This window comes from Mastigoproctus giganteus, chromosome 7 (genome assembly GCF_048544385.1).
Source record: "Mastigoproctus giganteus isolate SK-2022 chromosome 7, ASM4854438v1, whole genome shotgun sequence".
In the NCBI taxonomy this organism is placed as follows: Eukaryota; Metazoa; Arthropoda; class Arachnida; order Uropygi; family Thelyphonidae; genus Mastigoproctus; species Mastigoproctus giganteus.
Window position 1 is genome coordinate 186,093,975 of NC_143581.1, and position 72,089 is coordinate 186,166,063.

Here is a 72,089-nt window from a genome sequence, read left to right on the forward strand (position 1 = left end):
CCTGCAATTCTTCACCCTTTCCTATTTCTGCATCAAAGCTAAGATGAATCAACCTGCATTTTTAGGATTATGCAATTTTTCAGTCACTGAGTGTATGTTGTTCACTTGCAGTAAGCAGCCATCACTACAGCTTTGCATGAATTGCAGAAGTTAGATCCGCGCCGCATCTGTAACAAAAGCCCATTAAAATTAAATTCTTCCTACCAAAAGTAATGGGACACTCTTCCGACTAGAAGGAAGTGCATCGGATGTAAAATATGGGAGGTAGTTGCACAATAAAGATTATTAAAATTTCGAGTCGTGAGGAACAGCTAATAGACTTTCAGAGAATTTTGACTCTTTAATGTCATACTGCGAAAAGTCATGTGTACAATCTGATTACAGCAAATTGTGTGCGAATAGAAAATGCACATATATTTTAGCCTATAAAGGCCTTTCCGTATGCTAATTGTTTGGGTAAACGATTAGCACATGGAAAGAGCTGAGTTTTTTTGCGACAACAGTTGGATGTCACGTGATAAAAATGGTTATAATCGCCGTCCTCCCAAACCGAGTGGAAAAAGCCTAACTTCGAATCCCAAAAATGATGCATGTAACTTCTATGAAATTTTTTCACTCCGTGTCTAAGTTAATCGGTCTCAGACCAGGACAGCAAACGTTCCCCCCACTTCCCTCGAAAATTGAGAATTTGTCCAGCAAAGCAGGCTGTGAATCGTTGCACGTTGCTAAATCGCTGACAATTTAGCAACGTGCTTAAAAAGTGGAAGATCACAGAGCTCGATGTCAATCCATTAGAAAGTCTATAGGATGTATCAGAATGCCGAATTCAGGATGTGCCCAAGAAGGATTCTGCTCCTTTGAAGTAAGAATGAAGCGCCATACTATCGGTAGAAACATTGCATAACGTATAGTCATGCAGTCTAATGACTGCAAAAGCGGTCCGATTTGTATTAATTTTCTTAAATAAATTCATGTTGTATTCTGAACTGCATGTCCTACTACTTTTGATATGAGAGAGAGAGAGAACATTATCTAAAAAAAAGTATTAGTATACATCACTGTTGGAAAACACAAGTTTCACAAGGACAAATTAATAAGGTGTAGTTTGGAACCCAGTGAATGAATCGATCCACAGTGGAACATTTTTGACCATTGTAAGAGCCAGCAGAAAATCTGTGTGGAATTCTCCCTCAGTTTAGTCACCAGTTCAGCATTTTTGCCCCCCAATTCATGAGTGACGACGATCCCGAGCCAGACTATGGCAAGCTCGCCGTGTGTATATGAAACTACTGTACACTAAAGGACAGAATTCATGGGATAACTAGTTCCTGGGCAATGCGAAGCTGTCACCCCTCTCGCTAGTGGACGAACCCACCGCTTGGCAGGTATATAGGTACACTGCATTCACGTAGATGGTAATTCGATGTCAGCATGGATAAATGCCGTGAGTTAACCGACTTTGAAAGAGGGATAATAGTGGGTACCCGAACTCATGGGTCACTCTAACGCGGAAATGGTACAGAAATTGCACTCTCACCGTTCGACAGTATCAAGAGTGTATCGGGAATATGCCATTTCCGGAATAACATCGCATCGTGGACAGCGCTGTGGGTGGAGAAAGGTGGAGGATGAACGTGGCCGTCGACATCTGTCTTGCATTGTTTCAGCCAACCGAAGAACGACAGTGGCACAAATCACCGCTGACTTCAACGAGGGAGGTACCAGAAACGTCTCCACCAAGACCATCAGGCAATCATTAGCCGCAGTTATGAGAGTCGCCGACCCACCAGTCCCATTGCCAACGCCACGACACAGGACTCTACGCCTCAACTGGGCGAAAGAACATCTGTACTGGACCTTGGATGATTGGAACGAGTCTCCTGGTCCGATGAGTCCCGTTTCCAGTTATTTCGAGAAGACGGGAGGGTGCGTATCTGGCGGAAACCGCACGAAGCTATGCACCTGTCATGTGAACAAGGAACTGTTCAGGCAGGTGGACAGTCGGTAATGGTCAGGGTCGCATTCAACTGGCACACAGTGGGACCTCTGGTACGTCTAGACGCATCTCTGAACGGTTCAGGTTACGTGTTCATCTTTGCAGACCATTTGCATTCCTTCATGGTCATGGTGCACCCACAGGGCAATGGACTCTTCCAGCAGGACAATGTGCTTCTCCACAGAGCCGTGGTGATTAGAACATGGTTCGAAGAGCATTCCGCAGATTTTACCACAATGGAATGGCCTCCCCGTTCACCGGGAATGAACCCTGTGGAGCATCTTTGGGATGCTGTGGAAAGGTTCGTTCGAGCTTTGGATCCTCCACCCAGGAATGCGACGGAATTATGGACAGCGGTACAGCAAGCATGGATGGAAATACCTGTGGAACGCTTTCCTGAACTAGTGGACTCAATGCCTAGCTGTGTGACTGCCCTTATCCGGGCGAAAGGTGGGCCTACCTGTTACTAGGTAGGTATCCCATGATTTATGTCCACTCAGTGTACTCAGTAAAGTCGAATATGTCTCCGTAGTCTGGTGTTGGGTTGTCATGTTTGTGTTGAGTGATCGGCCTCTAACCCTAGCGTGATGCAAAATGTGCACCTCTGGTTTCTATCCCTGCTGGAGGCGGGCCGTCTAATACCGTCGAGCACTTAATGCTAATAGACTCCCACAGCGCGTCCCACAATGGCAGGGAGGGCACAAAAAAAAATGACGTCCAAGTTGCTTCTCCAGTTGCACATAGGAAAAGTACCAAATCATGTTTCTTAGTGTTCACGATATTAATACTGACCACCTGATCAAATTACTCTTTATACCTACAGTTGCATAATAGCTAACACTTAGTCGAAATTCATAAATAAAAGTGGGCCATACTGTAGTGATGCTATACTTAGTAATGTCTGCAGTCTGAATATCACTGTTCTAGAAAATGGACGTACAGGCTGCGCCCTGAGCCAGAATTCCAGTTCGTCTCAAAAGTATTCATTCGGATTCAGATCTGGAGACACCAAGCCAACAAACCGATTGTTGGAATTTGTTTTCTTCAAACCAGGCTTCGTACAGTTCTGTATCGGATGGAGAAGTATTACGCTGGAAAATGGGAGGGTGCCCATTTTCACAGAATGCTGGAGTGTGAACGCCACAGAATTGTCCAAGATGTCGAGTTATGACTCGGTTTTGGAACTACAACTAATGGTAAGTCCTAAACACGAGAAGCAGCTCCACATCAAAACACGGCCTCATCCGAACTTCTCCATGGGCAGAGTACGCTTAAGTAAATGACTTCATTGAGGAATTATCCTAACGCACATACTTGACCATTAAAGCCAACGCAGTGCAGCTCCCTACAGACCGCGGACGCACTTACCGACATTCTTGTGGACATCTGGAGCTCCAACGTATCATTTTCCAAGGACGCTCATTTCAGTTTACTTGATTGTCTGCGCACACCTATATCGCCCTCGTATATCCATCTTTTCGCTACATCGGCTACGGACGACTTTGAGATGTTCAAACGCGTGCCTGTTGCACGCAATGACAAATTGTTGATTCTCAGCCGACGATTGTCTCTTTGAAATCGGCAAGTTCCTTCTTTTCATACACCCCGTTCGGACAGTCCACTTCACTGGCAGAGGTGTCAAATAGTTTTGGTAGGGTAGTGTAACATTATGTACCAATGCACACACATCCCCCCCCCAAACTGATGTTGAAATGTTGTTTCTCAGTATTTGCATTTGGCACCGGCATGCGTCAATGACATAAGTGAGTGCCCCTAGGTCTGCATGCCTGATGTGTATTTAGTGAAATGATAGGTACAGTAAAACTATAAATACGATCTAAACGAAATATAAATATGACTGTAATTTTTAAGAATAATAATTGACTTCAAGTAATTATTTTCCTCACAATTTTTACATTTTATCTTTCCCTTCTAGATTAATAGAGAAGCCTTGTGTAAATTTCAAAAAGCGCTTGAGAACGCTATCTAATTATTCCGTTATTGTGTAGGGTGAGAGAGAGAGAATCTTTATTGCAATATAAATGGCATACATCGACCGTTGTTGCAACTGCCCATCATGGCACATTGGCAGGGGGTAATATTATAATACGTACACAAGGATGTCTTATTAGCTAAATAATAAGGAAACGTATATTAACTATAAGATATAATAAAAAATTGTTTAAAATAGGAAAATACAATAAAAAAGTAAAGGAAAAAAAGTTAAATGACAACTGTTATAGCTAACAGGTACACAATCAGTTATCCGTGCACCTTGGGTCAGGATTCTTCGACCGCACTGCCTGCAGACCTCGGTGCATGGGTCTCCCAAAAAATTGTCTAGGGGTGTATGTCATTGGATGACGAGTGATGACTATGGTTTCTTCGGCCGATGATCACGGATTATTCTTTTTTTTTGTATACTCAATCTTGACCAAACTTCTTGAGATTGACATTCAGATCCTGGACGCGCGATAGCATCTGTTGAGAGAGAAACGATTGGACAGGCAGCAAAGGCGTGATTGAATAAGGCATATCTGTGGAGCTGACTGGAGATGAGTTACTGGGATCCGCCAGACACAGCTATATTCCCAAAAAGAGGGAGAGGAGAGCAAAAGAATTGAGACCAGTCAGGAGCTTAACTATTAAGAAAAGTCTCCTTTCTTCAATAAGTCCACAGAAGCCTGGTAACGTTGATTGTATTAGCCATAGCTGTGATCCGTCTAGGGTAGAAAATTAAGCTTCTGGAAGATCCACCTAGGAATCAATAATCAGAAGAGAACACTGTTTTGATAGTGTTAAGAGCTGTCGATGCTCAAATTCCTGCCGCATACAGAAGTGGGATATAGGCTATTATTTCAATGTACCTGACCAAGGAGGATTTTGTCAGTTATATATTACAAGTAGGGTAGTTTATGAGTAGAATATCTACATGTTGGAGATTTGAAACAAACATGGCTCCTAGGTCAGTGCTACTCAGACCACCCAAGTCTGGCTGGATTATTGTTGGGTGTTATTATAACGAAAAGAAATTCAGACGTTCCTGATTATGTGCAGACCAAATTGGTTTTATCTGTTTTTTCCCCCAGCTTAGGATCTTCATACCATGACAAAAGGATTAAACAAGGGTTAATAAAAAAATAATATCCATGTTTCTAAACCGCATGCAGCAGTGTTTGCTGACAATCCTCTGGCATTTTCTGCCGTGAAGGGAATTTGTCTCATACCAATGTACTACAATATTTATATTTGGTAGGACAAATAAAGATTATTTCTTTCTTTCACCGTTGATGTATAGGAGGTGTAATCACCTCTCACTACTATTCAGCTCTTACATCGAGCTTTCATTCCGCCAGCAAAGTTTTTCAGGCAATAAATCTTGTATCTTTTTAAGGGAATAACATTTATTGCCTTAAAAAGGAATAACAATTAACTACTAATTAATTAACTAATAACATAAAATTAATTGTTTTCGCTTCTTTGTATGTGCTTCACAACTCAATCTTCTTTTAACTATCTGTAATATATAGAGTGGCTATTAAGTTTTTCAGTTTTTCCGCCTGTAAGTGACAAACCATGAACACCAAGAGATGAAATTGGGAATTGAAATTTAGAGTCTAGATTAGTATTACTCTATCGGCCTGAGACGCCTTTTGATTCCCAGCTTCACCAGCGAACCCCGAAAATAAAACATCATTATGTTTGATCTCGGTACTTTTTGAGGGAGTATTTTTTGTTTGTGGATTAAATAAGGATTTAAAAATAAGCTGAAACAAAATATAAAAATATTTTCGCGTGAAAACAGACTAAAATTAGTAAATAGTCTTTTTTTGATATTACAAAAATGCAATATAATACTCACGTTCATCACTTCAATCTGAATGCTCTGGCATGTGCCATGAAGGGTATTTTACGCAATACAGATTATTTATTTATAATGCACTTCTCGATTGCCTCAGTTCATTGATGAATTTCTAGAATGTGAAAATATTTAGAGAATGGGGTAGCCTACCAGATCTCAGACCTGAATCCCATTGAGTATGCCTAGGACTGTGGGGAGGCGAATTGCAATTTTTGCCCCTCACGAACCCTACATAATATAAACTCTGTTCTGAAGGAGGAAAAAGATTTAATGCTGCCTGACTAACTTCTGGCTCTGCAATGAGACCCAAAAGAGCCATTTATACATAGTGGGAAATGTGTATGATTTTCAAGAGCTAATGATCATTCGTTCATGCACGTCATTGTGACTTTAGTGGTTTCATGAGTTATTTATTTATGGATAACATAAAAGGATAACACAAAATTTCGATGAAATCACCACAGTCGGTGATGAAAATTTTCTAAAAAAAGTATAACTTGTGATTATTGCGTCATGCCGTCTCACTGCTTAACAAAAATGTCTGCTAATCGTAAAAGTGTAATGGCTATCAGATATTGGATATTGTTGAAAAATTGAAGAACGGTGTTAACACAGAGCCAGTTTGGCGAACGAATGTAATTAGAGAAATTAACAATTTCGGTCATTAAAAATAATGAGGGGTTAAAGTCGATTACACAAATAAATGATTGATGTGAACTCATAAATTTACAATCAGTTTACTTTCTTGGGTATATGCAATAAAGGCAAACCTTAGCTACATATTTTGTAAATACAACAGACACCGCTTATTGTGATCACTTCAGGACTCAGCTAAACTGATAATAATAACCAAAGAAACATGAATGAAACTGTTCGGTGTTGTTCGTTGATGAAGAGCGGAAATGTGTACATAAAAAGGTGGAAGTGGAGAGAAAGAAAACATAAAAATCAAGCACAAAACGCTTTAATTTGACTGTCCACTACTATTTCTTCGAGAAAGTCATCAATACACTGAAACTGTCTTAATGTTTCTGGAAATTCATACAAACCACTAAAAACAAATAAAGAAAAACTGAACATCAATAATTAGAAATTAAAACAGTCAGATCCAAGAGTGCAGATACAGGACTTTCTTTCAAGGAGTAACGTCACCGATAACCATACGAACTGTAAGAAGCAACAGCGGTAACTAGACAAGCAACGTCGGAGTTCAAGAACAAATTGGGATGTTACGTAATAACTTTCACCGCACGTGCATAACATAAACCGTAGCGCTGATTACAAGCGTTGCTTTTTTCATATGTATTTAATATGTATTAAGTACACGTCTGATCGGGACTTCATAAAACTGATAACATTAATTAAATGAATGATAACATTATCATTTATTTAATTAATGTTATCACAATTAAGTAGCGTGCACTGTAATTTTTAATTCTTTTCGAAATTGAAAAATGATCTTTCACCTCAGACATTTGGCACTGGAACAGGTAAAATATTTAAGTGGCAGCAACCTATACAGGGACCGCACCATAATAACGGACAAGACGATCTCGTACAACAGACCAGACATAACCCTCGTCAACAAGAAAGAAGGAGGTTCCTGGTGCCCAACCAGGAGCCTCCAGAAAACCTACGGGGAAAAGATCAGGAAGTACACATGACTAAAACAGGAAGTCAAAGAAATGTGGCATATGGAACAAGTAATGACTATCCCGTTCACCGTGTCAATCACCGGCATGGTGCCAAAGAGCCTCCATAAGAATATAGTAGCAACAGGCCTCCCAGAGAGCACTTACATGGAACTTCAGAAAGTTCTTCGACCAACAGTAATAATAATAATAACCGGACACAACCAGCCACCCCATGCACCCGTCATCAGTACCCGTCACGAAGTGTAAAAAATGCCATAAGGAAATTAAAAAAAAAAAAGTAATAATAATAATGTTATTATTATTATTGCCAATCGTTTTTTTTTCCTATTTTACATCTTTTATAAATTATCATTGAATTTATTTTTATTATTTTTTAATTAACTGTTTCGCTAATCCCTGTTGGAATCCGTAATCTGGAGGTGTATAAAATAATAAAGTAAAAAAGTTATGAATCGTCTTTCATTAAAAAAAATGAAATGCAACTTAGGCTGACGCTTAGGTTACGTCGTTAACGAAGTAAAATAAGGAGTATTTTTCTTCATTAAGCATTCAAAACGTTAACTAAATATAACACAAAAGAATAAGGTTCATCCAGGACTATGATCCAGTCATTTATTTTATTTTATTGTTATTTTTTTTTTTTTTTAGAAATTTTTAAATTATTGGCTCATACTGAGCAGATAATGCTAGTTACAACAAGTATCTGCAGTGAATCTGAGGATAGATCGTGCTGAAAACCATCACACCAATAGAAATAGAGGATGAATAGGCAAATGGGGTTGTGGAAACTTTATGAAGTTTCTTCATAAAATTTCAGCCACCTAGCATTATCATTTTGCTGCTGTTACAAGACTTAAAAAAATGTTAAATCGATGGTTTCTACCTCGTCCTCTGTGACAATACAGTATAGTGTTTCGCCACTTGTTACTCGGTTAGAGTTCTGGATTTGAATCTCATCAGAGACTGGAGGAACTCCCTCTTCAATCAGGAATTTAGTTAGTCGATCTCAGGAAGGGAAGACGGGTAAATTATTCGTAAATTAAATTCTAATTTAATTCGTAAGTTAATTTAATTTAATTATTCTTCTAATTTAATTCGTAAATTAAATTTGTAAATTATTCCGGATTTTTCAGCCCGCTGTTGGGTTTGTTGTTGAGTTTTTTTAGGCACATCAGCGACTTAAACCATATTGCGCCATTATGTATTATGCCTGTACAAGTATACAGGGTGTTTCAGTTAAACGTTTCAGAACTTCTAAGAGGGGTAGGGTACATCCTTACAACTCGAAATCATATAGCAATGTGGGGTCGGAAATGCTTTCCTGAAGCGGTGTTGTACACAGAAGCACCATAAAAAGAAAAGAGACCGTAAGTGAGAAATCATTTTACAAATACATGAAAAGAAGCAAAAGGTACATGGATTAAAGTAAGTGTTCGAAGTTTCTTCAATCTCGTATTGCTTTCGCACAGTGGTACCTTGGAAAATGTGCTACAAATCCCCTTTTTCCTGCTGAAGTGTTGTTTTCCGATGAGGCATCCTTCACAAGGGAAGGAATTTTCAACACGCATAACGACCATATCTGGGCGGTCGAGAACCCGCATGCAATACGACGTCGTGCAGCACAGATTCGATTTTCGGTCAATGTATGGGCCGGTATTATGGGAGATCACCTCATCGGACCTTACCTGTTACCGTGTCGTCTAACCGGACCTATCTACTTGATCTTTCTGCAGCAAGTATTGCCACAACTTTTGAGAGATGAACAGATTTCTGCATCGACGCAACAGACAATGTGGTTCCAACACGATGGAGCCCCTCCCCATTATAGCGGAGATGTTCGTAACTACCTGGATGTCACATTTGGTCAACAGTGGATCGGACGTGGTGGTCCCGTGCGTTGGCCTGCTCGGTCACCCAACCTATCATGTTTTGATTTTTATTTCTGGGGTCATATGAAATCGCTAGTTTATGACACCCCTGTTGACAATGCTGAGGAGCTGGTTGCAAGAATCGCAGTAGCTGCCGAAGAAATTCAAAATTCGCCTGGAGTATTCCAGAATGTTCGGATGTCCATGCGTCGGAGATGTGAGGCGTGCATTGTAGCCCGTGGAAGAAACTTCGAACACTTACTTTAATCCATGTACCTTTTGCTTCTTTTCATGTATTATTAAAACGATTTCTCACTTACGGTCTCTTTTCTTTTTATGGTGCTTCTGTGTACAACACCGCTTCAGGAAAGCATTTCCGACCCCACATTGCTATATGATTTCGAGTTGTCAGGATGTACCCTACCCCTCTTAGAAGTTCTGAAACGTTTAACTGAAACACCCTGTATATTCGTAGGACGATCTGCATGTTATGCGAGCTGAAAATCTCAGAATAACTCACTGGGGGAAACCCTATCCCCCTCTTCTGAGATCGGCCAACTATAGCCACGATTGAAGAGGCGTTTAAAAATTCCCCCAGCCTATGACAAGACTCGAATACAGATCTCATGAAACGAGTTAACAAGTGGCTAAATCACTATTCTGTCACGAACAGCTGCACAACATGCAATTCGGACAGTGAACAGACTTCTTACAGACATAACAGACTGGGGTAATATGGCTGACGCTCCATAAAACCAGTAATATTTAGAAAGCGGTCGGAAAATCCCTTGTTTTATTAATGAAACACAACACGATCGTTTGGAAACTAGAATTTAATTTTAAATCTCACGATATTGTAAAACTGCGTTTGACTGCACTTGTTAAATTTAATTTAGACTGCTATAACACTTTTCTTATCCTAGCACTACAGTTCAACTACACGAATGAAAAATTTGTTAACCAAATAACAAACGAAATAATAATATTAATACATAAGCTAGCAAGGAAATACGAGTTGATCAAAGAAAATGTACCGTACTACAAGTACGAACCCCAGTCATTAATAGAGTACTGGGACCGCGCCATAATAACGGACAAGACAATCTTGCACAACAGACCGGACATAACCCTTGTGGACAAGAAGAAAAAGGCTACCTATCTGATTGACATAGCGGTACCAGCGGTTCCCAACATTGGCAACCTGCAGAAAACCCATGGGGAAAAAATCAGGAAGTACACGAACCTAAGACAGGAGATCAAAGAGAAGTAGCATATGTAACAAGTAACGACCATCCCGATCATCGTGTCAACCACAGGTATGGTGCCAAAGACCCTACATAAGAGCTTAGCAGCAATAGGTCTCCCAGCGAACACCTACAAGGAACTCCAGAAAATCGCAATCCTGAATACCTGTAGTATAGTCAGAGTTCCTCGACCAACGGTGACAACAACAACCACCTTGTGTACTTGGTAGCAGTACCCGTCACGAGGTGGAACCCCCAATCAGAGAGAAATAATATAAGAGCAATAATAATAATAATGTAACAGATAAAATATCCGGAAAAATATAACTGAATCATTCATGTTTAATGAGAATACAATACTGAAATATTGTAATATAATTTTAGGTGAACCCGTAATATGAGTTTGACTTTATTTTTTTATTTTTATTTCATTTTTTTGATTGTTTATTGCATTATTTTTATTTATTTAATTAATTAATTTATTTATTTATTTGAAATTTGTTTTTTTCTTTGGATTTCATATACAAAACAGACTTATTAACAAGCCAAAATTCATTATAAGACTGAAATATGTACCAGTAACAATTACTTAAAATTCATGTTGCTAGGATTTTAAAGAATTTATAAGAGGTTCGTGGCATAAGTGTCATCAACCCCAAGTCAGTTTTACGTGTTGCCATTTACAGGAAAGGTGCATTGCGGTCTTTCTAAACAAGCGCAGTGTCATTCCCAACCGGAACTTAGAAATGTGTCCTTCATGACGAATCATTACGTGGAGTAATTTCATCATCCGGGTCAGTCAGTAAATAAGAACGTCATAGAAAGACTTGAAAACAGTTTCCCCCCTTCTCTACATTCTTGTACTAAAGTAATTTAACCGTTTTATTCATAAATGGCGCACGTTGAGAATGAGAAATATTTCAATACCTGAAGAGGAGATTCAAAACCAATAATATGTTACAATACATTAAAACAGCCTTTTAGAAAGAGCAGGATTAGATAAGAAGATAAAGAAATGAAAGGAAAAGTTTTTTTTTTATTATTATGTTTGCATCCATATGCTCGCACACGCGAGTGAAATACGATATATAATACACACGGCACACATATCCTTCCCTAAGGTACAAAGAGTTTTGGAGAAAAGAGCAACAAAGCGTTTTTTGTTGCTGGTTTTCAACCCGATCTTAAAAGAGAGAGAGAGAGAGAAGAAAAAAGAATTATTCTGGATTTCTTTATTTTGAGTCATAAACTATATCCTGTAGTACAGGGGCAGGAAAAGGTCATAAAATTATTTCATTTATTCTTAAGCCGTTAATGCCCGTACAACTGAAAAGAGTTGCTGTTTCAGGTTACTTAAGAAAAATTCAGTTTGTAATATTCCACAAAATGCTTTTAATAATACTTATAGGTCTTTCAGGTGTTGTAATGTCTGTTGTCTGTTCGCGTACTCTTTCCTTTAGAAACCCGTATAATAAAGGAAAAAGTCGGCAGCAGAGAAATCGGAAAGACTTTTCTGGCCAGTTTGTCTCAAAGATAATTTGGTTCGGAAATATTTGCAATATCTGTATTGCGGTCTTGCATTATGACATGTGGCTCCGTTCTTCTGAAACTACAATGAACTTAGATGTCGCTAAGCCATTAATATCCAAATATCCATTCATCCATCTGAAACCAAACATTTCTCTTTCACAGCAGGCCTCAAGGTCTCAAACATTGGGCGGCCTAAGTGGCACTTCTCTTCATTTATAGTATCCGCCTATCGGTATCGGGCCGCATGCATATAAGTATCACCATCCGTTACGTTGCAGGTTCGATAACTGATATTATACAAGTATTCTGGCAGTCCGGTATGAAAATAACATTTATCAATCATATAACTTGTTTATCCCAAATGTGTTTTTTATGACGATAAAAGTATTATGAACACCAAACTACCATTAAATGATAACCGTTATTGAACCTTCAAACTTAACGGTCGGTAAAAAAGTTCTATGCATGCAGATGCAGCCCGTCACCTTCCAAAAACAAATAAGGCCCGATTATTTCAGTAACTGAAGTAATTGCGCCTTATTAATTTCTTTGGCCTGCTCAATACTCTTTACACACTTATTTGATTTTTCTTTTCTCGGTTCTGAAAGAGTGTTGTCTACCAGACCAGTATGCATCCGAGAGTGCCATTTGTACGGAATCTGGACATGCACCTTTTAATGACATCGTATGGGGTTTGATGAACTTTAAAATATTCTAAGCATTTCGCTTTTCTTCAGTTATGATTCATAACTTATAGCTCTGCACTATTATCTGAAAACTGTGAGTACATTCAAGCGCAAAGGTTAAGGAAGTTAGACATTTTTATAAATATCCCGTTGCGACCTGTTGAAATTCCGATATTTTTTTGTGAAGACATCTAAAATGAATAACTAATAAAACACACCAGAACCAGTGCTGTAGTCGTAAAATTAGCAGAAGGTATACTCTATGAATGTTACGAAAAGCAGAGGGTATACTGTGCATATTAATCGAATTCCAGAGGGTATACGCCATATTTCAGTCTTTCAAAAACCAGAAAGTATCGCTATTCACCTTAAAAAATCCAGAGGGTATACGGCCCTGACCAGAACGCAATTAACATACATGTTGTGTAAGAATAATTATCAGCTCATGAATAAAGACTTAACACAAGGACTAATTGGTAGTGAGATCACTACTCGCTGCTCTGCAACTCCCACACCGAGCACTCATGATGTCCACAAAATTATTCAAAGGTCGGTAAACAATAAATTCCATTCTTTTTTAAGGGAAAATTTTACTTCCTGTGGTTGTCTTGAGGAGTGGCAACTGAAATTCCCTTTCCCAAAACATCCTAAATATTTTTATAGGTTTGCAGTCTGGAGACCTGGCAGGCTACTCAATATGCCGATATTTTAGAATTTCAAAAATTCATCAACGAACTAAGTGCTACGGGGAAGTGCGTTATCGTCTATAAAAAGTAAATGAGGACCGAATGCATCCAGGAATGCTTCACATGGCTCAAAGATACGAACTTTATATTAATGGGCAGTTGAGGTTCTTCTAGAAGAAATGGAGTAGCGTGCAGACATTAATGGTGATATCTTCTCTGCACACAAGTAATTTCCAAGAAGTAACACTGTCGAGAATCACTATTCAAACCGAATCTTGATTCATCAGAGAATGTTACGACAATATTCTTGTCGAAACCAAGCAGACAGGAAATGTGACTTAACAATTTTAATGCTCTCGCTGGTAGCATAGTTGGTATAATCACCGTCCTCTCCACACCAGTTCGAATTCCATAAATGACGCGAGGGGTTTTTCTTGGTCTTTTTCATAACGTGGCTGAGTTAGTCGCTATCAGGGGAGGGTATCATGTCATTTTCTCCCCGAAATTCGAGTTTTTCGTCCAGCAAACAGCAAATCGACCACAGAACACACGCGGTTTGCAGACATATGTACGGTGCAATATGGCCTAAGTTGCTCATGCGCCTAAAGCCCTACAACAACCAACAATTTTAAAGTGGTAAAATAAAGTTCGCCTACCGTAGACGGAAAAAGAATAATAAGAAAAGAAGGAAAACGCCAAAAACCAGTGAGACGGTATGTCGCTCTTCATGTTTAGGATTTCCAAAAATGAAAATTCCGGAGTTTTCACTTAAAATTTTTCTTAATTGCATTTGTATTTCTATTGTATTTGCATTTGTAGTTTTTCATTTTCGAAAATCCTAAACCTGCAAAAAGATATACCGCCTCACTACTTTTTGTCGTTTCCTTCTTTTCTTATTATTCTTTTTCTATATAGGCGGGCTTCATTTTACTATTTGCGGAGCAAATAAAGAGAATAAATGAAAATGAGCAGATATTACAGAAATACGTACGCGTAGACTATGAGTAGAATATTCTAACCAGCAAAAAGGCAATTCTTGCCAACTGAGAAAAGCACCGAATGGTCTTTCTACACAACATTCAACCACCTTCACCTTTTCGTCCTACTTTCAGTTTGATTAGATAAATAGCTTTATGAGATGTCAATAGTAGTTATACGAGTGTTATGGAACTATTTCGATCCCTTTATTTCTGTTGCAGCCTGAGAAAATGACAAAAGCTTTTCAATGGACGTTCCTTCCATTCCATATAATAATTGGCTAGTTTGACAATACGAGGCGTAATTTCAGCATCAGAAACTCAGAGTACTTAAGAAAAATTCGGCATAAGTAAGCTGCAGCACATTGCACCCCCATATCATCCAAGAAATCGACTGTTCCGTCAGAATAAAAATTTGTATGTCCGAGAACAAAACAATGAACAAAGTAATAAATTCTTTGTTCATTGTTCAAAATAATAAATTACAAAGTAATAAAATTACTTTTTTTAGTAATTATTGTGCTTTATTAGTATTATTATTATTATTATTAGGCGCTTTAGCATTTAGCATATCTGTGTAATGCACCTATTGTCTTTAGCATATCAGCCCATCTGTCCGTCTATGTGTCCGCATATAATAACTCTGCTCCTGTTGGATGGATTTTAAATTAAAAAAAAATTAAATAACCTAATAAAACGATTTGTCGAGTCTTACAAATTTTAACGAAATTGGACCAATATAAATCCTGCAATTATTTCTCTATCCGTGCATCCGTATGTAATAACTAACAACTTAAGTCACAGTAGATGGATTTTTACGAAATGTTATATTTCTCTCTTTTAGAACGATTTGTCGGACCAAGAGTACAGGGAACTTGTGGAAATTTGTCGATTATCACTATTTGCTAAAGCACCTGAAATGTAACGCACTGCGTACATTAACCAATTTGGCTATATGTAATCACCATGCTTCTACATCTCAGTATTAGGGTCCGCAGGTCCTATGATAGGTAGTGTGAAATTTGTATGTAAATAAAGGAATAAATAAATATTACTAAATAAATATAAATGGAATATATAAAATATCAATATTATCCCATCTTCAATTTTTGGAAGAAAGAGTTGGAATTATAGATACAATATCAGAGCAGCGGTCATCGAAAAGTCTTTGATAGTAAATGGGGAAAGTTTGTAAGAGTGATCACTGATTAACTGTAAGAGTGATCACTGCTCTGTTTTGTACAGAGTCGAGAATTTTTACGAGTTTTTGAGAAACTCATAAAAATTCCACATTCCTGGATTCACCTTCACCAATCTGTTTGCTCTTCTCTACATCCTTTCCAGTAGATCTACCTCTTTCCTAAATTGAGGCCTCCAGAAATGTATACAGTACTCAAGATGCGGCCTAACCATGACCTTGCACAAGGAAATAATCACTTCCTTATCCCTGCTAGCAAAGTTTGTGTATATCATTGACAAAGCCCCATGATATGTCCTGGCAGCATGCCTGCACTTTTCAGAGAATTTCATATCTGACTGCGTAGTTACCCCAGGTCTTTTTCATTTTCCACTACGCTGAGTGTAGTACTACACAGTTAATGTTTCTCTGGGATTACTGCTACCTATATGCAGTACCTTGCATTTGTCAATGTTAAACTTCAACTGCCATTTCTCAGCCCATCGACCTAATTTTTCTAGATCTTGTTGCAGTAGCATAGCGTCATTACTGTTGTTAACCACCCTGCCAACCTTTGTATAATCTGCAAACTTAGACAATAAGCCTGTTATACCTTCATCAAAATCATTAATAAATATTGAAAACAACAATGGTCCCAGCACTGAACCCTGCGGGACTCACTAACAACATTAGTCCACATAACAGAGTGCCCATTGATAAAACGGGCACTGCTTTTGAGTGGAGTGCCCATTGATAACAACGGGCACTGCTCTTGTGTGGAGTACCCATTGATAACAACTTTCTGTCTTCTTCCGCTTAACCATCCATTTATGGAGAACAGTAACTTGCCCTTAATGCCATATTGCTCCAGTTTGTACAGCAGTCTTTTATGTGCAACATTATCTGGTCGGTTACACAAGAATGCCCCTTAATAAATCCATGTTGTGACGACTGCAGAAAACTGCATTACTTCTTTAACCAGTAACTCCATTATTTTCCCAGGAACAGACGTTAAGTTAACAGGTATACAATTACTCATGTCACCTTTTTGATTCCCCTTTATGAACTGGGGATACATTTGCACATCACCAGTCCATAGGGACCTCCCCTGAATCCAAGGATGCTCTCATAATTATGGCTAAGAGCTCGCTCACTTCTGTTGCTATCTTCCTTAATATAATTGGATAGATTCCATCCACCCAAGGCGCCTTTAAAAAAAATTGTCTCATCAGCACAGTGGTTAGGGCACTTGGCCATAAAGCACGTAGACCTAATTTCGAATCCCACCAAAAAAAGAAAATTATTTTGTGTCCTCTAGCTGCACAGCTATAGAGAAACATTCCTTTGGAAATAAACTGATATTAGTAATAATAATTTCTCTTCCATTTTCCTTTCAGTTATCATTTAGTCCCCTTAGAGTTTGATAAACTTCTGACATCCTCTACCCCTAAAGAATTCCTCGTGTGTGAATGTAGATGCGAAATACCTATTCAATTTTTCAGCAAACTGAACCAGTGTCATCAGCAGTTAACCCTTCACATAAAGTGGCCCAATGTGATCAAATCTCTTCCTTCTCTTCCTGTTAATATAAGCATAGAAGTCTTTGATGCTTTTCTTTGTATTGTTTGCCATAGTATTCTCATAATCTGCCTTATCTTACCTAACCTCCTTTGTGACTTGAATACAGACTAATTTATATATACCATAAGCTTCTCTATCACTTGATAATTTATATGCATCCCATGCACTTTTCTTCTCTTCCACGTGTCTCAATAGTTCATATGACATCTATTTAGCTCTAAGCCTTGAATAGTCTTTGTTTGTTGGTAAGAAAAGCATAGTAGCATCTATGACTACTTCCCTGAATGCTTCCCATTTAGAATTTGCTGATGATAATATCATCAGTTGGTCCCACTGCATAGAATTTAAAAACTGTCTGAGAGACCACTATAGTCGCCCTTACGAAAGCAAAAGCCTTTCCCTTTACTCTTGACATCCACATTAATACATTGTGATCGTTGCTACCCGATGGATCTTTTACGTGCAGATTCGTAATGCATGAAGAATCACTGCTGATAACCAGATCAAGAGTATTGCTTTCTCTTGTTGTCTTTCTAACATGCTGATATAGAAAACAGTCATCCAAGAAATCTGAAAAAGGCTTGCTAGTGTGTGAGCGACCAACCCACAAATTCCAGTCAACATCTGAAAAGTTAAAATCCCCTATTATAATGACATTCTGTTTTACCAGCTAACTGTTTCTCTGTATAGCTGTTTGTTATACTCATCACAGTCATTAGGTATATAACACACTTCTACTCTGAATTTTTTTTCTCAGTTCTTATATCACACCAAACTGACTCAACATTGCACTGTTACCCATGTCGACTGGATGCACTGCCTTAGATTTAATATGCTTCTTAATTAAGAGCATAACCCCCCACCCCCCTCCTGTATTACATTGTACTTCCTATATTCAAATTCAGCATCGTTTATGTCTGAGTGACACCATGTCTCCGCTATCTCTACAATGTCTGCATTTGAGACTTAATGAGTACTTCAAATTCATCAAATTTATCTACAATGCTTCTAGCATTAGTGTATATGCAAGTATACGTGCACATTTTCTTACTCTTTATTACCCTAACACAGTTCACGTATTTACTTGTTCCTGATGATCCACAGCAAGACCTGAAATCCCCGACACCTTGCTTGTTGCATGTTCCAAAATAATCAGTGCAAAAATCACTTTCAGTTCTGCCTGCGGCTGTAGTTAATCTATTTATCTGCATAGTCTGTGTATCCCCCCAAGCTAGCAGTTTTCCGACCCACCTATCACTGCCTCGATAGCATCAGCAAATATTCTTGCATGCCTTCTATTTAAGTACTGTATATCCCATCCCTGCAAAAAATAGTCTCTCCTGTTTACGAGCACAGACCACGCTGAGAAAAAATCTACCCCATGAACCTTGCACATTCTCTCCAGGCCAAATTGATTGAAAAGGCTCTCAACAAGTACCCCCTCCTATCGTGTCTGGGCAGAATTGCAGACACTTTCGATTTCAATCCTAACTCGCGATTTTTTCCCAACATTGGGGTGTACTTGTTTAGTTCCCAGATCTCGTACTCTTAATATCATTAGTGCCAACGGTGTACAACAATATCACCATTGTTAATAGCTGCTGAGAAAGAAACAGATTACATAGTTTGCTGAATACTGGGGAAATGATATTCCTGATAGTTTTGTTACAAGAAAGAAGGAAAGATTAGATCAAGTAAAGAAATACTTTGTTCTTATCAATAGATCTGAGTTGAAGATGAGAATAGGCAATGTTGATTGTTTTTGGCAGGATATAAAATAGGAGTATGCAACAGAATACGTGGGGGGGGGATGGAGAATTTACTCTCTACTGGAGAATGACCCAGAGCATTTAAGGAACTTGAGGTGGATATTTAGTAGTTGTGGTTCTTTATGCGGTGCAAATTTTGTGAAAGAGAAAAATGGGTTGAAAGTTAACAATATCAGAAAAACAATGGAGAGTATTTCTAATGAAGAATTTTTGTAAATAATTTATGGGAGATTTCTATGAATACGATTTACAATCAGTGAAGATCATTCATCTACAAAGGACAGAGAGAGAGAGTTTAAATAGTGTTGGAGGAAGTATAGGTACGCTCATATTGTAAAATTTGACGACAGCGATCGATTTACTATCAGATGCAGTAAATGACTACATTGGATTATTTAGAATAAGTGACAAGGTAGTTAAGGCGATGAGATGTTGCTATATCGTTTTTGTAAATTGTATTTATTTAACCGACCAAGACACCCTGAACCGCACTTTATGGCGGGAAAAAATTCCTATCAAGAAACAACTTGTAATCTGAGGAAACCCATTGTAAATGGAAAAACTCCTCTTGAAAAAAGATTTATTTACTCTGCTTTCAGTTTTTCTGTTTGAGGGATAAAAAAACTCGAGCTTCCAAGAGAAAAACCCTGCAGTCGTCGTCCGACTTACTCGGTTATATATATATTCTCCCTGAATGGGAATTAAACCAGGTCTTTCCACAGGATGTAGAAGCACAGGTTACTAATTTTGAATATTAGTTGTATTTCACGTAGCTCTCCTAGCTACCTGACACTCAGGTAGCTATTAGAGCGTGTAGTAATAAGAATAAAAATGTAGTAATAAGTAAGAATGGAAGGATGGTAGTTTCCATTTTGAAAACTACCATTGCCAGGTCCACTTCAGCGGGAGAGAAGAACTGTCGGCTGGTTTCGGCAATCTGGTGTGGAGTCTTTCGGCAATCTGGTGTGGGGAGACAGAATTTATAATTTTTCCTCTGAACAGCGACAACATAAGATGGGAACTTTATTATTATTATTAGATCTCATCAGTTTATTTTAAAATAAATACATATCAACCCTTAGAATGCCCTAAGGGATAGGAAGGTTTAAAATATTGTGTATATATAATATTGATATCAACGTAGAACGTATTGAACATTATAGCTCTGGTTCATACTATCAAATATATATATATATATATTTGATAGTATGAACCAGAGCTATAATGAAAATATACTGCCTTTATCGTAATACTAGCAGACAAGGTAGTCCCTACGCAGTGTAAAAATTAAGTTAATAATGTAATTTTTAAAATTTAATACAAATATTTGTATTAAAAATTTGTATTAAATTAAAAAAAATTGTATTAAAATTTATATTAAATTTTTTTAAAAAAATTACATTATTAACTTCATTTTTACAGTGCATAGGGGCTACCTTGTCTGCTAGTATTATGCATATTTGTTTTCACCCCTTTTTCGAATACTATAGGCAAGTTTGGAAACGCAGTGCCTGATACATGGTCAGGAGTAGTCCCCTGATGAAATTCCTGGCTATGTATAATCTTTTCATTTACTGTATTCAGATTTTGCATATTTGCCATCCCTTGATCGACCACTTGCTAAAATTGCCCTCTCATATCTGAATACAGTGTTATTTATTTATTTGTTATTTATTATTTTTTATTTATTTGTATAAAATTATTTTTGTATATTGTTTGTTTCCTCAGTCCCAGTTCATTTTTGTACTAAGTTTTTCAAATTCTTTCACCTTTTCACCACTACTTTACTTCCAGTTTCTACTATCCCTCAAACTTCTCTTAGTTCAGGCACTTTGTGTATTTTTCATTTCCATTTTCACAGACACTTTATTTATGTTACAAACCACACATTTTATATATATATATATTTTTTTTTTACCCCTGGTAAAGGACGACCTTTTTAACGCAATTCCTCTCATTTCGGGGTGATTTTCTTGATATTTTATGGCTAAAATAACTTACGATCTGGATTTTGGTTGTAAAATAGGAGATCAACATTGATTCTCCCAGATATCTGTCGTTGTTGTTGTTTGGTTTTTAGGAGCATTAGCAACTAAGGCCATATTGCTCCGGGGATATGCGGTGGTCATTCCCTGACCTTTCCGCATCCTCCGTATTTGGTGGCTCACGGGCTCGAACCCCGGTCTAATCAAGAAGCATGTGCTACGCACTGCTGCTCCTGCCCACCTGGCTACGGAGGCGCCAATTGTCGTATACACTGGTAGTGATACTTCGAGGGTGGTTGAATGGAAAAATTAAATGCCATTTGCACAGCCAATGAATGATACGACGGAAATATCTTTGAGGACTGATACTTTTAACCGAGACTGATTTTTCATATAAAATTAAGAACATTCAGTATCCCAATCTGCCTTCCGTAATGCCATCATTACTGTAATCAATTATTTCCAACCTGCAATTCTAATTACAGGTTGGCAATTGATGGAAATTATAAAATATGCAAACAATTGATATTCACAGTTTTGATAACAATGATAAAACAGATTTAACAAATATTATATATTTTAGAAGAGTAAGGACATCTTGTTTCACAGTAATGATCACATGTCTATGAACATACTTTTAGTTCGGTTAAATATTTTAACACAGGTGGTCAAAAGGTTCCTTTCGGTTGCTTTTATTGTATAAAAAAAATAAAAAAGGTAAAGTGCAGCCATTACCAACCCACTGCAGGATGGTGGAAGCCTCTTCAACAATTCATGCCGAGGGAAATGGACCTTAATCTGCCACGCTGGTCTAGTGCCGGTTGGCAGATCGACCGTATTCAGGAGTCAGGGGCTTGAACCCCGGTCTACTCAAGGAGCGTGTGCTACCGCACTCCCGCTATTGACCACTCGGCTACGGAGGCCATTCTATGTTATTGGCAATACTGAATTCTATTATATTAATTTTAAGCTTATTGACAATTTAAAAGTATTCGCTCTTAAAATTTTCTTACTGTATTACTAATGCATCAGCACACTATAGCTGTGAGAGGATAGTATACGGCAATTTTAAATTGCATGGTCGATTTGCCTGTTACGAAATGTGAAATGCAAATTTCCGGGAGGGAAAAAAATCATGCAACTCTCAATCGATACCGCCAAAGGGTAGTAAAGTCCCTAATAGAGACACACGACTTTTTCACATGACGTGGAAGGACAGCGATTTTAACCACTGCACTACACATTAAGGCTTTATATTAGCGATCATAAAAATAATAATAATAAATAAGGATCTCCGTTAATAAATGGTTTTCTCCGTTAATTTATAAAGATAATTAGACAAAAGAAATGTGTGTCCTTTCTTATGGAGAAAAGTCATTTAAAAATAACTTATATTAATTATCATATTTTAAAATAGATTTTACAATTAAATTTATTTTGTAATAAATCGAAAGATATCAAAATTTTAGGAATACCTGAAGCGTTCTTATATTTTTAATTTTTTAAGTCCTACAATTTCCAGGCTTATAGGAAGAAAAAGGGAAGGCCTTATTCAGGAGACTAATTAAATCATTTTAGGAAATTACCGATAACTATAAAAATTTGATATTTTTCCCGAACTATTTTGTAGTTTATTTCTTGTTCGAAGAAAGACAATAGGTTCTATTTGTGTTAAATAGGCCATTGGCATTTACTTTTAGTTACTGGGGAAAAAAAAAAAAACACTTGGATACGCAAAATCATAAGGCCAAGTGTGTGTGTGTGTGTGTGTGTATATATATATATATATATATATATATATATATATATACTTGGAGTGAGCAAATTGTGTAATTTGTCATGATTTTAACTCAAATAACTTTAATAAAAAGACAATTATTTCTGGAAAATGAAACCCCACAGAGATTCTGGTATAACCCTAGTGACATATTTTGCACGTTTTTTTGTTGTTATTTTCCCTCTTCCCCTTCCCTGTCTTCATCTGCATGCTTCGGAGCTGAAGAAATTGATTAATTCAGGTGTGACAGCAAAGGGATCTAGAATTATGTAATAAAACGCTCGCATCCTGTCGGCGTTTTAGAACATCTATTACAGGTCAAACCTGTCAGGTAATCGGTTCCAAAGTTACGTGTTGCATGAGGTCAACTCAAATCACATCCGCATTGCGCGCGGCCCCAGACGTAAGCGTAACCTACTTTTCGTTCCAAGATCAGAGTCACGGCCAAGTGTACAGTGGTCGGCCTTTGCGCATGCGGACTCTGTACGAAACGCCTTCCTCCAATAACCCAACAGCTTTCTTTGGCAGCACTAGGGATCATTTTGTCCATTCATATGCTAGCAGTTACCTGAGATCCTGTCGCATCTGAGAAGTAGGAAGAAGTAGTGATTCAGATTTAGCTATCCAAAAGATTCTCCAAAATACTGATCAAATACTAACCATTACTTCCCAAAAAACTGAGGTACGTAAAACTTTAATAGTTCAGTGGTTTAATGCTTCTTTGCGAAAGAATCTCTCTCTCTCTCTCTCTCTCTCTCTCTCTCTCTCTCTCTCTCTCTCTCTCTCTCTCTCTCTCTCTCTCACATACACATACGTTGATATTTTCAGCCAAATAATTTTGATATGTCCTCACAAATCTGAGCAAAATATTTAGCCTTTTCGCATCTTAACAGTAGAAACCAACAACAGTAATGTGTATATTTGGAACTTTAATGAGGCATTGTCTGGAAAATGCAATGACCGTGACGTTATGCAAATGCGACGATATCCTTTATCTTATGTCCCTAATATTACGCATTCAATACATCATAAAACTAATACAAGCTTGAAAATTCCCTGTGGCCGAGTTAATCTGTCTCGTGAGATGGAAAGGGGGGGCGAGATTTGCATGGTACTCCCCACCAGAAAACTCTAGTTTTTTTTTTTTTTTTTTTTTTTTGTCCACTAGAAGATAACCGACCATACAACACACACGGCGTATGAACAAATACATTTTCGGGATTGCACAATGATTCCAACTGTGCCTGAGTGTAAGGGGATTTCCTGCCCCCATGGATCAATCCGCCCACTCAATATTTTGGCTGAGCAGATAGACTAGTTGCTTTTTTTTTTTAAATACTGAAATGTAAATTAATAAAACTGTTTCATTGCCAAGGGAGAAAGAGCGATTAAAACGTTAGGGTTATCATCGTGAGTTGGAACAACAACAGTGTCACAGAAGCTCTGAAGTTTTGATTTTCGATATATAGATTCGAAAAGTTGGTGTTAAATGTACTGTAATGTCTATGTGAAAAGCTGAATGCTGCTGGAAGAAATGAAATAACTTGCCTTCAGCTCAGCTGTACTTGCACAGTTCTGTCTCAATCTTTTTGAATCTTCTAAATTTTCATGTTTTGTTTATTTTCCAATTTTTATCAAAGCAACTGAGGCAATGAGGCGTAAATGTATTGTGTGTGTGTGTGTGTGTGTGTAAGTTGCGTGTATTCTATGGTCAATTTGCCTTCTTGCTAGATAAAAAAACGCGTTTCCAAGAGTAAAAACCGTACGGCCCTCACCGAGAACCCCCTGACTCTGATGCTGTATGGAAACTATCCATAAAATTTCCTGTCATTTCGATGAGAATCGAACTCAGACCGTTTCCAAATGGTGTTCCAACAATTATCCTAACAATCTTGTGAAATCGTGAGGGTTAGTCTTATCACAAAATGTCTCCACAGCATTGTTAAAGTGTGAGATATATCGCAAAGCCAAGAAATACGATACACAGTATTTATTAATATTTTATTTTCTAATTACCCTAATAAACTACACTAAATTAATTAAACATATTCTTACATTTATTTTTTAATAATTATTTCACCATAAAAAAAAAAAAAACTACGAAAGTCATCATTCTTGAGATAACTAAAGGAAAATTAGGAAAAGTACGGAAAATTCATTTGTTCTCTTATCTTTGATTTGTTTTTGAGAAGCTAGTATACTTTGTATGATCCCGTTACCTATCTTCAGCGTGTACAACATGCATTTCTACTCATATACATAAGGCAGAAACTATTCTGACGTAGCCCAGTGGTCAGGAGCGAGAGTGCATAGCATGCGTTCCTTGAGTGGACCGGGGTTCAAGCCCCTGACTACTAAATACGATGCCGACCGGGCTAGCAGGGTGGGTAAAGTGCCTGCCTGGCAACCCAAAGGTCGCGGGTTCGATTCCCGCCTCGGGCTTGGATCAAAGTACTGTAAAAACCTTGGGAGGTGCATTATGGCCACAGAAGCCTATGCGCCAACAACTACCAAAAAAAAAAAAAAAAAAAAAAAAAAAACTAAATACGATAAATATTTGTATTGACGATTTATTGTAAACTCTACTGACTTGGTTGTCGTGCCGGAGTATAAACAGAAAAATTTATTTTTATTCAATTTAAAATGGTTACCTATCTACTCAGGCACGACGATATTCAAAACTTTCACCGAAGTGATTACAAATCGTACTTAGAGAAATATAACTTTCAATCCCTATACTTTAAGAACACTGGTTATAGGTCTCGGATTCATTCATAATGTTTTAAATGCAGGATGTTTCAATCATTCCCTGTTACCATAAACTTCGATGAAGGACCCCATGTTTAACACCCGAACAGTTAAAACCTTTAGATTAAATATCGGACATCATACGGAAAATCAAGAGACCTATCTTTTTATTACCTTTCCTGGCTTTCGAAAAGTCTTAAAAATTTATCTTAACTATCGTAGTCCTAACTATGTATTGTGATTGGCTTATTTGTATGCGTTATTAATTCTACCATTGTTACATATTTATAATTTATTGTCATGTAGTTCTTATTTAAATATTTTATTAATTGTCTTTTTCATCTAAGCTTATTTCTGTTTTTAGTGCAATCTGTATTTTATTCTTAACTGAATTTTATATGCTTCAATTCTGTTATGTGCAATAAAATAAATAAATAAACTATGTGTATTTTATCATCGGTTTGCTTGTCTTCAGGCTGCAAAAACCCAAATTTCAGGGAATAAAAAGTAACGTAATCCTAGTCTGACTAGCTCGGCCACGGTATAAAACAGGCCCATAAAAATTCCTCCCATCTAGGACTCGACCCGGGCCATTTCTACGTATGATGGTGACCGGAGTCACTGTGCTAGGACTTAGCGCATACGTGCGTTCTCTCACGCCCTGTTTGCACACTTCTCTAACTCACTGATTTGAAAGTTATTTTCATAAATTTATTTTACCAAGAAAACTCGAGATTATTGCTGTAGTGATTAAGACACAGACAGGTCGCATTATACGTGTAACTGAAGATACCATGGGAGAAATATCGAAACCTGAGAATTTTATAAATAACATTTTTGCCGTTACTTAGCATTTTTTAAAATAAATTTTTTGTTCATACTCTGTAGCAGCCACATAGGGCCAGAGGAGTTGCAAGATATGTAATACTAAAAGATTACTGTATTTTGTGGTATCACATAAATGCGAACATTGTATGAGAACCTAGAGGATGGAGGTGTCATACCCTAGAGACATGGGTCATATCTCGAAGAAAACACCATCAGTATCGCTCTGTATAAGCATAACTCTTATACTCTGACTCTTAACCACTCGGCCACGTCACAGGGTCAGAATGAAAGTTTAGAGTTACTCATTAGGGACAATGAGTTTTGTACATAATAATGGTCATCACATTATTATGTACATTGTTACATTGGAATATTGAAGGCTTCTATCATGGTCTACGAATGCAATTAATGAAATCTGTTCTAGACGAAAAACTTAGTGCAAAGCATCACTTTAGTTTGTAGTAAATCACCGAAGTAGGTGAAATGGCATATTTTTTGTTACATCTCATTGTGAACGCCTTCACAACGAGTTGCCTGCTATTGCCCTACCTCGAATAAGCAACGTTCCTCAGTAGAGAAGACTAATGCTACTTATTCTCGGCAGATACCATCACCCAGACGACACCGTTTCGAAGCGTTTTGGCCTCTCATCGGTGGGCGGGTAGGTACCCCGGTGATACAATGATTGACAACCCAGTTATGAAGTTTAACTCCACAATATGAGAATTAAAGTGAACACAAAAAAATGTTGATTTTGTTACATATATATGTGGATTGCCAAAAAACCATAACTAAAAATATCCCTAGATATGGATGTGCCATAAACCTAGAGGATGGGGAAGTGTCATACCCTAGAGGATGGAGGTGTCATACCCTAGAGGACATGGAAGTGTCATATCTCGAAGAAAACACCATCAGTATCGCTCTGTATAAGCATAACATAGAAGTTCAATGACCCGAGTCTTGGAGACATCGCATACAAACGTTAACTTCAAATACTGTTACGCCTAAATGATCATTAATTTTTATTTTTTCCCCTAAACTAAACTGCAGTTGCAAAATCAAGTCTTCTTATGCAAAGTTCACATTAAACAGCTACATATTATTTGCCATGACAATTGTAAGCATAGGACGTATTGAACTAACTTACTATATTGGGAAAACTTTCACAATCATTATATATATATAATATAATTTTTTTTTAATTTTGCATGAAGAGCTATGATGCAGTGAAGATAATGAAACTGGCGAATGAGAGAGGATATATCTGGTCGCTATAAGACAAAGCTAAAAATAGAAATTTTGCTTTCTTACACATGCAGAAAATTTGATATAATCATAATTTTCAAATAATGTTTTTTTTATTCATTTCGGTTTATTTTTTCTAAAAATCTTAGTATTTACACTAATCATATCGTTGTGTAAATTCGTATTTTGTATTGTAATCATTGTGCGATTTTTAAACAATAAAAAAAGAATTCGAATTAGTTAGTTGACCACCAGGGGATGCACAGAGTGGCTAATTTAGAAAAATAACAGAAAGGTAAATTTTCCACCAATCTTTATTGACGATCAAATTTCCACGTGTCCACCATTATTTTCTAATAAGCAATCAAGATGGAGAATCGTGTTCTCCACACTGTCTTAAAATATCCGATGGAATGTTCGCCACCTTCCGACCTTCAAATCTGAAAGAGTTACTATAGTCGAACCTCGTCAATTCTTTGAATTATTTCTTGTGATGCTGACGAGCATTTTCTAGGCTTAAGAATTAGGTGGCCTTCTTTGAAACGCTTGATAATATTTAGTGCGGTTCTTCTTGAACAAGGAGGAATTGAGAATTTTTCAGTCATTGATACTCTCTGAGGGCTGAAATAACACTATTGCCACTCTTGTAATGAAGTTAAAATAAAATTGGACTTGGTTACTCCAGTTAGGACTGCAACTTCAAGCTTTTGTATCTTAACGATGAAGAATAAGACCATGAAAAGCAACGCTCCAATTCTCAGATCCAAGAGTAATTTTTTTTATAATGAACACAAAAGCTAATTTGTTTATTGGAGTGAATAAATCGCTTATACCCAGTAGTCAAATTCCAAACTAATTTTTTGGTTTATCAAACACTCCCGTATACGCTGATTACAATGTAAAAAACTAGTTTTTCTGGATATGAAGATTTTAAAGTGGGAAAGGACTTTATAACCACCCTGTATAATATAAAGTACAAGTACAGTACTTTTAATTTTCCTCAATTGGATTTCGTCATGCGTGTAGTGAAGTTCGCTTTAATCGAGAAATTGGCTCTATTTAGTTCCTAATTGTTATCTCTAAGATTATAACTAAGGTAGGTTTTTAAATACAGAAAGAAAAGCTATAAAAATAAAACAATTTCCCATTATTATTGCGAAATTCAACACACTGCAGCGTTTCTCAAACTGTGATCTGCGGATCCGTTCAGCGTTTTCTCAGAGATACTCCTGGGATCCCTGCATAGCGTTCAAAATTCCTTATAAATATTTAAAAATTGAAAAAATTTACAGCATAGAAATAATTGCTTTAAACCTGGGGGAGGTCAGCAGAAAAATCTTCAAGCTGAAGGGGTGGACATGTATATTATCTTGTGTAGGACGGCACCTGAACGTCAGTTCATCTCCGCCTTGGTACACTGTGATGGATACAGAACTCTGTAAAAGGCCAGAAATGTGTGTAGTGTTATGTTTGTGCAGTGTGTGTTGTTATGTTGTTTAGTTGTTTCTTGCTTGTTTGTCACCTGGAAAGCCTGTCCAATGTCCGTCTACACCACGGGGAGGTGGGCCACAACTGAGCATGTGTTGTGGCGGACCTCGACTAACTCGTGGGTCTATTATTCCCTGTGTGCTGTATTGCACAAATCCCGCATCCACCAGAGGAAGTGCTATACTGGTGGGTACCAGCAATTCCGCTCCCAGGTTGCCCAAAAAATAAATAAATAAAAAAACTAAAGGGGGAAGGGGGTTCTTAGGTTACTAAAGTTTGAGAACCACTGATATGCTGTATATATGCAAATTATATGTGGAATGGAATCTTCTTATATCGCTAATCATATATAGATAATGCAACGTGTTTACAATATTGTAATTAGAGGGCTCAATGGTAATAAATGACTTTAAAACAAAATGATAACCGTGAGCAGAACTTACTCACACTGCAACGTGATTCTGAGCTTCAGAATTTTCACATTGGCTTGTAGCGATGTAACATTCGTGGTCCGTTACTTGATTAATTCTTGATCGCAATCTAATCTATATTGTTTTCCTGTGAAAAAAGTAAGTTTGAATCTGGGTTAGTAAAACTTAAGCAATTTTAATTCGTATTTTGAAGAAGTCCCTTTTTTATACATATCTTTCTCCGAAATATGTATTTAATTTTAGTGTTGTAATTCAATAAAGTTACTATTTTTTACTTTTAAGAATGCATGTCAGTTTAACTGATTAATGAATTAGATAAATGATGGAGGGGGAAAGAAGATGAAGGATAAACGTGATCTGACTGAAACAGAGACGTAGAAGTGATACATTAGATGACAGGATACATATCTGACCTGGACCAGCTGGAAAACAAACTCACTAAATTTTTAATGCAACGGTTACGTTTAAGAAAAAAAAAAATGTCAATCTTAAAGTTCATTAAACAAACTGAAGATTAACGCATAACACCAGCATATAACAGTATAAATTCGAGGGTTAGTGTCAAACAACGTTAACTGCAAAATCATTTTGTAGTTGATATTTTTTGTAATTGACCAAAAAAAAAAAAAAAAAAAAAAAGTCAGTTGACATTTTCTTGGTTTACCGGAAATGTACTCTAAGCTAACTTGTAAAGTACTAGAGGTATACAGTTCTATGACATGAGATGCATTGTTATTTGTATAAAGTAAAACTAAAGTTATCACAAAAAGAAAATGAAATTTTGTAGTTAACGTTGTCTGATACTAAACCTTCGAATTATAACCTCTTCTGGGCGAGACACGCCGTTATGCATCTTAATAATGAGTCCAAAAGGTGCCTGATATCCTCTTGAGGAATAACCCTCCATACCTAGTTTAATTTTCCCCTTAAAGCTGCTATGAGTTGGACTGACTAAGACATGCCTGTAAAAGTTTCCGCCTCATCATATCCCATATATGTACCTGGTCGCCAAGGAAAACTAGCAGACCAGGGAAGCATGTTGACATTGCAGAGAAACTGTCCGATAATATTAACGGTATGGGACATAACACTGTCCCATACCGTTATAAAGTTAGGATAAAAGGTTATATAATTGTTAAGAATAAAAAGAATGCAGTTTTAGTTTAAAGTCAATTTGTGAGATTATCCTGAAAATTTGACATGCCTTTGTTCAATATAAACAAGAAAAACTCTTTCACCAGGGTATCGCCACAGATGGCTCTCTGTCATCGTTCCCCAAACAGAATCATCGCTTATCACTAAAGACTATCCGTCGCAATTCTTTTTTCCAGCTGGCTATATTTCTACATCACCAAAGTACACAATGACAATTGGTGAAGGAGAGTCGATGCAATGCACAATATCAGTACAATACTTCCACAGCTTGTTATCTACTAATAATGCTTCTTGATATAGATACGCTTCTTGAACGCCCTAAGTTGAATTAACATAATATCTAATCCTGCTCAGAAATGCAAATCTGTTAGCTGCATCCTGGCCTTACTCTTTAATGATGTTTTGATCAGTTTGCATGTTCTGAATGAAAAACTATCTCCTGGCAGGGGAGATGAGGGGGATACCGTGCAACAAATTTCGAAGATCGACCAATTAAGACACAGTATATATATATATATATATATATATATATATATATATATATATATATATATATGTTTTAAAGGAAGTAACAGTTTAAGATATTATTAATAATAATAACGGTTTATGGACCTGGGACACTGTTATATGCAGAAAGTACCCAACGACCATAAGTGCTACATAAGTTAGTAGTCGTGAAAGGCCGTGCTAACATTACGGTACTCGTAACGCTAATTATGGAGAACAAGGGGCAAAGGAACAGAAATCTCTATCACGGTGAATAAAGAAGGGAGCTAAGATAAAGATAAAGGAGAAGTAATAAGAATAACTTAGTGCTGTTCATCCTGTGACCTCAGCGCCTTTATCGAGGGCCAGCCGCCGAAATCAAAGGAGGAAACGGCAATAAGTGGGTAAAGCCTCTGTTTCTGACATGAAATACACGCCACACGTGGTACACGTGAAAGTTTCACGTGTACTAAGTGCAGTTAATTGAGAACAACGTTAAGGTTAATAGAGAACGTCATTCACTCGTGCGTATTATGTTTCCAGAAGAAGAAACCGAGTTTCCAGAAGAAGAAAAAAATTGTCCTAGCACGAGACCGAATAAATCAGTCAAGGTGTGAAAAAGTCCATAAAAGTTCCTCCCGTTATCGATGGTTCGAACCTCGGCCTTTTCCATCCGATGTGGGGAGAACGGCGATTACAACCACTTTGCCACCCGCGAGGGCTCGTCTATCCAACATAGTGAAGTGCTAAGTAGACTAGAAACCCGACAATGCCGATAAGCAGAAGATGTTTGTTTGATTTCTCGCCATGGCAAAAAGGTCATAAGGCATCAGTGTATTGTGCCTGCAAATTTCGTATATTCTGTGATCGGTTTACCTGTTTGCTGGATGATAAACTCGAAAAAAGTCATGCAACCCTTCTCCGAGATCAACTAACTCTACTACAGTGTGAAAAAGAAACCTGTGAAAGCTCCTCCCATGTAGTACAATTCGAACCCAGGCAATCCCACATTATTTGGGAGAACGGTCACAACCGCTGTGTCTTAGCCGCCAGATCAGAGAATAAGCGAAACTGGGACTCGTCATTAAATCATTATTGTTTTAATTTATTTATTTTTTATTTTTACAGCGTATTTTTAATACTTGTAGATTTTTGCGACTTGTTATAACTTTATCTTGTTGATAAAATTTTGTTGTAATGATATCAAGTTTACATATGAATTTTATTAAAATAAAAAAAAAAACGTATATTTTCACCCAGTACAATCTAATATTAGCTTTCTTTTTGTTTCCTGCAGGTATCATGATTCGACTATGGTTAGTGTGTTCATTGGCGATAGCTTCTTCAGTTGCCTCCACAAAGCGAGAAGATGGTTCGGCTGGAGGTTCTGGTAGTAATAGTCCAGTATATTCGCCATCAGCGTCCTCTGGTGGTGGTAGTTATGGTGGTTCTAACTACGATGCAGCAGAATCGAGCTCAAGTTACAAAGCGCAACCAGCTTCCCAAGGCAATCTCTACTATTACTACTATCCAGTTCAAGAGAAGGGCCAAGATCAAGCTTATGCTAGTTCTTCCACCCATACTTATGCTACTGCTGCCGCTTCAAATCCTTACGAAGGTAGTGATTCCTCTGGGGTTGGCTATCAAGGTCAAAATGGAGACAGCTACGTAGCTCAGGACACAAGCTACGCAAACACCCTGAACCAACTGAATGGCTACAATGTTGCAGGCCTTAGCAATGGAGGTTATGCCGTAGGAGGTCTTGGTACAGGCTACGGAGTCGGAGCATTGAATGGCGCTTACGGTGCTGCAGCAGCAATACCCGCTTATGCTTCCCCTGCCGCCGCTGCTGGAGTGGCAGCATACCCAGGGGCAGCTGCAGCAGCCATCCCAAGCTACGCACCTACAAGTGCTGGACTAGCTCCGTATGCAGCTCAGCTTGCTAGCTATGGAAATCAGTATGGTTATGGAACACCCCAAGGTTACCAAAGTAACAGACGCTACGGACTAGGTTCTCTTATCATGCCCATGCTGGCCTTGGCAGGACTTGGTTTGTTAATTCCAACAGCGGTTTCTAACTTGAGCAGCAGGAACAAGCGTTCAACAGATGCACATCGTAATCCTTTAAGTATGATCAACGAATATAAAGATAAATTGGAACGCTACTACTCCCTCTACCGAACAGCAGTGGAGAAAGAAGACTGTATGAATCGGGTCATCTGCGAACTTGGAAGCGCCATGAGTGAGGTTCGGGGAAAGTCGGCCATTGTTGTGTAAGTCTGACTTCCTGTTTTATAAGAACTAGGCGATTATACTTGTTATTTAGGAAGTGGGGGGAGAGAGAAAAACAGGAAGGTCCAGTTTTTTCAGGACACAGAAATTTTAATGGTTCGTTGCTGTATAAAACAAGTTTTTATTTATTTTGGTTTCCATTACACAAAAACCTGTTTCTGAACTGAACTCACAAGCATTACGTTTTCAAAAACAGTTAGTTCCGCATAAACCCTGAGGTCTACCCTATCGTAAATATACTTCGAGCTGGTTATAGGACTCGATATATACTAATGTACAAAAGTTAAGTTATAGCCATATTTTTTTTTAAATTTTTTAAACGTTACTGCACATGTTATTACATGAAATTCGATGTCTCAATTTTTAATTTAAAAATCATAAACTGACATCACAATACGATTTTGAGTTCCGCAACGTGTGCAAATCAAATTAGGCGGACTCAAGACTTTAAATAAATTTGGTTTATTCTTTTTTTTTTTTTTTTTTTTGCTAAAAAATACAAACGTTACAGCAGTTGGCTAATGCATAGGTTCTTAAAGAAGTACAAATACCCCAAGCTCAAAACAACTCTGAAATTAGCTAGTGGTCGCGTTTCTGGTTTTTATATCAAAGCCTTCGTAAAACAGAAATTTTGGAAAATAACACAGGTGTTCAAGTCCGCCACCAAAATACGGAATCATTTCATGAGGTGAGCTGAAAACCTGATGTGCTTTTTTTGCCACTTTTCTTTACGATTGGATTTGACATAAAATCCAGAAACATAACTGAAACTCCGCGTTCCCCGAAACGTAACGTAACTAATTTTAGCGTTGTTTTAGAATGTTTATACTTCTTTGGTAGAAAAAGGTGGTCCGAGCCTTAAAAATGTCAAGAATGGTAATTTCAAAAGATTATGAAATCTTGAACGCAAGTTCAGTGAGGGTCATGAACAACAACATCCCAGTTTGCAATCTACAAACATATAACCTCTCAATATGACCTATTCAAACATAATAACACGACGAAACCATTATATTATGCTATTACAAGAACCTGCCTGGGCTACTGCAAATATCATGGGGAGCCGACAGTGAGGTGAGGCTCTCTCTCTCTCTCTCTCTCTCTCTCTCTCTCTCAGAAAGTTCCCTGTGAAAAGGGCATTATGCGAGATGGCTCATGGTGTGTGTATACTCCTCACTCATTCCCTCGTCTGGCTTAGTACAGATAACATTTGCCTCTCTGGAGCCAATAACAACGTTCTCTTTGCGGAACCATTGATATTCAGTCTTTAAGCTGATTCTGGCCGTTTTCTCATTTGGAGTAAACGCGAAATTTCATACCTTTACTATTAGAGAAAAGGAATCACTATTGTGGCAATGATCTAGTGATATGAGGAGATATCGAGATGAATGACAGCACCGATCTTCACATCTCGAAAGGAGACACTCGGAATGCTCTAAGCTAGTTTTTCAGATGTGCCATAAGCCCTGAATTCATTTTTATGGTCAATAATGTTCGTGCAAGTTTCAGTTGTTCGACGAATTTATTCAGAATGGGGATGTACGTAGTTCAGATGGAGTGATCAGCCAGATACCCACACCGGAATACGAATTGGGATATGTTGACCTTTTCCCAAAAAACTCCGCGGAATAAGATTCGCTCTTGTAAAGGACTGTGGTTTATTACAAAAAAAAAAAAAACCACCACAACTGCCTTATTAAAAATAAATAAATAAATAACAGCTCAGCGGGGGAATTCTTCTATTCTGTCAGGGGATCATACTTCCTATTAAACGCCTAAAACAACTATGAAACGACTGGACACTCAGTTTTTGGAGAGTCATGACTGCATCATTATAATTCAAGAAAAATAATTCTGAGGAATATGGCTAAATGATGCAAGGGCCAAAATAAAAGTAAAAACGTTTCTATAATTCATACTTTATCCGTCACCAAAAAATGCCTATCCAATTCCGCTTTGAACTTTACCAAACTACAAATGTATCTGCCTCGACCATTATGCCCGGCACGCAGTTCACTTCAACGATCTACAATACAATGAAACTAAACTTCATAAGATCCAGGCTTCTGTTACTCCCCAAATTTTGTATTTGTGTCCCTGGTTCTTATCTTTTCTGCCAGTGAAAATATACCTTCCTCGTTGATTTTACTGATTCCCTTCAGGGCCTTATATACCTCGATCAGGTCCCACCCACAAGATGTCTAGTTACCAAGCTTTGCAATTCGCACCTTCTGATCTGTTATTTTTATTTTTTTTATTTATTTTTTTTTATGAAAACCCCAAACACGAAAGGTATCAAAACCTATAGTACTTAGTACCGTGCATAGATTGAAGGAGAAGTATGGGGGGGAGGGGGGTGCCGGAAACTTTGCTCTAGAGACTAAGCATGGGTTTCACCACTTCAAGCCTCCAATAAGCAAAGTGGTGGTATTTCACCGGTTGATGAAAGTCATCTACTATGTTATTCATATAGACATAGATTATGACCTCTTACCAATCTGGTTGCCCTTCTTTGAAGTTTTAGATAGCATAGAATGTGCCTTCCGAGCCGCCTATTTACACTGCATGGAAAATTTTGTGTCTCATTGGATCGTAATCCTTAATTCTTTTTCGTCCTGGACCATTTTTAACTCCGCTCCTCCTAGCTTCTAACTCCTGGATTTCTGTTCCCTAGGTGCAAAACCTTACATTTAGAAACATTAAAGTTCAGTTGCCATTTTTTCTTGATATATTAGATTTTAAAGTTCAAGTTAACTTTTGCACACACGTGTATAATGTTGAAGACATCAAACCACATCGCATATGAGAAAATATCCAAAATGCGAGGACTGCGAATAAATTCTCTTTTGTTCATAGTTTCTCTCAGGGTGAGATATTCGCAGTTTCGGGGAGATAACTGAAAATGTTCACTAAAACAATGTCCGATAATTCACATGAAAACATGATCCAATTGTGAAACATGTGAAAAGATAAAAATAGTTGCTGTTTCGAATCAGATTCAAGGTCACGTTGTGCTTGAATAATATATATTATATACGATTCTATCATGGCCCCCCACTTATTGCAGGAAATTGTTATTGATTATGAAACATGAAAATATTTTGGCATATTCAAGAAAATTGTCTTGCTTTGTAAGAATTTTAAACCTGTTTATCCAAATCAAAAAGCCATTAGCAATGAGTATAGATATTAACCCGAATTATTTTCAAAAAAGAGTTGTTATTTATGTGTTTTTTTTTTTTTTTTTTTTTTTTTTTTTGCTATTTTCTTTAGAAATAGATAATTTTAATCGCCGAATGGGCAATTAAAATTGTGGGATATGCATATATCTTATGCGAACGTGCCTGAAAAGTTATAAAATTCACTTTATAATTCACATGGTTTAATCAGTTTCAATCAAGTTGAATTTTTTAGAAAATGAAAATACAGTATATCCTATGGTAGTGTGTATTATTATATATCATGTTTTATCACATTTCTTATTTACAATGCTTCTTGATAAACAACACTTATTAGTAAAACTTTCCCCATTTATTTTACATTTAACTTCTTAGTTTGTGACTGATTACTTTCAATTGTATTGGACTTGCTGACAATTTTATTTTTATAATGAAGAAGGATATTCAGGAATACTTCAGAAAGTTTATAAGGAAATTTGCTAAACGTCTCCCCCTCCACACAAAAAACTTTGTACTGAAAGGTACGTTAATTTATACGTATTTTTTCTTTTTTGTTACAAAACGTGGATGGTTTTATATGCAATATCCAACGATGCTGCATTAGGTGTGTTAGCATATATGCATAGGCGCCTTTTGTTTTCACCATGTTCATCCACCTGTTGTCTGTCCGTCCGTCGCATGTAACAACTCATACCTAGTGGACGGATTTCCATGAAATCTTATATTTGGTTCATATAAAAAGATTTTTCAAACCATCCCAAATATTAGTAAAATCTGACATATAGAAATCTGGCAATTATTATTAGTATTTTTTTCTCCCGCACAACTTATGCGGAAAAAAAATTAGATTAAATGAAATTGTAATGCAGAATTGTTAGCTTTAGACAGTCCGTGTACTGTTATGTAAGACTCGTGAAAGTGATGTCGCTCGCTTGCGAAGGGATAAATATATATATAGAGAATAGAGACTTAACAAAAAAAAAAAACAGTATACTAGTAGTAGTAGTAGTAGTAGCGGCATGTGATGCAAGAAAGCAAGTGTATGAGCTTATGCAGCATCAGCCAAAAAAAAAAAAAAAAAAAATTCACACAACCATTCCCTATAAATGTTTGTCCAGTTCCTCCTCACATTTATATAACCTATCAACTTCAACGACAGATGGAAGTTTGCTCAATAATTAACCACCCTCTGGCTAAAGACAAATTTACACACATCTATTCTACATCTGTCTTTCCTCAATTTGAATTTATGCTCCCTTAGGTGCGTAATCTGAACAACTGGAAGAATCCCATCATAATTCAGCATGATCAACCTATTCAAGCCTTATACACCTCAATCAGATCACCGCGCAGGTACCTAGTCTCCAGCCATTGCAATGCAGAACTTAAGCCTCTAAGAGGCTACCTTCGTTCCCCTCACCAATATTGTTGCCCTTCTCTGTATACACGCTCAAGCAAATCTACATTCTTCCTAAAATGAGGCCTCCAGACCTGTACGCAGTACTCAAGGCGTGGCCTCACCATTGTCTTATACAGAGGGACAACCACTTCCTTCTCCCTTCTAGCAAAATTCCTATATATCATTGACAAACCCCATGACCTGCCCTGACAGCCTGCCTGAATTGCTCAGAAAACTTCATATCTGACTGCACAATTACCCCCAGGTCTTTTTCATTTTCTACCACCTTAAGTGTAGTACCACACAGTTGGTACTTTTCTCTGGGGTTACTTCTACCCATATGCAGTACTTTGCATTTGTCAAGGTTAAACTTCAGTTGCCACTTCTTATCCCATCTGCCCAAATTATCTAGATCCTCTTGCAGTAGCACACTGCCATTACTGTCATTAACAACCCTGCCAACCTTTGTTTGATCTGCAAACTTCGACACTAAGCCTGATAAACCTTCATCAATATCATTGATAAATATACAAAACAACAATGGACCCAACGCCGAACCTTGTGGTACTCCACTAATAACATTAGTCCACGAAGAGCAGCACCCATTAATTACCACCCTCTGTTCTTCCACTCAACCATCCTTTTATCCATTGTAGCAATTTACCCTTAATACCATTCTGCTCCAATTTGTACAGTAGTCTTCCATGCTCAAAAATGCCAAAAGCTTTCCTGAAATCCAAGTATATGATATCAAAATTATTTTTTGCATCCAGTTCCTTTGTAACCACATCATAATAACCAATCAATATGCCAGGATGAGTAATAACGGTTGTAATTAAACTGAACAGCTAAGTTTCGAGAATGTAAAACTAGTAAAACTGTAGTTTTATTAAGTGTTCTACAAAGTTATAATCTTAGTAATTAATTGATAAGAAGATAACTACGTTTACTTTGCACTTCAGTTAATCACAAAATAAGAAAAAATAAATCAATTAATTTTAATTAAAAAATAGAATGCGCCTGAAATGTAATGCACTGGGTACATTATCTAACAAAAAAATGTTCAATCCATAACATATTTTCAGTTTTTCGTTGGTCCCTGGAAAGCTTTTAAGATCAGTCACAGCCCCCCCCCCCCACCACGGCTACAGAAATCTATTCTAGGTTCTAAGTTCAATTTTCGATTCAAATAATAATATTATTATCATTTAAACCTTTACTTTTACTATTATTATTTAAACCTTTACTTTTACTATTATTATTTACACCTTTACTATTATTAAAATAAATAAATTTTCTGTTTATACTCCGGGACGACCAAACGGTCAGAGGAGTTCACAAGATAGATAGAATACAAGAAACAGCACCGTATTCGGTGGTCACGGGCTTGAGCCCCGGTCACTCAAGGAACGTGTACTTATGCACCCGCGCGCCTGACCACTAGGCTACGGCGGCCTCTTTTTAATCCTTTACTTTTACTATTATTATTGTTGAAATCTTTACTTTTACTTATAATGGTTTCACCTGGAATAGGTCGGCATAACATGTCACAGAATGTTATGACTGATGGGGCAATTCTCAGTAGCAATTCACTTGTGGGTTATGGCCATTTTCCTTGTACTCCTTGTTGCTTGCATGCAGAACTTGCTCCAGCTGATGGGGATTCTTTTCTGTGTACTAGTTGTAGAGAGTACGACGACCTTAAATTACAACTGGGTGTATTAACAGGCGAGATTGAGCCTCTAAGAACGCCAGTTATTGTCCTGGAGAAAAATCGAACTGATGGCTCGACAGAGACCCAAGTCATCGTTTCTTTACTGACTCGGTGAGGCTGAGAGGAGACCCACTGGGTCTACGATTCTAGCCCTGATTTCATACTGTACGACACTTTCCCGAGTCAGGCACCAGGACTGAATCTTTTAATGCAGAATGCTTTGATTCCACAGCGGTGGTCTTACTGGGGGGATTCAATTGTAAGGGAAAGTAGAAATATATTATGTAATACAAACAGACAGAACAGAACCAGAGCACCTCTGCCAGGTGCGAAATTAGATGATGCAACTATCAGTTTTTAAGAGTAATAAAGTGTGTAAGTGATTGGTGAAACCTGGTAACTAATTAAAACATGAACGAATTGATGATTTGGATAAGAAATACAAAGTCATTCTAAAAAAAATATCAAGAGGGAAAAAATGTTCTTGTGTCTACTTCTGCCAAGATGATGAAAGGAGGGAATATATGACGAAAGCCTCGTGGATTAACTATAGATTTGGGGGACTGCTCAAGACTTATGGGGAGGAAGAAATTTTTCACAGCGTGGCCTGCGCTAGTTAATAGAAGAAATTTGTTTTGTATCGATGGAATTCATTTGAACAGAGGAGGTGCAAGAGATTCTGCTCGTGTCATTGAGGAACCATTAATGGTTTAAAAAAACTGTGAATTTGGTGAGGGGGCAATAGTGAAAAGAAGAATCTTTATTGCAATAATAATAATAATATAAAACGATACATTGCAATATTGCCCTTCACGGACATCAGGCCAGTAGTTAACAGTGATAATACAGTATGTAAGAGAAATTGATAAATAATAATAATAACAGAAAACATTGATAACTCAAAAATTAGGAGATATATGTATGAAAACATAAAATGAAATACAGCTCAAAGTACAGTACAATTACATACAACAAATATAGAAGAAAATATAGGTGGAAACAAATAATTTTATATTGTAATACGGAACAGGTAGTTCTTTTCACTGAAGGAAAAATAGATTTGTACTCCAAGAATACAAGTCCCAGAATGATGGTGCTGAAATCTGGCCAACGATCATTTTAATAGTCGTGGTAAAGCGTTTCATCTTAATTAGCGTGGGGAGCCTGTGAATTTTTAGCAAACTGGACATTTCAGTTGTTCTTAACTGTGGATGTGGTTAGGAGAGCCATTGGAATGACTCCAGTTATTGACACAGGCCAAAATTACACTTATACCTTTCCTGTGAGTACTTGCAGACGATCTGTAAACACCTTATGCACAGAAAGAAACATTGAAATAAGTTCAAACCCCACCAGGGGACACATACTACCAGGACTTTCATGTTTAAGGGATGGTCACGGTTTTAAAAAGGCAAACGATACAAAATATAATCGTTTATATTGCAATGCAAGGGGTACTGCAAATTAAACGAATCTGAGCGTTTCATTAAGTCAATAAACACATATATATTATGACAAATGGAGACATTGTGCCATCCAGGGAGAGGGGATGCAATATTAATTACAGTGAATATAGCGTGCAGAAAGGATAGGGAGGTTCGAAAGGGAGATGGAACCATGATTCTTATCAAAAGCTCTCTTAAAGCGATCAAACTGTATCCAAGCGAAGTAAAGTTCAGATGGACGTTTAGTCTGCGTGGACTCTCGCGGTAGCATAGTTAGTAGAATCTTTGTTCTCCCCACACCAGGTGAAAAAGACCTGAGTTCGAATCCCATCGACATGAGAAATTTTTAAGGGTACTTTTCATAACGTGGCTGAGTTAGTTGGTCTCAGGCGAGGGAAGCATGGTTTCGGTTTTTCGTCTAGCAAATCGACTATAGCCCGCCCCAATTTACAGGCATATTTTCACTGGCAAAAGAGCATATATAATTAACGAGCATTTATAATTCTGATGAAAAGGACTGTATTACCATTGGATACCTTCTACAACTTTGTTTCCAAAGTGACAGATATGAAAAGGCTAAAGCATACGAACAATGCATTACGTTCTTTCTTCCGATAATGTGGACAGCAGTGTTTGCATATTTGCAAAGCCCCATTGTTTTAAAGGGAACGTATGTGATTGGACATCCCATCACACATTGCGGTAACAAACAGGAAGGATGATGCCTGTTTGTTTGTCAATAAACACTGTGGTATATCATCCTAAGGCGTAGATGATGGTGTAGCCGCAACAGGGCCCTGAGTTCAGGTGCGGGAAGTCCAAATGGAAGAGAAAAATGAGACAGTTACATAAAAAATAAATTAGTTCTGTTCCACCAAGACACAAGCTCGTGCGATACGTCCCCTGTACTTAGTACTCATTGAAATGGCAACGGGACGGTAACTATTGTGGTTTCCTTTTTGTTTTGTATATTGGAATATGTGAGCTTGCATTTGGTTTTTGCTCTTGCACCGCATACAAGTCACTTATTACTCCTAAAACCTCGCATAAATTACATACGTACATATGCAACTGTCATCCTCAAACTCCGATTATCATAAATGTCTAGGAATTATCTACCACAAAGAAGAAGAAGCAAATAAATAACTACCATTAAATATCGTAACTGCATAATGAATTCAGAATACTTCAATGGTAAAATATTTGACTGAATAAGAAATTATTTTTCTTCTTATGATATAGTGACAGAGCAGTTGCGAAGCTCCACGACATCCGGTGTGGCTACTGGAGTTCTCCCCCTTCCCCACCAAAGCCCTGGCGTGTAGCACAGTGGTTAAAATCATGTTTCTCCTACACCGGAATATCTTGAAGCTGAAGATATTCAACGACTGCCGTGGCCAGCATGTTCGGGACGCCCATAGGCGTCGCATTGCACGCCAAAAGCCATCTCCTCGGTCACTTGGTGAAGGAATGGGATTTGTTGCCACAGAATCTTATAGACACCGTTATATGGAGCATGGTTCACCACTGTCTGGCCTGTTTAGCAGTTGGAGGGAACATACTCCATACTGATGTCATGTGACCACATTTTCGAGCATCGATTTCAGCAATGTGATCTTTTTAGTAATTCTTATATAACCCCTATAAATGTTCCTTATACCTGTCTGAAGTTTCTCACTATCTCCTCATTTCATCTTTATTTTATGGTACACCACCATACCAAATTTTATCACGCTTTATCGAAAGCTGCACCAGTTACACCACGTTTTCTACGTGTTCTGCTAATTTTGTCCAGCAATATAGAATACCATATGCAAAATAAAAGGCAACTGGCCATGTCAAAGTGTAACAACCAGGGAGACCTTGCATTTTAAAAAGAGGTCTGCAAACAGCTGGTCATGTTGCCTGAAACCACACCTAAAGTTAAGAAAAAATTGCCGAAGAGACCCGGGAACGTATAGAAACATTTGTCAGGGCACACAGAATTTCGTCGACAGCAGTTGCACAGATGAACTACATACCATCAACAATAGCTAATGCACAATTACTGGTGCAATGGTATCTATCATGTTCAGAGGAACCGGATTCTGAAAGAGCGGAAAAGGATTTTCTGGCGCGATGAATCTTGACACATTCCATTTTCATTAGAAGGAAGGACCTGGAGATGGCGTTATCCTGAAGAATTTTTTGAAAAAGTAAGTCACTGTTCCAACTCTGAATCGCGGCAGTGGTAGTCTAATGGTTGGATTTTGGTTGTGCTGTTTAAAATGTCGCCGGGACAAGTAAAACCATGAGGCGTCTGTATATATAGTGTTCTATAGCCTAACTGAGACTGCCAAAATGGATGGCACCTAGGTAGGAGTGAACTTCTAACATCCACGACGACAACTCCAGTCTTCCATACTGATGGAATTGTATGGGACATGACCTTACGTTTTTCAACAGGATTCTCCTCGAAAAACTGTAAAGCTAGGAAGGTAACAACTTGGGGCGGATAACACGATGCTGGTGGACTACCTCATTCAGATCCTCGGTAGAACCACCATGGGACGAACTGGAATGAAATAGATGAAAGACATTTGATGCTCGTCCATGGAGACCAATTAGAAATGATCTGGTAAAGGAACGGAGAAATATTCACGACTGTAGCTGCATTTCCATTTACCGGAAATAACTAACTCTTCCCGGAAGAATGAGAAGCATCTTTTCAGTGGCAGATTAAGGCAGTCTTGGGGCCCTTAGGTAACGTTGCCCACGGCCGCACCTCCCACACATTGTATGGCTTGCATGACATAGGGCAGGGGTGGCCAACGAGTCGATCGCAGATTTAATTTCGGTCGATCACGACGAATTTTAAATATACAGTCATCCCTCGATTTGTGCACCTTGTGCAATGAAATTTTTGCGATGGTAGATCGCGGCACATTTTGAAGGGAAAAAGTAGATCGCATCACAAATTAAGTTGGCCACTCCTGACATAGGGGTAACATACATGTAACAAACGTATAGTGCATCAGACAGGGAAGGCCAGCGTTTTCACAAAAAGAAGTCAAACAGGTAACAGGAAAATTAGTGCACGAATCAAAGGAACTACACCAATTAAATTTAAGATGTCAAAATTACATGCAGACATTATTGTATTAATTAATGTAATTCAATTTCTTAGAATATGAAAAAACAGTATTTTTAAATATTTATTCTTTTTATTTTCAATGATACCTTATATATATACAAACCTACCGGGGTGAGGGTTCCCAGGCACGTGCATTTTTTAAAAGAAATATAACGCCATCGCACCAGTGTTTTATTCCATATTTTCTACCTCATTTTATTAATAGTTTGTTTGTTTGTTTGAAAAACAGCTATTGCTGTCTTTCGAACAAACAGAAACTGTTTCAATGAAATGGAAAAATGAAAGTTATCAGAGAAATCCATATGCAATTATTTTTATGAACTGATTTGAATTTGAACGACAAATTAGTATTAGTATTAGTATTAGTAACGGCCGCATGGTGCAAGAAAGCCTATGGCTTATGCTGCACAAGCCAAAAAAAAAAAAAATCCGAACAAAACAATGATAAAAACAAAAAATAAATAAATAAAATAAATAACTAAATAATAATAATTAATAAAAAAATAAAAAATAAATAAATAAATAAAAAGGAAATTAAACCTATCATCCTATGCGCTTCCCTTACCCGAAAGTACTATACTTCAAGTAAATAATTAATTTAAAAAAAGTTATTTTAAGATTAGAAGCTCTTATTAGTTGAATCGTAAAATAAATAACTATACATCTTTTACTTTACTACTAAGCACGCTAATGACTTTATTGTATTTTATTTTTTACAGTGTCTTGGACAAACTAGTACCCAAATGGATGAAAGGCAAGATGGATGTTTTCAAGGCCGGAGCTCTGTCACCAGAAATAGGGAAGTGCAAGAAATTCAAGTGCTGAGAACCTGCCTATGAGATCAGGTTAAGGAACTGTGTCAATGCACCGAGTTGGCCAAGAAGATAAAAACTTGCCCTCCAGTTTTAAACAAACAAGCAAAATACCAGCATGGGCTGAGAGAGGTCTTCCGACACACGTTTCACCAAAGTTGCCTGTTGACAGTTTCGCCGTATGGGCCGTGCCCTAAGGCAGGTTGCATAGGTGACGTCTACATTTCTTCATGACCCTGACCTTCGTAGAGCGGCACTGTGACCTGGAAGTGTCGCGGTAGCTTCTTCAGTTTTGCAGATGTGAAGGAAAGGGATGGAATAAATAAAGAACTTCCCCGGAATTTTCTTCCCCTAAGCCCAAGTGTAGAAATTAGGATGTTCTTCCCTCTCCTTCCCTCAGCAATCATTGTCTTCTTGGCCTTTTTAGTATATATATGCATATATATATTTAAAATGTCATAACATAAGCACTGTACGCCCCAATGAGATAGATTATCATAAAAGTAATAAGCTCATTAATAACCAAATAAGATAATAAAATATCCCCTGTGTAGCCCCTCTTTAAGATTTGTATGGGGTTTGTGGGATTAAGATGACAAGTATTTTCTTTTTTGCAAAATTACTTGAAAATGTTATGAACATAACTAATAACTCTTCCTATAGTACCGTGCATTCAAAACGGTAATACAGTATATAGATATTACCCTTTTGACGGTATTATATATAGATATATATATTACCGTTTTGAATTTCTCCGAAGGGACAATTTTTCAATAAGAACGCTGGTTATGACATTTACCTATAAACATTAATACCCAGTATTAGTAATATGATGAACTAATACCCAGCTCGTCTAGAATAAAACAAAAAAAAAAAAAAAAAAAAACAGTGATCCGTCCATATCTTCAGGTTATCCCACTATTTTTGTAAATCTGTAGGTGGAAATTTTATTTTAGGAGGTGATAGACTGAATTTATACGTGCGACGATTTAGTAATAATAATAATAATAAAAAAAGACAATACTTGTTAGTTACATAATAACATAACCAACTCAGGATAATAAATAGCTTATACCATGTTATGTTTTAAATACTGTATGGTTGATAGGGGTGAGCAATATTTATCTTGTCAGCAGTTGACAAGAGTCAGTAGATTATTATGATCTTGTCATGTATACACGTTTTCTATACCGATTCATGTTCACACACCACACACCGAAATAAAGAACAAGATAATGTTTAAACTGTAATTTCTTCTACAACTTTAAGTTGTAAAGGTGTTGTCAATGCTCAACTTATTAGCTCCGGGACTCAGTGTGTAGACCTGAGCGAATCAACTTATTATCTAGTGTACAGAGCGATTAATAAAACTAGGCAAAGGAGCTTTAACTATTATTTCCCCCTCCCACTCCCCTTTCACCTGTTCCCCTCCAATAGGAGTTTCATTATTAACCCTGATGGTTGTTTTCCTGGTCAAATATATTTATTCAATTTCATTGAAAGAGCTGTGTATATGCCTGCCATGTTTGTGTGAAATAAATGTTTTTGTTAAAGTAACTGTTGCCTTTGTTTCATATTTAACAAGTAAAAGAAATATGAATTGTATTAAATAGATTCCTACTCATTTTATCCGTGTTGAATGTAAGGATCAAAAAGAAAGTTATAATTAGAAAAATAGTAAATAAGAGAGGAAAGTTTAACTTTTAAGAAATTTTAAATATTATATTCACTGGATGTTACGTAACGTCCAGCCTCCGGTAGTAATAACTTTACACTAACCTCCTCTTCCTCTTCAATATAATTTGAAGGACTCGATGTTCATGAAAATTTCGCATTATACATGCAAGAACAGCACAATTATAATCATGACTGCTACAATGATTATAATTGAGACTTTCAGCAAACTATTTAATTTTGAAAATTGAATTAAAATGAAATTCTGAATTAAGTTTTAATTTAAAATAGTTAAAATACAAAAATTAAAAGCAAAATTATAAAAAAATATTATAAAAAAAAATTGCTTCTCATTGAATAAATATTTATGAAAAGAAGTAAAAAGTAATAGGACAAAACTTCGACTTAAACATCTTTTAAGTACTATAAAAGATTCTCCCCCTACTTAAAAAGATCCCGATGATAATAGGATATTTTTATGTAGGGGAGAAACAGCATTTTCTTGTTTGCTGTTGTCTTTGTTGTTGTTGTAGCAGGGTTTTAGGAGCATCAGCGACTAAGACCATATTGCTCCGTGTATACTGTCTGTAAATTGCGTGTATTCTAAGGTCGATTTTCTGTTTGCTGGACGAAAAACCCGAGTTTCCAGGAGAGAAAAAAAAAAAAAAAAAAACCGTGCTGACCTCGCATGAAACCGACTAACTCAGCCACGTTGTAAAAAAGGCCCATAAAAATTCCTCCTATCACGAAGGTTTCTTGTTTGCGGTCTGTTTGTTTTTAGCATTGTCACGAATGCCAATAAGGATTTGAAGTGTCGGTATACTATGTCTGTAAACTGCCTGTATTCTGTTGTCAGTTTTCTGGATGAAAACCCCCGATCAGGAATTAAAATCACGCAATCCTCGTCCGTGACGTAGTCGAGTGGTCAAGAGCGAGAGTGCCTTTATACTCCCTTCATCACGTTCGACTCTTGTGATGACAGGGGTAAATACAATAACTTTTTTTTTTTGTTCAGCCATGGTGTGAAAAAAACAAAAGTACATAAAAAATATACTCCCATCAACACGAGATTCGAACCCAGCCTTTTCTACAATATATGCGAAAGGATATTGTTTATATTAATGTTTCCATCCTAAATCTCATGTCTTGACATGGCTCTGTTTTTCTGTGAAGTAATGGAGAAAATCCATTAACTATCAACTCCTGAACTATCTAGAAGCCTTCCATCTGATCAATGATCGCCAGTATGGATTCCGCCAGTGTCGACCCACTAATGATATACTGGCTTATAATACCAATCTAGAAAAATTCATTGGAAATGTTTGGTGAAACTCAAGCAGTTGCTCTTGACATTTCAAAGGCTTTTGATCGTGCTTGGCAGAAAGGTCTTTTAAATAAGTTTCTAACCGTTTTTTCTAATTGTGTTTCCAGTTTTCTCTCTGACCGCTCACTGCGGGCGATGGTAGACGGCTCTCTGTCTTCTAACATCTCCACTAATTCTGGTGATCCCCAAGGTTCAGTTCTTTCTCCCATTCTTTTCTTCTTGCATATTAATGACCTTCTTCCATTGACAGGAAATCTTATTCAGAATTTTGCTCATGATAGCACATTGTATTCCACTTTTTAGTTTGAGAAAGCTTGCCCTAAAGAAACAGCTTCGACTTCGCAAATATCCGACACCAATTGTGTGACGGATATTTGCGTCACACAATTGGTGACGGATATTTGGAGAATTACTTGGCGATCAACATTTGTTGATCTCCAAGTAATTCTCCAGTGGGGCAAAGATAACTTAATTGATTTCAATTCTAAAACTGAATCCTGTCTTATATCGCAATAAAAAATGATTCTTTTGCTGCTATGCTTATCTTCGCCGACACTCATATTTCTAAACAAGATCACATATCTCTATTAGGGATTACCCTGACTTCTAATCTCTTTTGGCATAAGCACATTACAAATATTGCTTCTTCTGAATCTAAAAAACTGGTTTTTCTCTTTCGCTCTCGGCGTTACTTTTCTTCTAAAGGGCTACTCACTCTGTACAAACCTCAAATCCGCCCTACCATGGAATATTGTTCCCACACCTGGGACGGTGCCTCCATAACCTCTCTCAGGCGTCTAGAGTCCATTCAGGTTAATTAATTAATGATTAATCTCTTACAAAGTCTCTCCATTCTATCTCACAGACGTTCTGTTTCTGCTCATGCCTTTTCTATAGACACTTCAATTGGTACTGTTCTTCTGAATTGGCTTCTCTCTCTCTCTCTCTCTCTGTCTCTCTCTCTCTCTCTCTCTCTCTCTCTCTCTCTCTCTCTCTCTCTCTCTCTCTCTCTCTCAAACTAGTCCGAACATGTGTAGAAACAAGTCAACATCCTTTTACTGTCCAACTTCTAACTCATAGAACCAACTTTTCTTCTTCCTTATTCATCCTTTCAACGGAAGCTTTCTGGAACTTCCCTTCACACGCATTTCCTGAAAATTACAATCTACAGAAATTCAAATCTAATGTCAACAGGTACCTTCTTTCATCGTGTCAACCTTCAAACTACGCACGGTACTATGTACTATAGATTCCAATACCTTTCGTGTCTTGGGTTTTGATTGAAAAAATTATCTGTCCACCTGCTTTATATCGCATGTGAAAAGGGCAAGAGTACCTAATAAAATGCCACTGAGTGTAAACTAATCATATTAACCAACTAGTTGTCTGTTTTTCAGCATCTTTGGGATAGATGCCGAATTCTGTGCCAAATATACCATTTCACCAAGCCTGTCAGAAGATTCGTCCATTGGCATGGTACATGGTATCGCCCCACTTGCGGGCAAGTAAAATTAAGTGCCAGTTAAGGTGAACTGATTCTAATGTCTTAAGGTTTTAAACCGCCCCATCTACAAACTAACTTATGTACAGTATATTTTCTTGTTGTTATTTCGATACTTTATTTACTCATTTATTTCTTTGAGTGATGAAAATTGTTGCAGCCACCAAGAGCAAGCCATCTGTGATTTTGAACGTTCGAACCGGAGAATCGCTTTCTTGCTACAGAAATAACGAAGTGTTGAGAGTATAAAAACACGCCTGCAAACTGGAGTGTTTGCCAGCGTGGAAAACATATTTCTGTAGCAATAAATCAAACAACGGTAAACACAGCAAGACTTTAATAATTTAAAAGTTATTCTAAACAATTCTCTCAAATTTATATAGTGCAAGAACCAATAATAACGGGCAGTGACAAAATGTTAAAAATAAAATAAATTGAGATATTTCTGCAGTCAAGGGAAAACAGGGAGGGCTTTGATTCCAAGAGGGGGAACTTCAATGGATTCAGGATTTAGTTCATTATTGAATATATTCATGAGATTTATCACAGGATAAATCCCATGAATAATGAGCTTGACGCTAAAAATGGAGACAAAGATTCTTTTGGTACGTGAATACAAAAAGAAGAGGAGTGAACCAGATAAGTCCCTTACTTGATCGAACTGGAAGTCATAGAAAGCGCAGCAGAAATGGCAGACAAGTTGAATAGGTATTTTGCAACGATCTTTACAGTTGAAATATCATTCGCACCAAGAGGGCTCAGTGACAAGGAGTTAGATTGCTGAAAATTAAGTGGTACACCAATCTCAAGAGAAGAGTATACGAAGAAAACTAGTACTGAAGTTAAGTGAAGGTAAGGCTCCATGAATAGATGGTATTCATCCTGTTATACTAAATAAGACTACAAGTGGTGCAACGTTCCGTTCCGAATGTTAATGAGATCATCATTTGACTCTGGGTAGATCCCCCAACTTTAAGAAGCACTAATATCTCCCCATTCCACAAAGGAGATGCGAAAGACGCGATGGGCAACTATAGACCAGTGAGTTTGACTTCCGTGATGGGTCAGATCATAGAATCGATAGGAATGGTATCCTTAACGAATCAAAACATGAGTTCATGAGGGGGATGTCTTGCCTGACCAATCTAATTATAATTATTTTCTAATGTCAAAGTTGTTTCTTGCGCCCAACTGTTTTCTTGATTTCAGTAAAAAAATTTCACACCATTTCCCACAGAACGTTATATAAAATAAACTGAAGCAAATTGGAATTAATGGCAAGGTCTGTTGTTGGATCAAGAGCTGACTAAAAGGTAGGAAAGAAAGAATAGTTATAAATGGCCATACCTCAGGTTGGACCATTGTAATGTTAGGAACTTCTATTTCTTGTTTTCTTTAAGGGCATTGATAAGGGAATGCAAGAGAAGTTTTCTGATGATTTAAAAGTAGGTTGGGGAAGGGGAAAGGTAGTTAAAGACAAAAACGGCTACCGTGCTTCAAAATGACTTAGATCGGTTGCACAAATGGTCGGAAAAATGGAACCTCAGTTTAATAAATAAATATCCCTTTATTGTGCTAGACGATTACATAATTGACTAGAGACAACATAGCCGTAACGGTCGAGGCCAGAGGGTTTTAAGAGTTTACATACGATTATTTATATCAAGAATCAAATACTGTATAATTAAACACACACATACACACCGTAAGCATGCACACAGGTTAGAAAATAGAAGGGCATCAACAATTTCTTTGCGATATTGGAAATCTACAGAGAACAGGTATCTTGTATCTCAACAATGAAATCTCGATAAGTTTGTACGAGGAAAAAGGAAAGAACCTATCAAGAGAAAAGATTTGATTAGACAGATGAATTAATGATGGCTTCTGTCTAGTACACCTGGAGGAATGTGCTGACTAATCTTGTTCCAAATAAAATGAGTCTGCCCAGCATTTGAAAAGAGTTTGGAAATTGCATGTAAATATTTAATGTGAAGAACTTCTTGGGTGGAACCCAGTTTAAGTTCTATGGCATTATTGTGTGTGTGTGTGTGTGTGTGTGTGTGTGTGTGTGTGTGTGTGTGTGTGTGTGTGTGTGTGTGTGTGTGTGTGTGTGTGTGTGTGTGTGTGTGTGTGTGAGAGAGAGAGAGAGAGAGAGAGAGAGAGAGAGAGAGAGAGAGAGAGAGAAAGAGAGATGGTATGCTCATGGCCAGTTTTCAGGTTAGCCCATGTTAATAGCCGATATTCAACCTAGAGGAGACTTAATGTGAGAGAGTGAAACAGCTAACTAAATTTCAGCTATATATAGCATGGAAGAAATAAGGTAGGTTTTTATATAGCGGAGAATGATAACTGGGTTGGAGACAGGAAGCAACTATTGTCTCGATAGCTTTAAGAAAATTGATGTGAGAATGAAAAGTAAGTTTAGTATCAAAGAGTATTTCAAGATCTTTATAACAGAGAAGCGATTTAACCGGGTGGATGAAAGCGTTAAATTTATGAAAGCCTCAATCTAGAACGTCTTGTTATCTAGATCGCAATCGAACGTTCTTGAATTGGGGGTATCCTTAAAAAAGCACAAGATTGTGATTTTTTTAAATAATGTTTAGGGAGAAGGAGAAAGAGAATGATGTACAGAAAAACAGTCGATAGGAATAAAAGAACTCTGAATACAGAAAGCCTGAAAATATTATAGTGTTGGTAACAGTTTCACAAAATCAGAAACTAAGTTAGTTAAAACTAGAAAAGGTTTGTATTTTTGCATATCTTATCCTTTTTTTAATTTGTAATGAGCTTTTTCTTATTTGAATATTTCATGTCAAACTTTGACGTAATAGAGCACTCTGTAAATGAGATTGATCTAAGTATTATTATTGTGTCCGTTTTACTGTCATATTATAAAGATTTTTTTATTAAAAAAAAGTGAAAAAAAAAAACACGTACTACGAAGTGCGTTCAAGTTATAACGTCTGCAAATTTATTCTCATAAAGTACACAACATAAAGAGGTAACTTGCCTCACTTTTCAACACAGTCTCCTAGAAGCTGCACACATTTTTCACACCTGTTCTTCCAAGTTGTGGAGGCCGCAGCAAAGCTTTCTTTGTAGGTATGTTCGACCCACTGGTAAATGGCAGAAGTAGCTACTTTTCGGACAGAAAATCATCTGCCACGAAGGACATCCTTCATCGCTAAGAACAGCCAAAAGTTACTAAGTGACTTTTGGCTTCATCCCTCATTTCATTTCCAGAACGAGGGATGAAGCGTTTTCCTGATGGACATGAATGTAATTCAGTCTGTGTGGACATTTTCTGAAGTGATTTGCTGGGAGGAACTTTCCAAAACATTGGGCAGACTGACGTTTCATTTTTGGATTGAAGAGTGGCACTCATATCTCATTCATCATGACAATCGAGGAAAAGAAAGATCCATTCACTGCAGCACCTCAAGTGAGCTATGGTTCACAAAATTTGACATGATTGTCAATTCGTTTTTGCTGGGAAAGCTTCCTTGGAATCCACCAAGCTGACACCTTGCTCATTCCGGGACCCTCATGGAGTATGGTATGCACAAATCTAACAGAATTGGCTGTAGCTGTTGCAATTTCATCCACTGTTGATCTTCGGTCACCCAAAACCATTTCCTCAACCCGGCGGATGGTGGCCTCGGAACGATTGATTCTACGTCTTAGTTCACGTGCTTCGTTCTCGCATGATTCCCTTCCTTCACGAAACTTGTGTCCCCAGCTACGAACATTTTTCACAGGTGTGTTCTGAGATTTCCCGATGGATTTCAGTAGGGCCTTTCCCGGTGATGTGAAAAAATCGGATACCGACACACATGTGAAAAATGTTCTTAATGAGTGAAGGACGCGATTTTAAGTATTATAAACATAGTATACTGTTTAGAGCGCTGCAATCAATGTGACTTACTGAGTTGTATTGCCATCTTCTGCAAACATTCATAACTAATTAGCAATTAAAATAAAAGCAGTCCTGGCTGTATACTTCGATTATTTTGTGAAAAATAAATCTGGAGACCTTACAACTTGAATGCTCCTCTCACTATCCTTAACTTTTCAACACGACAGAGTTTCAGGCTTGTGTTATTGTTTCTCTACCAGTCCCAAGCCTGGAAAAAGTGTGATGGAAGGTTGTTTAAATATTTTTTTTTTTTCAAAGAATGTTTTTCATTCTTTATAAAATTCACTGTGCAGCCGAGGCTTTCAGTATCGAAACTATTTCTTAATTAAATATAAATTTCATTTTAAAATAAATTCTGCATTTAGTACGTATTTTGGATATAATTTGCTAGTTGTCAGTCAAGTTTTCAATTTGGCTAACCCTTTTACACCAAATCGTTGTAAGTGGAATTGGATAATCGCTACTAGAACCCACCAAATCTGAGTTCTAGTAGCGATTATCATAATATAACCGCAATTGGCACTAATTAAACCCCAAGTATCAACCTCTCCCTATCACCTTTAGGACATGACCGCAAGTGGCACTAATTTTGCCTTGACCGCACCTGGCACAACTCCATGGCACAGGCGTTAAAGAACATGGAGGTTCTGTTCGAAACTAAAATATCTCGTGGAGGCTCACAGTTATTGGATGCATTCAAACAATAAAATTTATTTAAAAAAAAACTTATTAGAATAATTCAGATATTTTAAAAGCGCAACAAATTGGTCTATAACTTAAACTAGTCAGACCATCTATTCGATTAAGCCTATCTCCTTAAAAACACCTAATTGAAATATCTCCTGTACCCCAAAGAAAAAATTACTGAAAGCAAAGACAGCAGTCACCTGAAATCCTCAAGTCATCGCAATGCATTTCACGAACGAAAAAGCGAGAAAAAGAATTGCACGCAAGGAAATAACAAAAAATGCGAACTGTAAAAATAAAAATTTAAAAGTAAAATATATCTAAGAAAGGCAAATTTAAATCTAACGATTTATTTTATCTTCGTAATTACTTCCGGTTATTCAGATGAAGAAAACTTCTGTCATTATAGTTCAGACAGTTTACCTCAAGACTTATATTTTAATTTACATAATCTAATTTATAAGCATGCCATGGCTTCATGGAATGCTTATAAATGGCATGCTTCATGCCCTAGCGTTTACGCTATGACAAGCAAACAACAGAGCCAAGTTCCTATTGTTGGATACAGCTGGCACAGCGCCAGTTCAGTCGTGATACACAGAAGCCAGCATTCATCTCGACAGCAATTATGCCATACTCGTATTTAACAAGAAAATGGGAAAAATGATTTTATTTGTATTGTATTTTCACTGTTAACTCTTTAACTATTTGAATCAGGGAAATTTGCCACATTCTATGCCCAAGCAATATAAGATGTGTGATGAAGACAGACAAATACAGGTTTTAGGCTAAAAGAAGTAAAAATTCCAACACCATTCCCGAAAGAACTGAGGTCTTCTATGTTAAAAGACATCACGAGGGTGTGGTATGTAACATCAGCTGGATAGTTAAAGATTAGAGAAACAGATTAGGTGAATGTGAAAGGTTCTGCAAATCGGGAACTGAGGTCATTCAACAGTAACAGCATATTTCTGACAAGAATTGCACCACATGAACTTGTAGGAGGCAGCAATAATTAGCGCGTTAACATTGATAGTTGGGCATTCTGTCCAATGTGTCACAAAAATGAGTCACTGAATCATTTACGAACTATAAGCATAATTCGTAAGATTCATGCATATAAGTCTTATCATCTGAATTATATATGAAACTGTTTAAGGTATTTGTTTTCTGATCAGTGAGTGGGTAGGCACCCAAAGTGTAAGAGATGACAATCCAATTATAAAGTACAGTACTTCCACAATATGACAGATGCCAAAAGGTGCACTTAGGGCTAGATGGCCTCAGACTGAGAATTTATATTCTTGTAGTCTGAGGCCTTCTGGTCCTAAATGTATTATATTTGATGTCTACGTATGTTGAAGAAAGAAATGCTAGAAGGGAAAAAAATCGAACTTAGCGTTCAGAATTAGTGTATAGTGTGTTTAGGGTCTAACGGCACCACGGGTTTCCCCCATCTCCGCGTAGTATACATTGTGGTGTGATACAGAACACTGTAGAGGCTAGAGGTTTAAAAGTGTATGGATATTGTGTTGTGTAATGTTTTGTACCGTTGTTCATCTGGCCTTTTAGCCGTTGGGTCTCAAATGAGACCCACCGTTGCCCACACTATACCTCGTGAAGGCAGACCAGGTACACATACCAGTATTTTAGAGATTTACTATTTACTCTGGCAGGTCCTGCCACCTAATTTCCTCAGATTTCAGTGGCTAGGACCTAAAAAAAAAAGTGGGGGGGGGGGGGAGAAACGCTAGAAATTGGGTCAGGCCGAAAGAGATATTAGTTATGTGGGGTGGAGTTATTTTTTTATTTCTTATTTTTTTTTTCAGTGTGGGGCTTGTGTAGTTTTGACAAGGATCAAACGCTAGTCGCAAGATAGCTAGAGAGGGAAGGGAGACTGAAGACTGGGGGGTGAAAGACAGAAATATGGGGTCAATAGTGAAGATAGCCCCAAAAGTCGGTAGGGCAGGCCCATTCCTTACCAGGTGAAGATAGGGGATGGCAGGGGATGAGAGTACAGAGTAACCACAGCCCTGCCAAGTGAAGGGATGGAAAGTGAATCGAGTGAGGGTACCCGGTTCAGATCGCCTAATGATGTTTCGGCAGCAAACTGCACAATGTCTTTGTCGGGTCTTCGTATGCCATTCGTGGGACATGTTGTCCCGTCCGTGTGAGTGGTCAAGTCCAGATAATGACTCCAGTTTAAGCCAGTGGTCAGATCCAGGTTAAGTTAATGATTAGTTGTTCTTCAGATTGTAGCTGTTAGGTTTTTGTTTGGTTGACACATCTAAGGGTCTTTATTCTGGATGACGAGTGGTTGGTTTGTAGGAAAATTCTGCTAAGGTTGCGGGTATGTTCTTCTTCTAGTAAAAAGATCCTGCACAAACTGCGTTCAGAATCAATGTGACGGACATGCTTGTATCTTTTTTTTGCTATGTAGACATGTACAGTACCTTATATAAGGCGGCTTTCAAACGCTAGATTGACCCGCCATGGTACACTGCGGTGATGCAAAATCTCTGCAGAAATATCAGAAATATGTGTAATGCTGATGTTTGTGTTAATGAATACCTCTGGACTTTTCAGGTACAGTTATTTTGGCAAATTCTGCATTATTTTGGATATAATTTAGCACATTAGCGTTAGCACCATTTTGGGGTCAATATGGCTGAATTTCAAGTTCTAGTGACAAGTGTGTGTTAGGAGTGGTGATTAAAATTGTTTGAAAGTTGAATAGTTGCACATTAACAACTTGGGTGATTATCAAATAATTATAGAAATTTCTTAAGGTACCGAATTGATTTGACTCAAATTTAATAACAATGCTTAATTTAGCGGTGCTTACCTTAGTAAGTACCGCTAAATTACCGCTAAATCTGCAATTGATGCTTAGGATAGGGAATTAAATAAATTGGGGTTGGGGTAATGAATTGAAAATCGGAATTAAAATAAGCTCAAGGAAGTAGGAGTGCACATCTTCATTCTTGGTTGTCATTAATGTTCCCGTGATGCTCTTTGAAACATGTGTGAATCTCAGGTTCGTGAGATTCCAAACCGGGGAAAGATTGTAGGGTAGTTTTGCGTTTATGACGTTGAATTTGGAGTGACGACGAAACCATTCTATGATGAGGGCTTCGTACTGAAAAATTTTATAACTGGATCTTAATTTAATAATAGTAATGGCTGAGTCGATTAGGGGGTTGTGATTATTGGAATGTACGTGTTGTGTGAGTTCGGTAATATTGGATCAGTTTCATTGGCAATGTCAATTAATATTTTGCAAATCAATGCGCAACATGCACGAGCAGTTGCTGAGGAAATAAGAGTTGTGCAGTTGTGGTTGTGGAACGTCAAGTAGATTTTATCTGCTTGCAAGAACCATATGTTATAGGTGGTCAATGTGGCTCAGATTATAAGTTTGTAGGATATCCCATATCCCAAATCTATGAGATCGATGTACATAACAGAAGAGAAACCTAAGGTTGCCATCATTTATATTAAATGATAAAGTATCAGTTATTACCAGCATAGCACTCCGTTTATGGTTTGTAGAAAGAATGTATTTATATGTATTTATGGATTTTCTTTCTATTTAATTTCTATGTACTGTCCTCCTTCAGAAGATGTTTAAGTTGCTTTGAATACATTGGAAAGGATTTTTGTTACACTGGGGAATGTAAATATTATTATTTGCATGGATTCAAATGCAAAATAAAATTTATGATTTACTGGTCATACGGATTTATGTGGATCACTTCTGGAGGAATTTTCTTTCCGGTAAATGGAATGTAGTTAATAAGGCAGGGGACCATTTACTTTCTCATCTACTCAGGGACAATCGAATATTGATATTACACTTGCTTCAACTAATATGCTTAGACATATAGTAAATTGGCATGTAAAATTGTACTATACACACAGTGATCACAAAGCTATTATGTTTTCCGTTTGTAAGACTCCTCAATTTTCTAACTCTCAATTTATTTCTGAACTTCGTAGATTTTCGACTAAAAACGTTAAAGTGGGAGAAATTTAAGATGTCTCTGGATCTTGATTTTACCCAGCCATCTTCGGTTGAACTTAACGGGATGAATGTTGCAGAATATGTTCATTACATACATTCTTCTCTATATAGGCTCTAAGTTACTCTACAAGAAGGAAACTAAATAGATAGAGCTAGGACTGTAGCATGATGGACACCGAAATTGAGTAGATTAAGACATCAAACAAATTTTGAAAGGCGGATTATCAACGACATAGGGATTGGCATATTGAGGAGGTAAATGTGTTTAGGGAGGAATATAAAGAAAAACGGAAGATTTACTATAAAGGGATTTTAGAACAGAAGTTTTACCTTGGAAAAACATAGTGACGACTGTAGGTAATACTGATCCTTGGGGCCTTGTATACAGGGTTAATAATGACAAGTTAATTGGTCCAGGGGTTTATTATACGGTTGGAGAGACAGTAGATTGGAAAAGTTCAATTGAGGCGATTACAAATAATTTATTTCTAGATAATGATCAAGATTTTGATACCTGTGAACAGCAAGATATACGTCAGGACAACAGTTTATATCTTGGTGGCATGGATGTGGCTCTACCGATAGCTCCATTAATTCCATTAATGGAGCTATCAGTTTCTATTTCTAAATTAAATGTACAGAAGTGTCCAAGCATCGATCTTATAGAAAACATTGAAATTGTAAATTTTTTTTTAGTTCTATCCATATATATTGTTGAATTTCTATAATAAATGTTTTCTGGCTGGATATTTTCCAACAATATGGAAAATTGCGTTGTTAAAAATACTAGAAAAGCCTGAAAGTCAAAATCCGATCCTAGGGCTTCTCGCCACATCTGCTTGCTCTCGAACTTAGGGAAAGTATTTGAGAGACTCTTGGCTCCTAGAATACAAGAAAATTTAATAAAACATTGTCTATGTTCAATACAATATGGTTTTAAGAAAGGTTCCTCTGCTGAGGATGCTATTACAGCACTGACAAGTCACTGTAGGGATTCACATTTGGTGTATGAAATTGCTATTTTCGTGGACTTTGAGGGTGCTTTTGACACGTATGGTGGGAAAGTGCCCTCAGGTCTCTAAGAATGACTGAGTGTGATAAGATCATATTTCAAAGATAGGCTTATTTTCGTTAAAGCACAAACTCAAACCTATTCAAGACGTATTTTTAGAGGATGTCCGCAAGAGTTCTTGGTTCCTTGTTATGGAATGCAGTGCTGGATCAATGGCTTACAAAAGACATTGAGTTTGATTTTAAGGTAGCATACACGGATGACTTAGTAGTCTGTATACTTGATAGGTCTAGAAATACGTTGGAGGATGGAGCTAATCAGGTATTGAATGATCTCCTGGAATGTACAACAGTTAATAAATTGAAAATATCAACTAAAACCAAACTCATGATTTTTAAGAATAAGTCTGATTATCAAAGGCCACCTAGAGTTTTTATTTCAAATAAATTAGTGTACAGAATTTGAAATATCTTGGAATCATCCTAGACGATAAGCTAAACTTTCACGGAGATGTGCACAGAAAACCTAAAATTTTACAGCTGCTCTTTTCAGGATTTCAAGTGGAGATTGAATAAAAGAACCTTGTGTTTATATTACTCTACAGTTTTCCTCCCAATTATGACATATGCTTCTGGTGTTTGGGCGCATCGTGTTGTCGATGATAAAATGAGAACTAAGTTGATCTCTGTACAGCGTTCTATGTTACTGGCCACAAAGAGAGTTACAAAAACAGTGTCAAATAATGCCTTACAGGTGTTGGCTGGAACTATCCCATTGGATATGTTTTGTATTTATTGTATATTATATTGGTTAAAGATTAAAGAAAGGAAAGTCTCTACCTATCATGGGTATTTCTGGAAATCCACTAATTCCATTTAAGACTGAAAACCTAAACATTTTGAACAAATTCATATCAGCATGGCAGAGTAAGTGAAGCAGGCAGAGACTCTAGTCTTTTTACTAAGGACGTAAATTTCAATATGAATAAAAATAACGCTTGGTTTTTCCTTAGAATGACAACCTCATTTATTCTTACTGAACATGGCTCATTCAAAAAAAAACTTTGTCAACTGAATTTAGAAACTGACCCTTTTTGTATTTGTGGAGAACCGGAGAACTGGTTGCATATTCTTTTAAACTGTCTCATCTATGAAGGAGCCCGTGCCTGGCTGTATAACAATGTACCAAATTTGAATGAGAATAACGTATATGTCCTTTTTTGGACTCTCAGGAAAATTTCAACTCCTTGAAAAATTTTGCGACCAGTGTTTTATTCTAAAAGGAGGACAACTGTGATCTTAATTAGGCAGCAATCTTAATAAGTTAGATTATATACACTGAATGATCACTGAATTGTGACCACCTACCTAATACTACATAGGGCCTTCTTTTGCCCTCAGTATAGCAGCTATCTGACGTGGCATTGATTCAACAAGATGTCTGGAGGTATGGCCAACCAAGCTGTATGTAATGCGGTCAGCAATGCCGGTATGGAGGTGGTTGGTGTATCCAGACGCCTGATATGCCTTTCCATAGTGTTCCACAAGTGCTCTATGGGATTGATATCGTTGGAGTTCGGAGGTAAATCGATATGCTTGAAGTCGGAACTGTGTTCCTCAAACCATTCCTACAACAAGTGCCCGATGGCTCGGCGCATTGTCATCTTGGAAGACACCATCGCCATTCCGGAAGAAATGTAACATAGCGGGGTATACACAGTCAGCAAGCAGTTGACGATAGCGGAGACCAGTGATACGTTGTTCCACATGCACCAGGGGTACAAGTTCCTGCCAGTGAAACATGCCCCACACCATACAGCCATCTCCACCGGCCTGCACTTTTGATACCATGCGTGATGGATCAAGAACCTCATGTTGTTCACGCCAAATCCGTACACAACCATCCACGGTGTGGAGTAAATAACATGACTCATCCGACCAGCACACCTTCTTCCAGTCTTCTAACGTCCAATTTGCATGCTCTTTGCACCAGGCGAGTCTTTTACGCCGATGAATCTTGGTTAGGAGAGGATGCCGTAGGAGTCGTCTACTGGTATAGCCCATACGTGCGAGCGCGCGACGCATGGTCAGATATTGTTCCAGGTTGGCTCATGCTGTATTGGGTAGTCAACTCTTCAACGCTACGCCTGTTCGCCTGTACGAATCGTCGAACCCGACACTCACTTCTAACGTCAACCTTTCGCTGACCTTTGCAGGTTTGTCGTCGGGTCGTTGGTTGACCATTTTGACACCAGTCCTGGTACACTTTAACTACCGCGGCTCTCGAACACCTCACCAGTTCAGCCGTTTGGAAAATCGAGACACCAGCTCGTCGAGCACCCACAATCTGTCCTTTATCAAAGTCCAATAAATCCTTCCTTTTACCCATCACGCTCAGAATTTTACTACCTACTGAACCACTGACACCTTATCTATGCTACGTAGATCGACTAACTCCGCACTCTCGTACCTCACGTGGTCAGCAAGTCGCATTCAGTTTTCATAGGGGTGGTCATAATTCAGTGATCGCTCAGTGTATATCACAGGCATGATGGATAATAAAAGAGACAACAGATTTTTCTAATCAGAATATGTGGTAGAAGTTTTTGTGGAAATGAACTGGACTCTCTCTCTCTTTATTATTATTATATTTCGTTTATTTAATATTATTTTTATTTATTATTATTTTATTTTTATTATTTTCCCCCCCAAAAGTATTGTACTACCTCTTGTGGGAATGATAGCATGCCATTGGAAAGCACAGTCAGTTTACAGTTACATAAGGTTTGTTTTTGGGTTTTTTTTTTTTTTTTTTTTTTTTTTTTTTTGTACAGATCTGGGCAATCTGTGCATAAGGGGTAAGCATCTACTGGTTTAGCACTACTTCCAGTGGATGCAGTTTGAGACTGGACACAGGCTCGGCTCCTCGTGCCAGTGGACGGGCACCGGGCAGCAGTTGTCCAGGTGATGGCTGCTCCCTGGTGGCAAAGAGATCTAACATAAACAACACACACACACTACAGTACATTTCACTAAACACATACTAATTCACACATCAGGCCCATTTTACAGAGTCCTGTATATCAGCATAGTCATACTAGGTGGAGATGGTTTATTTCTGAGAGCCACCATAGAACGGGTACACATCACATACACGTGATGCGTGTGCTGTGCATATGCTGTTATGTTGTTTCTGACCACTTTGCTATCAGGAAGCAACAAGCACCAGGGAGGTGCATCCTGAATCCCGTCTACGCTATGCGGAGGCGGACCACAGCTGAGCCCTAACCGCAGAAAAACCTCGCATGTCACATACTGAATGTCCAACCCATTCAAGATATGAGCAATAAAATAAAATAACAAAGTAATAAAAATATTTTTTGCTATGTAACTCAATTGTGGTGCACATAATGAGCTGAATCCACCTTCTCGCGATCTGCTATGGCTCTTGTCTGCGAACCCTCTGGGGTTCACAGGCCACAATTTGCGTGTCACTGATCTACAAGAAGAGATAGCAGCGGTCAGTGGAAGAAAATACACGATGTCACGACAATTGTACCACATATTGAATTACAGTTGCAGATATCCCATTAGACAAAACGGTCTGCTATGCCTGGGTAAAGTACTCATGGTCTTTTCCTACCCACAGCTTATACTACTGTGACGGAACCTACTTAGAATTGATGGTACATTGGTTCTGTAGCAGAAAAAGTATCTGATCAATAATTTTCGAAGATTTTTAGTAAGTGATCTGTATGATATATGGCGGGATGCCAAAGATTGGCTGGCACCGCCTAAACACAATAAATGTAAATGATGGCACCGCCTAAACACAATAAATGTAAATAAATGTAAAATTTAAGTCGGACCACAATCCTATTGAAATAGAAGCAGCACTGAAGATACACAAATACATGCAGGGTAACCACACGAACTGGGAAAAGCAAAGTAAGTATCTTTTCTCCGTGAAGTATATTAATGCAGAGGTCATTCTCAGTCACCTGACTAGTTACAACTGGAATGACCTGCAAGAAAAGCCAGTAGACGAAGCTTTAGAAATGATCACTAAAAAGCTATACCAAACAGCATTGGAAGGAGCAGCAAAAGAAATCAAAATATCTGAGAGAACAAAAGAATGGTTTAACCCACAACTGAAAGCAAGTTTCCTCAGGAAGCAAAAACTGTATAGAAAATGGCAAAGAACGGGTCATCCTGCCGATCACATTCGTTATAAGAAAGAAAGAGCACATTTCATCAAAGCAAAACGACAGGCACACTGCAGTGTTATTCATAACAAACTAAAACGAGCAAAAAGAATTACTAGCAATAGAAATAGCACAGAGAATATGACAGAATGCATTTTCAAGGAATGGGCTAATAACACTTTTAGTAACCTGCATGGACTGAATCAAATTGAGAACACTGATAATGGTAACAAAATTTTGGAATTCCTGAAAGATTTAAACAAGCGAAACTATTCGGCAAGAGAGGAACCAACAAGACCTCCATTGAGTGAAATACTAATCACCAAAGAGAGCGTAATGAAAGCAATCAACGATCTGCCCAATAAGGCCACTGTTGGACCAGACAAATTTCCAATGTTCATCCTTAAAATAAGTAGCCCATTTATAATAGATCTATTACTGCACATCTATCAGAAAATCATCAGGTCAGGAGCTTTCCCGCAAGCTTGGAAAAATTACATTGTAACCCCAATACCAAAGATTAAACACCCAAAATTGGCTAAGGATTACAGACCAATTTCTGTTAGTTGCACCCTACAGAAGGTATTCGGAAAAGCGCTTCTTCCCACCATCAATCAACACTGCTTCAGTCATAGACCACCACATTTGCACTCAGTTATTTCGGGTAGATCAACAATAACAAACTTACTGGAAACCCTTTTTCGCGTGCAGAAAGCACTAAATGCGAAAAAGCAAATTGATATTATTTTTTTGGATATCTCCGCAGCCTACGACAACGTCTCAATTCCAGCGCTCATTGCGATTTTAAAGAATTATTTTAATGTAAGAGGAAATCTGTTAACTATAATAACCAGCCTGCTAGAACATAGGAAACTTATTGTTAAGCACCAAAAGCTACAATCTTGCTTTACCATCTCGCAAGGAGTGCCTCAAGGGGGAGTTCTTTCGGCTACTCTCTTCGCGGCCGTCCTGGAGCCGTTTCTTGCACGGTACTACAATTTTATAACATATGCTGACGATGTAAAATTCTTCATCACTTCCAAAGACCATGAATCAGCAGAAAGTATTTGCCAGATGGCAAATAGCACAATCCGAGAATTTGAGAGCTACCTGGATTGCATCGGGCTCCGTATTAATGCACAGAAGTCTGCCCAAATGACCATAAGTTACAAGCAGAATAAAAATGACATCTCAATCTCTGTGAACGGGTCTAGTGTGGAAAAAGTGCACTCTCACCTGGACCTGGGTCTTAAGTGGGATGACAGACTCACCTTTGCTCAACACTTCGCCCATATGAAGACAAAAATATTCGCCGCTTTATGGGCTACTAGGCAGGAACTGGTAGGAATTAGGGATCCTCAGCTAGCGACCAAGTACATTTTAATGTGTGTCCTGCCAATTGCAATGTATGCCTCGCAAATCTGGTCTTCAGCTCCAGATTCACATTATAAGTCCGTCCTTGGGATCGAGTACTGGTTCTTGCGATGGCTTATCAGAGTTGCTGGCCACCCTTTTACTATCTCAAGGGCCATTCTCTACTCAAACTTTAACATCACACCCTGGATGCAGCGGACAATTAACAGGAACATACACACTCTCGCACAAATGCTCACAGGCAGAGTGGATGCTCCAGTCCTGGATAATATTCTAGTTAAACCGCGTGCCACTGCTAGACGTTGCGGAGAACTAAATAATCCACTGCGTTCAGTCCTGAACAATCTTAGTAGCCTGCAAAGATTCTTCCCATCAAATGCAGCGAGAATATTTAACTCACTACAGATAGATACCGAAAAACTGTGTGAGGATGCAGCATACCGGAAAGAGATCTTCCAGGATTCGTACAGACTTACTGAAATATGAATCGGCTGCAAAGTACTAAAGAATTGTGAATAAAAGTGAAGCTTTCTGCTTTAAGAACAATAATAATCTGTTGACTGTAAAAATATACCTTCTGTAACAGTTATGTTAATATGTAAGTTATATGTGGAATTATTAGTGAATTGTAAATATATGAGCTGTATAATGTATGTACAGAATCATTAATGTGTAAATACCGTATATATTAAACATAAAATGTGTATATAATATTTCGGGACGAGACTACGTGTTCAGTATATGTAACCCACTGCACGTAGTATCTCGTACCCTGATATGTACTTAGCACCCTCCTGGCACTTTGCCGTCCCGGGGTGGTTTCCTTATGGAAATAAACAGATAATAATAATAATAATAATAATAAAATGGGAAGATTAATTCTATTACTCCACAATATGCAATTCAGGCCGTATTGACTAAATTCTTACCGTCATTTACTGGATTTAAACCCTGAATTTTCGAAACAAGTGGCGAATGCAAAATTCATGAAGTGTGCGAACGGAATATTTATGTAAAAGGTGAATAAAAAATTTAATTCCTTTTTCAAAAAATTGTGGTTAATAAAGGTTTGTCTTTAACAAATAAGGCAAGAAAAAAAGAAAAAAAAAAAAAAAAAGACGATGCACAGTATTAATTTAATACAGTAAACAGACTTGGGATAAGCATAAAGCGAAATTACTTAAAAGGCTATTAATACTGAAAAAAGTACACATCGCTATTAGGGGAATTTGCTATTTAGCAAATCCCTTTTATTAAATTATTTCCTTCCTACGTATAAATATTTTATGCTGGAAAATACCGAAGTTATTATAAAATAAAATTCGAAGAGAAACAAATGTGACCCCCAAAAAGCCAGAGATGAAAAACGCTAGCTACGATCATTTCGAAATTGAACAAATCGATACACACACAATGCTAGCTAGTACCGGTTGTTGCCTATTAAAAAGATCACTCAGTATCTGCGGAACTAAGCTGGAGCGGAAGTCTGACCTGCTTAGACTACAGCCCTCCGGCAAAGACCTGCAATTTACAGAGGACAGACGGGTATATTGAGGAGGTATTCCTACATACGACATGGCCTCACTAATGGCAGAAAACACGCAAGTTCTCCAACCCACATACAAGGGCAAGAAGGAACGAAGGCACACGTTGGAGAGGGGGAGGTAATAAGCAGGAGGCCAATCAGTTTAAAAGTTGGTGCTAAAGAATAATAAACATTAGGAATATGAATGGAGGAAAAGAGAAGGGACAAAATGCATTCTAAACCGTGTTCAACCTATATAATATCCATTCCAAAATGAAATTCAACGAACGCCTATTTACGTACACAAAAAAAAAAAAAAATATATATATATATATATATATATATGTGTGTGTGTGTGAGATTAAAAAAATCCCACGTTCTCGACTTTATGATAATCTACAGTATGTACCTCTTATTTACGAACGGAAATGACAGGTACTGCAGTCATTCATCTTGAGAATGCCCTTATCTATTCTGTGTAGTTATTAAAGTTTTAGATTTGGACTTTAAAAATCTTAAGAAATTTGACTGGCATTTCATTAAGAGAATGACTGACATCTATAAATCATAGAATATTGATGATGAGGGGTGTATCCATGATCCATCTTATGATGATACTACATGTTTGCATACGAGACAGATCTGTAACCTCTTTGTGTAATTGATGATTGTTTTCTGTGTAAAATTGTATTTTCATAGTAAAATCCACCCCTTATGAAAGGGATACATACCATTTGCGTGCGTGCGTGCGTGTGTGTGTTCTTAATTGGCAATATAAGAAATTATACTCATATACAGGGAATCCAGAATGTAGCTTCACAATTTAGTAGGAACTACAACTTTGTGCATTTTGAACTTATAACACATATTAAGCGCAGAATAAAAGTATAGTCGAAGTTTTTCAGTGACTCGTTGTTATTAGGTTTTTTAGGAGCATTAGCAACTAAGGCCATATTGCTCCGGGGATATGCGGTGGTCATTCCCTGACCTTTCCGCATCCTCCGTATTTGGTACAGTGACTCGTAATCACTCATACCACGTGATTCTCTGCTATTTAAATTTTCGCCATTCTAATTTTCAGGTTGACAAAGACGGGATATCGCTGTCTAAAGTTATATGTTTTAAATCTAGTTGTTTTTATTTTTTATACGCGTTTTATTTTAAGTGTAAATAATTTTCAATTGTGAGTAGTATTTCTGAAGGTAGCATTTTGTTCGTAAATTAAAGTATGTTTCTTATTCTTCAATCCATCTCCATAGTTTGGTCATTGAGTAAACGAACTCTAATATATCCTGTTCCTGACCTCAAATGGTCTTTCTAGTACTTATCGCTAAGCATTTTTTCTTCTCTCTTTGAATAATCAAAATCCATATCTGCAGCTGAGAAGTGATCTGATTCCGTGGACAGAGGATCCCCAAATCTCAACACAGTTGGAATTTTTCTCTCTAGAGGTTCGTTAAAGATCCAGTTAATTAATTACCAAACCAAGGAATTTATGCAAACTGAAAAACAGAATTACAACTGCTATTGCTCCTGTACCACTTGACATGTTAAACCGATATTGACTTGTTGAACAGAATACTGCATGAGTGGTGGAATTCACTTTGAGATATAGTTCCCAATAGTGACCAGCATAAAAATTACAGAGCTACTTATATCGTTTTTTCAAATCCAGAAGACCCTAGATGCTTGATATTCATCACTAAAATATAAATTAAACGTGGTGTAATCAAATAATGATTTAAAAAATTAAATACTCTTATATCATGTTAAAAGAATTGTTGTAAACTGTAACAAGTAATGCCGAAAAGGTGCCGACTGCCACCTTCATCAAGAGAAAAAAATAATAATAAAATAAAACTACTAATTAAAATAAATGAATAAATTAAAAATTTTATTCTCTCATCAGGAACATTTTCTAAAGATGCCCTGCCCCTTAATCATGAACAAAATTATGAATTAATTAAACTGTCATACTCAATATAGCAATTAACAATTACCTTGAAGGAACTATTCTGTTTCTGAAAAGTAACAAAAAGGGAAAGGCAGGGTAAAGGTGCGATGGCCTGTGTGAGCAACTTAGGAATTTCAAGACGTCAGTAACTGGTGAAGAGGAAGTTTCTAAAGGCTGATTACCAACAGCACGCTGGGTGGGCTTTTTGGTGCGTCACTTGTGACCCGAAAAGAATAAATTGTACCTAAGGATAGCAGGAAGACATGAGAGTCTATTGGTATAAAGATAACACCAAATCCCAAGTAAACACATTTATCAAGCAGCTAATAATGTTGTGTACGCCGATAAAACGGAATATGGAGAGCTTAACTTGGCGTGTTCATATGAAATAATTATTATTTTTCATAAAGTAACTATCACAGTATGTCATGCATATATTTGTTATTTTCATGATTCACAAGACGTGGACTCAGAAAGGGATATCTGCAAAAAATTTCCAGGTGGGATCAAAACAGCTTTCTATAGGAATGAGTCTAAAAAATTATCAATAGATTTTCTTAATACTTCAGAATACAGAATATTTGATAAATTGTTTAAGTTGTGCACTCTACAATATTATACAAATTAGCTGTTACTTCAGTCCTCCTGCTCCTCAGCGGATGACCATTACAAACATGTCGCTACCATAAGTACACGCTCTTTGAATGGCCGTGGTTCAAGTTCACGCGACTACTAAATACAATGCTGTTTCTTCTATTCTCTCTCAATCTTGTGAACTCCTCTGACCGAGTGGTTGTCCCGGAATATAAACAGAAAAAAATATTTTTTATTTCACAGTAACCTGGTCAAGTTAATGTCCCTGAATTCTCTTGAAACGCATTTTCAAGTAATATTAAGATTATTTCAAGTAAGTAAGATTACTGGCAGTCCAATGAGATTATTAAAACATAAGGAACCGATCCGAGGCCACAGAAAAGATAAATTTTCAGAAAAATGATTTAGCCACTTCATTGACATGTGGGATATTTACATTAAGGACTCGATCCTGGAAGAAACAAACTATGTTATATATGTTATGTTACTTTCTGATAACAAATATATGTTACTTATGTTATGAGAGTGAGGCATGCCCATGCCTCACCAGAAGGAAAGGTGGGATAGCAGGGGGCGAGGCGACTGGTAGTCTCGTCCCCCTGCCAGGAAGGAATGTTAAAGGAGAGCCAGGCTACTGCTTGGCTCAGGCCGTCAGAACAGCTGCAATTCTCCTTCATTCAGATCTTTTGTCTATCTTCATGGTTGCTCGGTCGGTCATTTTTGGTGTTATGCACAATTTGGCTTCTAGCCATTATTTGAGTAGTGTGCATTCAGGTCCCGTCTTCTTCTGTACAAGTCTTCAGCGAACTTGGAGAAGGCAATATATTCCTGCCTCCCGTCCAGGAGGTATTGTTCTCTATCGCTGGGCAAAATAGGTGATCCGGGTGATGAGCTGGCAGCGGAGGTCATCATAAAGCTCACATTCATGCATGAGGTGGTGCCAGCTCTCCAACTCTCCACAGCAACAAGTAGGGTCATCTGTAATGCCCAGGGCTGTAAGCTTAGCCTTAAAGGCACCATGTCCCGTTAGCAGGAAGTTCGCGTGGAGTCCCGGCGTGAACCATGCTGGAGCCATTGGGTAGAGTTTTCCAACGTTGAGGAAGAATCGTTTCGTGACTTCTCCCTTTGGGGAATTCTCCCATCTGGTTTGCCAGGTCTGCATAAGGCGATTTGTAAGTCTCTTTTTCTCAGTCAAATGGTTTGTGGTAGGATCTGCATCAAAGACTGCGAAAGTACAGGCTTTTCCCTTGGAGAGTTCGTATAATACTCCACATTTAGCTACTTCGAGGTCTAAAGGTAGGGTTCCTGCCAGCACCTGCAGCACTTGGGTGCTAATTGTGCTGCAGGCCCAGGTTATAGCGAGCAGCATGTCTCTATATGGATAGAGTCGAGGATTCTGCGATTTACACCCATTGTAACTTTGGGGTACCATGCTCCAGAAGCATAGGTAGCTATCGGCAGGAAGGCGGCTTTGTAAAAAAAAACTTGAAGATCTTCTTTATCAATCCCCAGTCCCTTTTTGCGACTCTGGTAACAAGGGCTGTATAGCCCCATATCTTCCTACGGATGTATTTCAAGTGTGCTTGGAAAGAGAGAGTGGGGTCCAGTATTACTCCCAGGTATCTAAGTTCCTTGAAAAGTCGTAGTGTGACACCATCAATCTCAATCTGTGGGGGTCTGCTGTAATCTAGGGCACCCTTGAGGAGAATGGAGTCCGTTTTGGTTGCAGAGATCCTATGGAAGTGGATATTGGTCCACTCTTGTAGGATTTTAAGGGCACGATTTGCCTTTCTTTCCAGCTGGATTCTGCTCTTTGCCTCTATCATCAGGATGAGGTCGTCTGCAAAGGCTTGGGAAGATGCCTCTCCAATATTGGCATTTAGAAATTCATCCAAGACGAGGTTCCATAGCGTGGGTCCTAAAACGGAGCCTTGTGGACAGCCTCTGTTGATTTTTCTGGTGAGTATTTTATATGAAGCATTCACCATGATGAGTCTACTGGAGAGGTAGCTCTGGATTACTCCACAGAGGTTGCCTGGCATCCCAGTCCCCCGGAGCCGGGCCAAGACGCTCGGCCACCAAAGAGTGTTGAACGCCCCAGCGAAGTCGATAGAGATAGCCAGGATGTATTTGTTTTCTGTGGCAGCTGCACGTGCAAGGAGGTTCTTCAGGGCATCCACAGTCGACGTTCCCGGTCTGAAGCCATACTGGTTTGGGGACATTAGGTTTGCCTGTAGGTAGTGAGTGCCCCAGGGCTAATCTGGGGAAATTGCTATATAGTAAGTGAATAGGCTAGTTGTCTAAGTGAAATTGTTAAATTTTCACTTTTTTGTTCCTTGCTATGTTGTTTTTGTTTGGTTAGCTGTCCTACTTCCACGAAGTCCGGGGTAGGCAGTCGGGGTGGATCCCCGGCTGGCTAAACGGGCGGAAAAAAAGTTGATAGTTACAGAGGAATTTTGAGTTAATTCTTGTCCGTCCTAGCTCCTGGGACCATCCCCATTAAACTTGGGGGTGAAGTTTTTAATTGCTTAGTGGATAGATTTCCTAAAAGCATTATAAATCCATTTAGGGCGTGCTGTGAAGAGACCCTTGATCCCTGAACTTTGATGTTATATAAATTGTAAATAGTTGATCCCTGCTCATTGTTGAGCTGGAATTTTTATTGTAAATAGTAATTATTTTTTATTATATTAATGAGTTCTACAGAGGAAGAAGAGGTTTTTGAGCGTGAGGTGATGAATCCAACCTCTGATGTGACTGATGATGAGCGAGATGAGATAAGTATGGAAATACTTTCTCAGGTTAAAGAGTTAACGGAAATGGAAGTGTTCTCAGGTAGTTCATTAAAACGGACACCTCCAATTAGGAGGTCGTCGTCTCTTTCTGGCCTCCCACAATCACAAAGTGTGAGAGAATCTAGGAAACGAAAGAAAAAGATAGGGGAAGGTAGTTGCAGTGAAAAAGGTGTTTTGGAAAAGGAGATGTGAAAAAGAAAAGAAGAGAGGAAAGTAAGGAGAGGCCTAAGGATAGTGAATTTGAACACATTAATAATGTGAAGACTTGTTTGAGATCCTTTCTTTTTGATGTTGAAAGTAAAGTGCCAGCTGCTTCAATGAGGATAATTATAGAATTTTGGGATACAC

General features: G+C 37.8%; 1 protein-coding gene across 1 annotated transcript; it reads left to right on the top strand.

Moving 5' to 3' along the window:
- Positions 1–23,374: 23,374 nt before the first annotated feature.
- Positions 23,375–45,621, top strand: LOC150083398 (uncharacterized). Its single transcript, XM_090377242.1, has 3 exons — positions 23,375–23,475; positions 32,475–33,450; positions 45,059–45,621. The coding sequence occupies exons 2-3, from the start codon at positions 32,480–32,482 to the stop codon at positions 45,162–45,164; spliced, it is 1,077 nt and encodes a 358-aa protein (XP_090233368.1). The 5' UTR covers positions 23,375–23,475; positions 32,475–32,479; the 3' UTR covers positions 45,165–45,621.
- Positions 45,622–72,089: the final 26,468 nt, after the last annotated feature.

What these genes read in the sequence shown, in the direction of transcription:
- LOC150083398 (XM_090377242.1), top strand. Translation starts at nt 32,480, where the DNA reads ATGATTCGACTATGGTTAGTGTGTTCATTGGCGATAGCTTCTTCAGTT. An exon ending in GGAAAGTCGGCCATTGTTGT is followed by an intron (nt 33,451 to 45,058) that starts GTAAGTCTGACT and finishes TATTTTTTACAG; the next exon opens with TGTCTTGGACAAACTAGTAC.